The sequence below is a fragment of the Lonchura striata genome, chromosome Z (genome assembly GCF_046129695.1).
Source record: "Lonchura striata isolate bLonStr1 chromosome Z, bLonStr1.mat, whole genome shotgun sequence".
NCBI classification, from domain to species: Eukaryota; Metazoa; Chordata; class Aves; order Passeriformes; family Estrildidae; genus Lonchura; species Lonchura striata.
Genome location: NC_134642.1, coordinates 45,389,824 through 45,461,912, shown reverse-complemented (window position 1 = coordinate 45,461,912; position 72,089 = coordinate 45,389,824). Strand labels below are relative to the sequence as shown.

The following is a 72,089-nucleotide window of genomic DNA, read 5'->3' as shown; positions in this document are numbered from 1 at the left end:
TATGGGAATTGTCTGAATTTGTCTTTCATTATCAATTTTGGTAATGACTGAGAAGCAGAGAAGCACACTGGAGTTGACTGTTCAGCTCTAGCAAAACTCCCATACTCAGACATTGCCAGATCATACACAAAAACTAATTTAAAGCTACAGAAAAATGGAGGTGGTGACAAGAAGGTTAATATAAAAGGAAGGGTGAAAACATAAGCTGAATTATGGTTGAAACAGGAAGTATTTCACAAGAATTGGAGCATCATTGTATAATAATATAATTAACCTGTGGAACTTCCCACCAAAGAGGAGAAAAGGATTAATTACATCCAAATAGTAATAGCTGGCATAATTTCACAGAAGAACAAACATATAGATTATATTCACAAATTAGGCACTAGATGGGATAATGAAAGAATCTCTCTCTTACTATGACAGAACATCTAGACACCTTAATAAGAGAAAGGCTATTGTAAAGAACTTGACGAAGAAATTAATTTGAACCTCCTTACAGAAAGATAAATTTCTTGTAAATGATTGTGTGAATCACATTGAAATGGTTGAACTTTCCAGAAAAATAGGGCAAATTGAAGTTAGCAATTTCTTTGTTGCAATCAAGAAGATGTACTGTGGGTATAACATTCACTGGAGTGAGGACTGTCTTTGCTGAGGGTGAAAAAAAAAAATGGTAGGCTCTTTGTAAGACCTAGTATTAGTTAACGGTGCACTGTACAGTGAAGTCTCCACCCTAATATGATTATTGTTATATAATAATGACTGCTGAAATATGTAAAAAAAAAAATCATTTTAATCACTCAGAAGAATTGCATTCTAATACATTGATCAGAGGAACCTACAACATTTTCTGTAAAGTGGATTAAAGAGAACACACATTTTTATAGAACTTTTCTTCAATTTGGATAATGATGTTTTCTGTCCTTACAAGTCCCTGTTAAACTAAACATTTCTGTTACCACTGCAGTATAACTTTGTCTCTTATTTTTCCTTGGTGAAGCCTGGAAATTTATCTCTTCGGCATGGTAGAGTCTGCCAGGAAAAGTAAGTGTTAATTGGGCACTATCTAATCTGCTGATCTAGAGCAGGATGTTTTAGAAAAATACAAGTTGCAGCTTAATTACTCCAAAGAATTTACTGAAGTGTTTGATGTGAAAAATTATTTCAGAGTTTTTTCAAGACATGTGAAGGGCAAGAAAAAAAGTTCCTGTTCTGCAGCACAGCTTGATGTCACATCACAAAAATGAATGTTGTCCTGGCATAAGGGCAGCTCTTTGTCATAAAAGTGGCATGGTTAAAAAAAAAAAGATTAAAAGTTAAAAAAAAAATAAAAGAAGAAGAAGAAATAAATGAAAGAAATTTTCCTTAGGAGAAAAACTGGAACTTGAGGAATGTTGACTTCTCTGCCTCCCTATTTCATTCTATAACTCCTGGCAGCAGATTCCTGTGTGCACACAGCCAGTACAGCAGTACCAACTTGTGTCTTTGGATGGCAGCAGCATCCTAAGGACATGATTCAACCTGAAATGCCCTGGTTGTACCAATTTTACACTGCCTGGGTGCCACTGGCCTTGGTGCTGAGCTCGAGACTAGTTGAGAACAGACCCAGCTGAAATTATGATGGTCTTTGGGAGGCCAAAGGGAACATTGGGATCTGGTTTCATGGGATTTAGGAGGACAAGGAACCAAGTCTTGTCTAGTTATCAGTATGATTCCCAAAGCAAGAAAGCAGTTTTGTGGCGATTTATTTTCCAAAGTGAATATAATTTTTGTAGTGATTACCAGTATTAGGCCTAAAACAATCAGAATATTCTTACCACCTTCTGTTCTGCCAGAAGTATGAAATAAATGTTAATAATAAGATATTAAAAAGCAAGAAGATCAAAATACTACAAAGTATTGTTAAAGAAACAAAAGTTATTGCTGAAATGTTACTAAAAATATGTTTTTAACAGTGCCTTTTTTCCCCTTTCCAAATAATTGTTCTGTAGCTTGTCTCCTTCAAGTCAAATTATCATATTTCTCCATTTCCACTTCACTTCTTACCTGGAGTATTAGAAGAGCAGACATTTAAAAAGTCTTCACAAAATTAGTTCTGACCTGAGTCTAACAGGAAAATAATGGTAAGCTTTTAACAGGCTTAAAGCATACCTTGAAGAAATTTGTCCCCTTGTATTTGAACCCCTAGGGTTTACAAGCTAGCTGATGCAGATCTGATAAAAAGCTCATTGTAAAATAAGCCTTGATAAAATAGGCTTATTCCAACACCAGGAAAATCTCAAAGTTAAAACAAAGTTTGAAAGGTCTGTCTACTTCAAATAATAATAATGAAAAATATATATATTTGTAATTTAATGTTTAATTGGAATTTTTATGAGCAGTACATGATGGCAATGGTCTTAAAACCTACATTTTTCAGAAGCTATTTTCTGAAGAAAGCATTTCAATGTATCATTTTTATATAGCCAGAGTATGTTGTGTCTCATTATGGCAGAATGGAGCTTTGCTTTCATGCATTTTTAAAAGAGCTTATGGTAAACATAAAGAAGTTACAATAATATTTGTATTGGCTCTATAAATCAAAACCAGGATCCATAAAACTAATTCAAATCTCTGCAGCCTTTGAAGCCCCTGCAGCCTCTGAGCTAAAGCTTCATGGAAAATTCTTGCTATGTCCTACCAAGAGCTGACTCAGTCAAACAAACACAGATGCCATAATCTCTAGGAGGGATAATTTAATTCCTTTTAAGAACAAAATAGCAGACCTTGCTACCAATATCCCATCCACTACATTAATACAGATCAAAAACAAGAAGGTTAAGATCTGAGGCTTTAAATCTCCCAGCAAAACAGACTAAGAGCTCAAGAAAAAGTTCTCCCTCTGGCTCAGCCTAATGTCAGTTTGAAAATATGAAACTGGCAGCAAGAGGGAGACTATGAGGAAACAGACACAAATTCCACTTTGAATTATAGTGAACTATGATTAGGATGTTTTCTTCTACATGGAAATAAGGGTGGCTACAGAACTTGCTGGTTTTTTACTCTAAACCAGCACCCATTTCCTCAACTTAGAGACAACTGCAAGAGCAATAAATGCATTTAAACTTCAGATCACTGGTGTACAATAATTTCACAGTTGCCATGGTGAAGAATAGATGACCTAAACAGATGAACAAGTAGTGTCAGGCAACAACTCTCAAATGAAAAAAATGAAAATTGCTAAAAGCATGCTAAAGGCATTATCAGGATTATTTGTGTTCCAGTGTTAATCACTGAATCTTGAATGATTAAATTGGAAATAAGGACTCCTTTAAAGAGTTTCTAAACCAGATTTTACAGAATTTGCAGAATTTGTCTTTTGATCTTTCTTTTCAAGAGAACTGTGTGCCCACCCTTTTTAAAGCTGTTTGAATGCAATGTGTGTCCATAGCTTTACAAACTTGAGCTGATCATTAAACTGACATGTTAAAGTATATTAAGGCAGGATTCATAGCTAGATTACAGGGTAAAGATAGTCATCTTCTTCAGAGGCAGTCATAGCTCCCAGTAATTTAGTAGAGATACTGTTAATGCACACATAAATGTGTTGTAATTCCAAGGTTAATCTCATCCACCAGAGCTTGATTGAGCAGCCGCTGTGGAGAATTCCAGTAATGGGCTTTGAGAATAAAGTAACCCCGCAGATATTTGTGATTCTTTCAGAAGGAGGCAAGCAGGTTTTCTGTTATTTATGTCACTTCTATTAGGTACACTGGACAATTTAAAATCCTCTTAGAAGTCCCCACAGCTTGGTAGGCAGATGCCCCCACTGCCTGAGGGATGTGGAGCATGCAGCAGGGAGGAAGAGTTCATTGGCACTGGTCTTGCTGGACTCCCAGTGCTGGCTAGGGACAACTTACAGTGGAAGAACAAGAACCCATCATAAAGAAGATCCAGTCCAAGGCATCAGGACCTTGCTCTGCCACCAAGTCTCTGTAAATCATGGATTCTTACAATAATTTAGGTTGGAAAAGGCCTCTAAGATTGAGTCCAACTATTAACCCAGCATTGCCAAGCCCACCATCAAACCATGTCCCCAGGTGCCACATCCACACTTTTTTTAAATCCCTTCAGGGTTGGGGACTCCACCACTGCCCTGGACGTCCAGGGCTTGACAGCTCTTTGGGTGAAGTAATTTTCCCTAATATCTAATATAAACCAGTCCTGGCACAACTTAAGGATATTTTCTCTTGTCCTACCCCTCTAAATAAGTGGTTGCCAGCCTGCACATAGAAGCAAGGAAAATTATATATGCTCTTTTCACGCATGTATATACATCCTTCAAAAAAAAAAAAAATTCAAGCAAACCCCCCCATGAAAACAAAAAACAAACAAACAAAAACCACACTAAACAAGCAAAAAACAAAAAAAAATTAAACAAAACTAACAAACAAGCAAAATTAACAAAAAAAACTAAAACTAACAAAAAAAAACCTAAAACCAGGCCCACCCTATACATAATTTTCAGAGTATCCTTCTGGTTCAGTTTTATAGTCATACTTACAAATTTTGGAGTTGGTGGCCTTTTATGGTAGTTTGGGGTTTCTTAAGAGAAATTTTTAATTTCCTTTAATCTTTTATTTATCAGAATTCCATCTGAAAGGTCCAACAGCCAGTTAGTCTGACAATGAAACAACATAACTCAGTCTGTATAAAAATATGTCAAATGTGTGAGGAGAGCAAGCTGAAGAAATAGCTTTTTGAAAATATATTTTGCTCCTTGGGAGAAATCCATCACCCTTGCATGTCCTTTAGGCAGTGTGGTAGTGTGTGGTTCAATAAAACTTTTGTTATAGTAACATTACTTTTGTTATAGTAGCATGTACTGATATTTAGTACACATTTTTTCTTTCCCTACAAACAAATTACTACTAATATAACAACATTCAAATGCAAATACATATCAAACATAGACATAAAAATATATACAATCTTTCAATTCCAAAGATTTCTTAATAAAAATACTTCATTTGCACACATCCTTTTAATAGCATAACCTAAAAACCATTTAACAGGAGTTTTGGTGGGTAAGGTTCAATTAAATTCCTGTGTTATAAAAGTATAAATGTGCACTATTGATATGGGGACATCAAAATATATCCTACATAACACTCTGCAACTTAAACATACCTCAAAACATACTGGTGTTAGAAATAGATTGTATTCAGGGTTAGCTCATTTCAATTTATTAGTAAATAGCAATCTTTTTCTTTGCTGACATCTGCCACAAGAGGGAGAGATGAACATAAAATAAGCCATTAAATCAATTTGACAAATTTGAGAGGTCTAAAATAAAAGTTGTGATAGATTTAATTATAGGACATGGTGCTGTTTTGAAAGACTGACATTAAAAAAAAATAAAAGAGATACAACATTATGGTTCTGCAATGTAATATTTTAAACCAGCTCAAGATGAAGATGTCAAACATTATCTGAACTTGCTGTGTACCTCTAAAATATGAAATGCTTTTTCTAAGTGCATGATAACTGCATTCTCACAGGGTGCAGGATTTAGCTCAATGTCCTACCAGCACTATTGTGGATTACCCTGCTGGAAACAGAGTAAAATAAATTTCTTCTCTCTCTTCCTCTGGAAAATAAAGAAGGTTCAGCACAACATTTAAAGGGATGAAGCAAAATCTTAATCGACTGCATCCTGGAACACAGAAGGGATTTGCTATTACTTAAATATATATACACTTGGAATAACAGGCCCTGCCACTAGATACAACTTGAATTAAGTTCTAGAGTTTCAGACTTTCTGAGTTAAAGGCCTAGATAATGTAAAAAATGTGTTGCTTTTGTCTAAGAAGAATGAAAGAAAAACTATTTGTGAGAAGCTACTGTCCTGTACTCTGCCCCCATCCTCACGGATTCATTTCATACTCAGTTTACTGCCGGGTAAGACGTTCTCTTGAGTTCTATGAATGAAAGTGGACAAAGCAGACTGCTCCAGAGGAGAAGAGTAGCAATTTAGAAATAAAAATAACTCAGGATTGTGAGAAATTGCCTGACAGAGACAACAGAAGAATCTGATAGGGAGGTTTGCCAGGTATGGCCATAGTTTATGACAAGGATCATGATATCTGTCCATTATAAATCAATTTTATTCACATTTACTAAGTTTCCTCCCAGCATCGAGATTCTCACTCTACCTGTCTAAATCAAATTTAATCTTTTCCTCAGCTTCAGAGGACACTGGACTCAGGATGAAAAGATGGAGGTTAATTGTTATTCTTTGTTATTAATTCTGCATGGTAACAACACTCAAAAGACATCCCATTCCACACTAAGAACACTACAAATATAAAAAGGGAACGGCTTCCAGGTTTTCTCCTGAGGACTATCATCATTCATATGATTTGTCCAGAAATGAAGCCATGCCATCCTCTACCCACTTTTTGACTGCAGTTATTGGTAAGCACTTTCCTAATATGATAAACACTGTATTTGAGTGAAAAAAAAAAAAAAAAAAAAAAAAAAAAAAAAAAAAAGACCAGCTCCAAGTTCTCTCTTTCTAGCAAATTAATTATTCCTGCTTTTCAGCACAAAAAGAGAGTTCTGGACTAATTTTTGTTGTTCCCTCCAAACCCACAGTTGGTGAAGGCATGGCAGCAGCAAGGATATTTTTCTGCTGTACTAGTGCATCTATAACAGAGCAAATTGGGAGATAGACACAAAAATGTTGTCATTTAGCCTCTCCTTCATCAGTCATCACCAAATCACCAAAAGTTCCATTTTGAGGACAAAACGACATTTCTTTTTCTAGTTTCCTAATATCCTATTCCAGTAATGTACACTTCCCCTTGTATTTCCTAGTCACAATACAACAGCTCTAATTTCCATGGGCACTGATACTTCTTTAAAGGAACAGTCCTCCCAGTTATGGTAATTCTAAAATGCATTTCTGCTTACTGGAGCTACTTTTAACTGATGTTCTGCTAAACAATTTTGTTATTTGGAATGCAAAACTCATGCATATATTGTCAAATTCTTGCCAATTGCCCTCTGTCTCTATTTTTATCATCTTCAAATACACATTCTGCCATTTGCAGATTTTCTCACATCATTTTATACTGTCATGAGACAGAGACTTTGTTTGCCTTGGTATAATGTTTTTTTTCTCCAATAAGAATTTTTCATAACTGGCAGCAGTAGTTCAATAGTTATCAACTAAGTGAGTTTTTCACCATTTTAAATAATCTTGTTTGCTGCAATATGTTTTTTAAATGGACTTAGCAAACAGTTGTTAATGAGAATTGATATTCATGTTAAATCCAGAATCACTTGAAACACCACATTTTACAACTTTTTGTTTTGTCTATTTGTCTATTTGCAGCAGTTTCAAAGTCAGTCTAAGACCTTCGGTCTTTTGATAATTTCCATTCAGTACCTATCTTTAGAAATCTATGAGTTGTCCACATAAATATGGAAGAGTTTAGGTGAATTCTCATGGAAAAAGATTCAAAAGTTGATTAAATGCAGAAAATTATTTCTTTCCAAAAACCTATTGGGTTAATCAAATGCATTGTCTGCTAGGAGGGTGTATAGGTTTTATCAAAATACAGGCTCATAACATCATAGAATATTTTCAGTTGGAAGAGATCCCCAAGGATTCTTTCTCTCTTTTTTTTGGTTTCACTAAGTTCACTTCTTACACTGAGTTTAAGTCCCTCATCCTACAAAATGCCATTTGGGATAGCTCTCTGTTCTACTTTGCTTTAAATTTATGTTTATAACCAATTATTTTGCTCTGATGCAGAAAATAAAAAGACATACATGAAACAAGTGAAAAATTACCTAATGCAGCTATTGGGATTAGAAGATAAATACATTTTGTATTACTATTTATCCATGGGTTTCATCTAAGCAGATGGAAAATAAAACAGATTTTTTTTTTTTTAAATGAGCAATGGACTCTGTTTTACATGTATATATTTAAGTTTAATTTAAGCTAAATTGAGGAATTTTATAGGTATAGAAAGATTTTTAATAAATAGCTACTTATTTAATTGAATAAAAAATAAATATTTTGCTAAAAATAAAGCCAAGAAGGGAAAATCTAAGATTGTTTTTTGTGTGTTGGCTTTTGTTTGGTTTTTTTGCTTTTTTTAGTTGTTGGATATTTTTGCGAAGGAAATATAAGTTTAGAAAATTCATCATTTTAATTCATTGCATCCAAATCAGCAGAAATTTCTCCTATAGTGAGGTAAAGACATGGAAGTGGGTAAGGGCATGGTGGACAATATCAACTGAAGATAAAGTCCTGCAAAATTTCCAATAATACAACGATTTGTTTTATTTTTCATCGATGGTACCAGAGGAGATTAGAAGCTTGCCCATGCATGTGGCTGAGCAGATTTTATTTTCTATTGAAAGAAGTGGAAGGGCTATGTCCGACTATGAACTTACCACAAAGTTTGCTTATTTGTCCAATATCTCACCAAAAAAAAAAACAAAAACCTCTGTTAACTCAGACACACTGGTTTAGACTACATAGACATTCCCCTGAGCCACAAAAATAATATTAAATATGCACAAAAAGAGCATCAAGCTGTAAAACATTCACTTTGAAACAACATATCTTATCTCTGCCAAATCTAAAGGTCTCACTTCAAAAAGTCAAAGCAGAGGTAAAGGGCAGCAGGGAGGGAGAAAATGTTTCAGAAGAATAACACTGCACTGAAGGAAATTAAATGGATGATGGAATGTCGTGAGGCAGTGTGGCTCTGGAGGAGAACACAGATCAATGTTTCCAGATTTAAGCCAGAAAGTGAGTTCCTAATATGCATGTGTATTCAACTACAGTTTTGAGAGTTGTTCTTTATTCCTTTCTTTTTTTTTTTAAGTGTTTCAGCAACTGTGTGAGAAATGTGCCGTGCTTTAAAATAACATCCCTATGTGAAGTAAATTTCAGCTTTGGTATTTGCATAATGGCTACTTTAAACATATTAATATGCCATAGAAATCAAACAGTCAATTGAGAGAAAAAATAGCATACAGGTGACATAAAACAGTGAGAGAGTGAAGAGGAAAGATACTGAGATTTTCCTAACAAATTAATATTTAATAAACTACTTACATTTATTATGAATGAGCTGCAAAGTTTGCAATTTGCAAACTTACTTTTGTTTTCCAAATAAGCCAAGAAAAATTAAAGTTTTCATTGCATGGTGACACAATGACATGGAAGAAAAAGAAGTAGCTTAATAAGGATAAAAATAATATCTGTATCTTCAGCACACTAGTCTTTGACAAAATACTCATATTCCTGTATTTTCTTTGTTATAGATTATATTTAAATCTGCAGGAAATTCTTTCTGAAAGAGAAGTATTATTGCAATTGCTGTATATGCGCCTACTACATTTGTTACAAGAGCTTTGAAAGGCTCACATAATTAGTGTTTGTAAATCATGTTAGTATAATCAGAATGCAATTACAGAATTGCAAAGTGCTATTATTACTATTAATATTATTATTGCCATCACATCAACACATCCATTAAAGACATACAAGATCACATTGTAATTCAATATGAATCTTTTTGACACATGAACTAACCAATTCAGTTTTTTCTGTTTCAATTGATTATGAGAGTTGGAATGGCAATGAAAGGCCTGGTGGAGTATTATGCTGCATACTTTTATGGAAACTTTTCACATATTGAGTGGAATAGTGGTTACAGTTTGTTCATGCACTCTACTGATAGAAAAAATGGTGTTATCTTCACTGTTATGAAATAGAACTCTTATTCATACCTATTTTAAAAGGCAAAAGCACAAGTATAATCCTATCATCCTCATATTATTTGTCTGTGTCAAATTATGTAAGTTTGTAGAAGACTATTTAACTGTGGCATTCTTAAGGACATAGAAATTTGATGTGAGTGCCATATTACAAAACAGAGGAAAAAACAGCTTTCTTTACAACATGGCTCTTCATTGTCCAGTCCTTGATCTTAGGAAAAAGAGTTCTCTTTAAGAGCTTGTCACCTGTATGCAATGTCTTTGGCCAGATTGAACTAACAGCACATCTCAGCAGTAAAACGTCAATACAATGGGATATACATGCATCAGTGCTTGAGGCACAAAATTGATTGATATGATAGCTGTCCCCAGGGTATTCCCCTTACCTAAGGCAAGGTTGGCTATTTCTGCATAATTTCTGATGGACATCTAATTTGTATTCAAAGACACTTGATATTGCAAAATCCAAGCCCACTTTTTTATCCTGCAATCTATTTGGAATTTGGGATCTACTTGTGATGAAGAATTGTGCTTAATGCTGAAGCAAAGTAATCTTTGCTGTAATTTAAGATAGCAACTACTTCTCTCCACTAAGGCTATTCTAAAATCTTGAGTTTTATCTATGGAGTTGCTGTTATAGTCAATCATGATCCATCTAGTGCATATGGTGTCTTCTTCCCACCAGTCTGTATTGAACAGCATGGTGGGGTTTTGCATCACTTTGGTAGCTGAGTGCCATTATTTTCTTCTGACAGACAAAATTTTTAACCTAGTTTGATCATAACTTTTATTATACAAACTTTGTCAAATGCATCAAACATTTAGGCTTCCTGCACCCAAGGGAACCTTGAAGAATTTATCAGAAGTAACACACATTGCTTTGACTTGCTTATTTTCAATAAATCCTTGATGGATGCTGATCATTTCCTTATTCCTTTGTGGTTTTATATGCCACTGTTTATGTGTTCCATCATTTTTTTTAGATCTTAAATTACAGTGTCTGACAATGCCCAGTATACATATGTAAGAAAATATACATTCTTAAATAAATAGGGGTATTTGTATTTATATTTCCAGATCCTCTGAGATTTAATGACAGATTAGATTTCTTTTAAAGACAGAAAGATTTCTTACATACTGTCTTAAATATATTTGCTTTGATTGAGTAGTTTGACTTTTTCTGACCCTTGGATATAATTCCATTGATGCTCAAGAAATATTAGTGTTTCCTACCTTTTAATCAAAAAACTGAGGTTTTTTTTCATAGCATCACAGAAAAAGTCAATCATTAATGTTACAAAAGAACTCCAAGGTCACTGAATCCAACCTGTGACTGAGTACCACCTGGTCAACCTGACCAAAGGACAGAGTGCCATGTCCATTTGTTTCTTGAGCACCTCTAGGGATAGCGACTCCATCAGCTGCCTGGGCAGCCCCTTTCTAACACTTAGCAACTATTTATGTGAAGAAATTCTCATGCTGTACAACCTGAACTTCCCCTGGAGCAGCTTAAGGCCATTTCCTCGTCTTATTTCTAGTTGCCTGTAAGCAGACCCCAGTCTCCACCGGGCTGTCCCCTCCTGTCAGGGAGTTGAGCAGAGCAAGAAGGTCCTCCCTGAGCCTTCTTTTCTCCAGGCTGAGTCCTCCCATCTACCAAGCCAGCTCTTATATTGCTTGGTCTCTAGATACTTCCTTAGCTACAGCCCATCAATGTCTTTCAAGTAGTGAGGACCCCAGAACTGAGCACAGAATTTGAGGTGTAGCCTCACCTGTGCCAACAATAGAGGTTCAATCCCTGCCCTGGTCCTGCTGGGCATGCTACTTTGATAATGAGTCAGGAAGTCATTGACCTCTTGCCCACCTGGGCACCCTGGGCTCGTGTCCAGCTGCTGGCACCGGCACCCCCAGGGCCTTTCCCAAAGGGTCCTTTCCCTTTCCAGCCCCTCTGCTCCAGCTGGGAGCTGCAGGGGTTGGTGAGACCCAAAGGCAGGACCCAGCATTTGGCCTTGCTGTCCCTCACACCATTGGTCCATGGATCCAGCCTGTGCAGCTCCCTCTGCAGGGCCTTCCTGCCCTCCAGCAGATCCACACTCCCACCCAGCTTGGTGTCCTCCATGAATTTACCATGTGTTGACTTGATCCCCTCATCCAGATCTCCAGAAAAGATTTTAAATAGGGCTGGTCCCAGTACTGGGGACACCACAGTGGCCAGCTCCCAGCTGGATGTGGCACCATCCCCACCACCCTCTGGGCCAGGCCATCAGCCTCCTAGCCCAGAGAGGATGAACCTGTCCAGGCCTGGAGCTGCAGCTTTTCCAGGAGATGCCATGGGAGACGGTGTCAAAGGCATTGCTGGAGTCAGGCAGACACAGCCACAGCCTGTCCCTCACCCAGCAGGATGGTCACCTGCTCATCAGAGACCAGGCGGATCAGGAAAAGCCTTCTTTTTCTAAATGCATGTAAAACTTTTTGGTGAACATATTTTCAAGAATGACATAATGCAACCTGGCTGTCTTCATCAATCTGTAATTTATTTCTTTCTCTGTTAGAAGACTTCTCCTTGGTATACTGTTTGTAGGTCAATAATCAATTAATTTTTTGCTTTCATGTTTTCATTTAACTCCACACAGTCATGAAAGATTTCCATATTTGTCTCAACTTTGTTTCCATTTTCTACATAGTTTGTTTATTCTTATGGTTTAGGTTACTGATGACATGAATGCAGTTTCAAATTTTTAATTATTCCTCAAATTTCATAATAATATCTGAGCAAACATTTATTATTATTTACAAAAATTGCCTTGCTTGAACATATTTTTCCCATTTTCTCAACCTCTCCATAACTCTATTTACAATGTTTAACAAAATCCCTCTTGAGGAAAAAAAAATATTCAGTTTCTTCTTAATTGTTTTTCCTATTCTACCTCTGGTACAAATGTTTTGAATTTTCTTTTACCATTAAGTATTTGGATGTTCTTGACATTTACTTACAAAAGAAACTATGATTTATTCACTCTTTCTAATCAAATGCTGCCCAGCAGGAGGACACCTGTGTTCCCTCTCTCCTTCAGTCACTAGCAATAAACCTTCAGTAGTCTGTCACTCTCTGTAGATGAAGCTCAGGAAAAGACATCTGCTATCCACAGATAAAGCAATACCTTTAATGATGTGGTAGAAATAAGTGAATCTGGAGGGTCTGCTCTCTTAAAGATGAGCATGACAAAAAAATTATGAACATTGCAATCTAAGTCCTGGGGTGATGGATCAGAAAAATAAAATAAGAAAACTCCTGTTGCATAATACTAAATAATAAGGAAATCCTCAACCTCCCTTTTGCTGGACAGGTCAGGTCCTGTCACTTGTATCCTCAGTTCACTTACTTGCAGTGCTACACAGATTTGCTATGAATTTTTCTATACAATGTATTGTCCTGCAGACACTGATCCTTCCCCGTCATGGATCATCTTTAGCCCACGTATTCTAGAAGATGATCCCAATGTGAAGAGTTTCTGTCTGCCCAGTCTCAGCTGGTCTTAGGAAATAACTTTTTTTCTCCTTTTAAGTAGATCTATTTAACCACAGATGCACCAGTGAAGGATAAGACAAACATTCACAGCCCTTCTAGCAAAAAAAAGAGGACAAAGCCAAATGTGATTTTAGTGGCTGGGTTTTTAGGAACAACAGAAGTTTAACTCCTGACTCTATTAGTCACTCTTCTAGAGATCCATGTCACTTTTGAGCTGTGTAATGCCATTTTTAATATTGCCAGCCAGTCACAGAAACTATTTGATGGGATCCCTCCTGATGTCATCCCAACCTCCCACTGAGCTTACTAGGCCACACTTTAATGCTGTTTGATGTTATTTTACCATCTTTCCTGTAAGAGGAGAGTTTGGCTCCACTGTCTCTGTAACTGCTTCTCAGCTGTCTGCAGGTTCCTGAACATGTTGGCTGTGACTCTGGAATGGACATCTTTTCACTCTCTTATTGATACTGAATCCTTAAAGGTAATCACAACAATACTGTGATTTTGATCTCAAATTCCTGCTTCCTTAAGGCTGGAGCATTATCATTGGAGTGTTCCTAGACCAGCTTCCTCTGTGTAGTGTGCTTAATCCCTTTACTGATGTCACTCAAGAGAGTCTGGACCAGGCCCCTCTGTGTTGCAGGAAGCAGTAAGAGGGTCTAGCCATGGATGTAAAACAGGTATTTGCCTCGTTTTCATGGCAGACTAAAAATTATGATTCATTCTATTTACTAGCATTAAGTCAAAAATGCCTGCTGAATCATCTTTGTTGAATATGCAGGGGATTGGGAATTTGACATGCATTAAACAACCTTGAATGAAAAAAAATGCTGCTGCCAGGTCACATTAGCACAATGCACATTTTTTGTAATCTGAGCATGTTCTGAACAAGATGCTCCTGTCAATCTACTGGTATTTAAAGCAAATCAGCCTTAAAGCTTCATCAGTATTAATTACAAAACTCTGGAAGCATTAACTGCTACTGTTCTTTGGATGTACTTGCAGCAAATATTTAAGACATTTGCCATGTTTTTCTGGGCAGACACACTAAAATTAGCTAGGTATCTTCCAGTGAAATTCCTAAATATACACTAAGTGATAAAATTTATAATTGAACTATATGTATTGCTGATTAGTGGTCACCCTTTTTCTTTATGAATGCAGGACAACACAAAAGTTGAGAGCAGAGAAGGTGAATAAAGCTGAAGTTTCTAGAGGGTAAATCCTGTGAGGAGCAGCAGAGGGAGCTGGGGTTGTTCAATCTGGAGAAAAAAAGGCTCCAGGAGGCCTTCTGCCTCTCCACAATTCCCTGAAAAAGGGTGTAGTCAGGGGAGATTGGGCTCTGCTCCCAGGGGAAAAGGGACAGGATAAGAGGACATAAACTCATTACACCATGATAGATTCTGGTTGAGCACCATGAGGAATTTCTTCAGAGAAAGGGTTAATAAATATTGGAAGCTGCCCAGGGAGGTGGTGGAGTCCCCCCATCCCTGAAAGTTTCTAGGGAATGGCTGGATGAGCCACTCAGTGCTCTAGTGTGGGTGACAAGATGGGGATTAGTCATAGGTTGGATTCAATGATCCTGAAGATCTTTTCCAACCTTAATGATTCTGTGATTCTGCAAAAAGTACAACTTAGCCACCATTAATTATCAAGTCACAAAATAACAGTATGATGTTCATTTTATATGTGTACATCAAAAACTCTTACAACATTATTATCAGAAAGTCTAATTAGTTAAACAGACATACCTTTATGGTGAAATAATGATCCCTTTTACAGGCAAAATTATAATCTCTGTTACCATTCATAACACTGAAATATGATAATGACTAAACATTTCAGACAAAATAGACTTTTATTTTCTCTTCTCCACAAAACCATGTTTGTATTAATTTAACAAGGACAAAATTCAAAGAAAATTATAATATCGCTGATGTAGTCATAAAGTAATTGATGCAGACAGACAAAATTGGACAAGATAATACAGAATGAACAGAACAATTTGCTTATTATTTTCTGCATCAACTAGGAGCACTGAGAAAAATAAATGAAAAGATACCATCCACTAAACCTCCTCTTCACAGTGCATGGTTCATAACATCACTTGTTTCAATGTAAAGGTATTTTTCTTACTTTTTGAGATTATAAGACAAAACAAACTAAAAAGGTAAGCTGTATAAGGAAAGAGATTAAAAAGAAATGCCAAACCCAACCTGAAATTTAAATACAGTAATTGTGTAAACTGATGGTGTATCAGTGGGGGAAATTACATGTTAGATTCCAAAATCTATATGGAATACAAACATCTGCAAAGTCTGTATATGCCATTAGGACATGATGTATAATGCTAGAAAAGTTAGTATTACACATTACACTAGAGTGTTGAATTCTTCCTTTAAAAAACCAAGAGTTTACCAAAAAAGCTGATCTTTAAACCTAATTCAAAACTGGTCTGTCAATGTTTATAAAGCTGTGTTTATCATCTTCAAACCACTTTGTTCCACTGGAGATGAACCAAATGGATTTTACTGGTATAGTAGAGATGAACATTTGCAATTGTAACCAGCTTACAAAGGCCACTTTCAGAGAATTTAATGGTTTTAGAGGAGGACCAGGTTTGTTGCAGCAGGAGCATTTTTCTCTCTTTAGGAAGCTTGAGAGTGTGTGGCTAAAACCTAAATAAATACCTAGGAATATGAGTTTGGTTCTTACCTCAGTAATTTCTTTATACAACTAGAAAAATTGAATTGCCAGGCACCTTTTAGGCAAAAGTATGTATAAAATACAGTAATAATTTTCTCAGTAGGAAATATAAGGACATTTTTTTTTATTTGCAAGCTAATTAAAAGTGTTTCAATGAGGTAATTATTGAAATAAAACTATCATGTTAAATGGAATGCATTTATTCTTAATTAGTTTTCCAGTGTTGCAAATAGAAATACTAAATTAATGAAATTTTGTTTGCTTTCTTAACAAATTCGTTAAATAAATAAAGGAGGAGATGAGTATTATTTAACCTCAATAGACCTGGAGATTATGAAAAGATATGCAGAAACCAAATAGTACACATTAATTTTTCCATATTAATACTGTTAAATTGGCAGGAACTTGTGTTCAGTTCTGTCATTTAATTTAAAAGTAATTTATTTTGCTAACCTCATTCTAATTTGAAAGAGAAACAAATAAACACCTAGTTCTTCCAAATTAATTGAAGAGTTTGAATCAATACAATTTCATTTGTTTCTAGAGTCATTGAAGCATAAACTTGTCTGGGTTGGAAACGACCTTGAAGACCATCTCATTTCAACCCCATCTCCCATGGTCAGGGACATCTTCCACTATCCCTGGTTGTTTAGAGTCCCATCCAAGCTGTCTTTGAACACTTCCAGGGATGGGGCAGCCACAGCTTCTTTGGGAAACCTGTGCCTTTGCCAACCATCCTCACCCCAGATTACACCTGGATTATATTGGAGCAGAATCCTTGTATAAAAGAGCCCTTTTTGTGGGCTTTTGGTAGCGTGGGTCACAGGCTGCAATAGTTTCTAGGGAATACTACCAATCTACACCACCACCATAGAATGTGAAGGAACTTCTTTCCAGACAAGAGCACCAAGCCTAGTAGTAAGAAAATAGCTTATAAAAAAATGCCCCAGTTCCATCAAGCAATGTAATACAAACTGACCACATTTATTATTTAGCTGATAAATACAGCATCTGAAGTAGAGATATAGTGCTTGAAGTACTCCAGTTGATTTTGAGGTACAGCATAGCTTCAGAATATTTCTATTTTTCTATATTTTCTAACAACTGTGATTTTTATTATAGGTAAGTGGACCTAACACTCATGAAATGTATCAGATTTACAGTACTGTAAATGAGAAGCTTTCAGTTTAATGCAGAGAAGAGCTGCAGTGAGGGAAGAGGCAGAAAGAACAATTTGGTCCCTGAGGGATATGTCTCTGCTTCTTACTTTTGTTTCTGGAGAGAGCAGCTCAGCACTGGGGCAACCTCCCCTCTACTGCTTCGGTGACCACAGCAGACTGGATTCCATTAGATTCTAAAACTATGAGAAGAACAGCTGCGTGCACTCAGTTTCTGGTCTCTCCTTAAATATTTCAAAGCTAAAAAATGCATGAAATTACACATCATATTTGCTGAAATCTGTGCAGACTTTTTAATCAAGACTGCTGGTTTACAGCACTACTTGGTGTCCCACCAAAGCTACTGACCAAATCAATATAATAATAGAGTGCTTCCTATGGAAACTTGTCTCCAGTTATATTCACCTTTCATAAAATTTTCAAAGACAGAAAAGTATGAAGTATCCATGGTAGAGAAGAGGAAACATAAAGTACATTATCGGAAGTCTCATAACATATTTTAATTAATTCTTAATTCACCATCTTAAATTATCATCTTTGCCTGAGGGTACAATCATTCTAGGTGAAACTTACAGGTGACATTTAAAGGTTTTAAGCTTATACAAACTTTTATGCAGAGCATGGCCAATACTGGAAAAGGTAGCAGCTGTGTGAGTCATAATAAAATTTACTTTCAATATCTCATGCTATTGGTAAGTGCCTGAGTCAGAATGTACAGACTTTAGTCAGTTAATATTAGGCTGATAACCCAAAAGGTGATACAAGTAATGCCATCTTTCCAATTTATTCAGATTGTTGGTTCTGTTTGTCCCAGTAATAACAAGTTAGATTATCTCTGGAAGGTTAACTATGATTATGAGAAACAGAACTGTGTTAAGAAATCAGCATAGATATAAAAGTTGGAAACTTCCTCTTTTAATAAGAGTCTTAAAAATCTCTCCATTAACAATTTCAATTTTCTTGTTTCATAGAAATTGTATTTCTGAAACATCCATAGAAGCTAGCATTAGCTAGGTTAATGACTGTGTTGGGAGCTAAAGATTCATAAAATCTTGGAGGCCTTGGGTGGAACTGACATCAAAGATCATACAGTTCCAAGTCCCCTGCTGTAGTCAGGGAGACCTCCAGCCTGGCCATGGACATTTCCAGGGCTCCAGGGGCAGCCGCAGCTTCTCTTGGCAACCTGTGCCAGGGCATCACCACCCTCAGGGAAATTTTTTTTTTTCCCTAATATCCAATCTAAACCCTTCTTTTTCAGTTTGAAGCCGTTCCCCCTTCTCCTGTCTCTGACTGTCTTTGTAAACAGTCTCTCTCCATCTTTCTTGCAGGCTCCCTTCAGGTACAGGACAGACTATGTTCATATAGTGTGGTGAAATTGTGATCCATTATTTAAACTCTTTCCTCTCATTTCTGCGTTTTTCTGATGGAAACATTTTGGATTTGAGGAGCTGGTCACTTTCCACTATATATAATACATACATATATATATATGTATATATATTATATATATATATATTTTAAAAACTTTTATCCTGTTTTCAGTCTAGTGGGAAGGATGAAACAATGTATCTTTCATAATTCTATTTCTCCAAAGTATGCAGTCTTATTTGCAAGGCCATCCTTTGAAACTTGTTTCTAGCTCCATTTCTCTTTCAACAATGTCTGTCCTATTACATGGCATTTCTAAGTCAGCACTTCATATCTCAAAGTTTGCACACAGATGCACACTGAGAACTATCTACAAATCCATTTCCTACATATATATATTTGAAAATTAAAGAGAACTCAATTACTTTTGAAGGGGAAAACAGAACAGTTTATGTGGTCTCCTGGCTCAGTGATCTCTAACATCTTTCTCAACATACACATGTTTGAGAAAGATGTTCATACATTATGATTGTATGACATATAGCCAAATATGAAGCCCTGGAGCCAGCAGAGTCCATGGGCTTCTCAGGGATGGAGTGCCAGGAAACATCAATGTTTCTGGTGTTGGACAACCAAGCCTCCCACCTCTCATTCTCAAAATATCCACTGGAAAGGCCCTCACCAAAATAAAAATGTTTTAATCTGTGTACTGCAGTATTCCTTTTGTTTCTTGGTTGGTAATTTTCCCCCTCAGGTACTTAAATTGTACCTGAATCTTTCTGTACTAGAGCCTCAAAGCATAAATATAAGATCACACCACCTCTGTTGTTCAGGGAAGTATAAGTCATATCAATTTTGTCAAAAGGTAAGAAAAAGCAAAGCCTTAATAGGAATTGTCCAAGGACTTCAAGCAAATTAACTAAACCCTTATTAAATTAATAATTGTTTCTTGTCACAACAACAACTTCTTATTCTGAAGCATAAATACTCTGAAGCAGAAGTTACCTAATCATGGTGCCAGCAGAATTCTGCCACTTCCAAGATGTAAAAATTTTTCAATAAATTACCAGGAGTAATTGTTCTAGACTGCAGCATCCTATAAATGTATGAAGGTGTACTTATATACAATAAATAATTTATTTTTAAATCCTTATATTTACCTATATAATTAAGAATATAAAAATGAAAAGTTTAAAAAATAATTAAAATTTTGGACAAGCTCTGTGTAGTGAAGGCCCTAAGCTGTTTGTTTTGGAACTAAACAACAATAATCTCATTGTAGAAATTAACCTTCTAATTCTCACCACAATGGCTGTTTCTAACAATTCAAGTCAAGTTGTTTTTGATACTTGATTTTCTGTTTAAATTCTATGTCATGCTTAAAATGAGATCTGAAAGGAAGGTGACAGGAAGAACCTTTAAGTAGCCACATGTACTAAGCTGCAAAAACACGTACAAGATGGTCCAGGCTGGAGCCCAGGAACATGTGGGAGTCTAGGGATCAGAGCAGACCAGGTTTCTGATAGCATTAAGCAGACCTCTTTCTGTACATGCTGTTTGTATTTCTTACAGTGTAGCTATGGTTGAAACAAGATTGATCAAAACAGATATCAGATGTGTTAGGAGCAGACAAACAGCAGCACAGCTCTGTGGTAACAGATGGATATCTTTCCTACATGTATGAGGGAATGGCTGGAGCTGGGTTAGGGAAGGGTTAGTCTGGATATCAGGGAAAGGTTCTTCCCCCAGAGGGTGCTGGGCACTGCCCAGACTCCCCAGGGCATGGGCACAGGCTGCCAGAGCTCCAGGAGCATTTGAACAATGCTCTCAGGCATGCACAGAGTGGGATTGTTGAAGTGTCTGTGCAGGGCTAGGAGTTGGACTTGGTGATGTCTGTGGGTCACTTCCATCTCAGGGTATGCTGTGATTCTATGAAATACAAAATGGTGATGAACATCCACAGAATGTGTCTTTTAATGGTGACTCCTACCTGGTTGACCAGGTAGGTAAAAGACAACAAAACTTATCCTTAATCTTTCTTTTCAGGTCAGACTTTTTTATTTTGGTTATTTACTATTCCATACGCATTGCAGTGGTTTTCTGTACAGTGATTCTGGAATGATGCAACTGTACAAAGATGTGTCATGGAGTGCTAAAACCCATATTTAAATCACTGTCCCTGTAAGACCAACTTCCAAATGCAGCTATGAAGCAACCACTCCAATGTTAACTGGAGCAGCAGGAGACACAATCTCAAAAGTGTTCTTAGTATTTCCTCTCAGGGAGCTAAGGGATCATGCTGTTCCAAGGGCCTGAGCATCATCTTTGTGTGCAACGTGTATCACAGGTCAATAAAGGTTACCTATTTGCCAAACCCCACACAGAGACAAATAGACCAGATATGCAGTTGACTCTGTAGCTCTTTCAATAAAAGACATTTCAGGAAAGTCACACCTCTTTTAAGCTGAAGTTTGATCTGATTATAGGCTCTACAGAATGTACCCTTATTGTTATCTAAATACATCCCTCACCAGAGATCAGGACAAAGTTTATTCACAGTCTCTTTTGAGCTTCAGAGGCTATAATTTTAACTAAAGCTAAACACAAGGGTGATTTTTATCTCCCGCATTCACTTAATTAAACACGGTTCATAAACTGCCATCATTAATACTAAATCACCATGAAAAATCTCTGTAACATTAAATTAACCTTTGATTCTACATTTTTCTTTTTATGTCATATTTGATAAAACTTGCAATGGTATTTGTGGATATTATTTAACTAGAGACAAGCAACTGTGTAAAGTACAACAGGAAGTACAATTTCTTGCTGTATGAGTCAGAAAATAAAACTACAAATAAAATGCAGCTGCAGGCAGGAAGATGATTGTAAGATGTGTATTGAGCTTCTTATAGTATGCTATTTTGTGATGCTTAAATAATGGAATGCTATGACAAATTCTAGTTCAAATGAAGTAAAACCCTCAATGTTTAACTATGGATCATTTCATCTGACTTTCTGTTTATCTCTGACCTAATCATTCTATGTCAACTGTGTTGTCCTTCATCATTGATTGCTAATGATCACTGGTCATTGTTACCCTTCAAGATGGAAATTTGTCTCTGTTTTGTAATGAAATTCAACCATTTTTTTCCCTAGTCAGTATTTCTTGTTATGGCTCTGACAAAGAGAAAAAATGCCTTTCATGCACCATTGTCTCTGGACAGACTTAAAAATTGTAGATATAACAATCAATGCTACCTTATTTTAATAAAGCACTTTGCCTAGACTCTTACAATTTCCAGTCTTAAGGTATATTTGGCAGATGCCAAAGCAGTTTGTTCCTTATTTGTCTCATCACCAGTTTGTAAGTTCCTCTGTAAGGCACAAGCACGAGCTCCATGCAATATTCTATTTCCTGTTCCAATACTGCCACACCCAGTCCTAAAAATTCCACTTATCTACATACAGCTCACTTTCATTATTGTCAGAAATTTTTGCCACAAGCTGGTAAATAAAATGAGACAGAATTTTCCTTTTGTCTGTTCTTCTTATTAGCTGATGCAAGTGCAGTATCTGGTAGATAACCTGGTCCTTATCATAGAATCACAGAATCATGGAATTATAGAATCTTCAGGTTAGAGAAGAAAGTTAAGCTCATATAGTCTATTAAACCAGCACTGATGGCTCCACCCCTAAACCACACCCCTAGGTATCAGATTTATATGTCTTTTAAATATTTTCATGTATGGTGACTCAAGCACGGGTCTGAGCAGCCAGTTTTGATTCCTGGACACCCCGCAGGTGAAGAAATTTTCTCTATTATCCAGTCTAACCCCTCCTTCACAGTATTTGAGGACATTTCCCCTCATTCTATCATTTGATATCTGGAAGAACAAATCCATATTCACCTCACTGCAACCTCCTAGGGAGTTGTGGAGAGCAAGAAGAACTCCCTCGTCATGTGCCATTCCATCTTTTCTAGGAGTTGGGTTTTTTTTTATTCCTGTAGAAATTCCTTTTTCAAACAGTGAACACAAAATAGGTATATTGATTGTGAGTGTATCCAGAGATTATTTTTCACTATCAAACACTTAAAAGTTTTTCATTAGCAAATTCAGAATGCATTTAATATGAAATTTGTAGATACTTGTATTTTTTTTAATCACCTCCTCATCTGATGCAAGTCAAATGCCACACTAAAATGTGCATGTATTACATACAAGGAGCTACCTCTATCAACCAAATTTGTAGTCTTATTTAATAATGAAATCTACACTATTTGACAAAACCTATTTTCCATAAAACCACATTGACTGGCATTAATTACAGTCCTTCTCTCTGATTCCTATTAATGCAAAATCATATTGATTTTTTAATAATATTGTCTGAGTTTGATGTCTGGTAACTGGCCTATAATTACTGAGACTTTTTAGCTCATCCTTTTTGAATATCAGTATCACAGCAACACATTCTTAGAAATTCCGGCTAACCTAAAACTATTTTTTTCTGAAGAGTGACTATTTATTTATTTGTTTTTTATTTTAGTGGTCCACTCAAATGTTCCTGGATGCAACTCATCTTACTATGCAAAGTTTCTATGTTTTTATTTTGGAAATATTATGAACCAGATAATCAGCTTTTCATGACACAGACATGTCATTCTCTTCAGTGATGATGCTGAGAAAAAAAAAATTGGTAATTTTTTTTTTTTAATTTCATGGTTTTGAGTTCTGTATCCATCATAACTAAAACAGTGTGGCTCTGTACATAAGCATTAACATTTTTCTGTATAGGGAAGTTCACATTTCCTAAATATCATTTTAAGTAATATTTTTCTTGATTTCTTGTTGTCAGTTTCATATGCAAACCTTCTATTTATGTTTGTGTGCATGTTCATTAATGGCAAATACGATAATAATGACAAAATTTTGATTTTTAGGTGGAACATTCTGAATTCTGGATATTCTTGCCAAGTGTTGAAAATTATAAACTGGGAACTGATATTTTTGTGATCATCTTGGGGTCACTATTTTTCATTTCATCATTGGTCTTCAAGGGGAGAAAAACTTTTCATAGAATAAAACAGTAAATAGAAGCAAATATCCTGATGAAATTAGCCAGAGGAAGGGCTGCCATATAACTTGCAACTGTGCTGCCCATTCTGTATAATTTTATTCAGGGAACTTGTTTAAATTGTAATGAGAAAATACAGATGTAAAACTTCTACACATTAGATCTCATTTAAACTCAGTGCAAATGCACAGTTCATCTCTGAAAGCTCATGTAATTGTCTCCTTTTCTTGAAAGAATAATTTATCTCATGTTTGTTAAAGGGAAACACTGCATAAATATGCAGTTACTATAACAATAACTGCATCATAATTTCATAGCCTGATTTACCCTAGCAAGTTGCTTAATAGTTATCTTTTGTTGCAGTAGACTGTAGATTATGACTGAATTTTCAGGTGCCCAGAACATGTGTATTCCCAGACCATGCATGGGGCTATGGAGGGACACTGTACCTGCATCTGAAAGGAAGCAAGTTTGACACTTTTTCTCCACTGTCCCTCATTGCTTCCTGCAAAGAGAGCTTCCTGCCTCACCATCTGCCCCTTTCTATACCCTGAATCCCTCACTATGTCAGAATCCATTGACAAAGTCGCATTCACCACTGTGTTTGATGGCTGGTTTGTCACACTCAAATACCATTTTCTTTATTTTCTTGCATGGACCACTCACAACATTCCTGTGTTTCCTCCTCACCTACACAGCTGGGTTGTAGGGTTTTGTTATTCCCAGACCATTCTGACCACACCCTTTCACTTCACAGTCTGTTGTTTCCATGTTGCTGCTATCTCCATTTTCCTCTCTCAGACTTGCTTTCTCCTGGACCGTTTTTCCAGGTTTCTCTTGCAGCCTATGCAAGAGAAAGGAACGTTGTTTGCTTCAGTGTTCTTCTGGCAAGGAGACATCTTGAATCAGAGGAGGTTGTCAATATTCACCACAAAAATCTTACCTCAGGCACTTGCATTTTAAGGAGTAGCAATTCTGGTTTTTCTTTTCTTGTGTCACCGTCCTAGATGAATCCCACCTTTGTGGTATGGCAGACCAGGCTCAGTTTCTGCATCTGGTACACGAAGTGGGTCCACAGGCAGGAGAGACAAAGCCTTGAGACAAGTCTTCTTGTGAGGCAACATAAGGTGGGAATGAGAGGTAAGCCTGGGAACCCTTATTTCATACATTTCTTATTATCATGGTTTTATCTTCTCTACTCAGACATATTTTTTGGAAGCTCTTATTTTTGAAGATTCAAGTTAAGCTGCTGACATATGAATATAGGAGGGACAAGTTTAGTCTTATTATTTCAAAAGGATCTTGGGTCAGCAGGGTAATAGGTGCAGTAACTGAGATACTGTGGGGAGCAGTGCTGTTCACTCTTGGTCCAAACATGCTGACCAGAGAATAAAATGTAGTCCAGAAAGCCCTGCCAAATTCTGTTTTCACTCAATCTGCCATGAACACCCAAATGCCATTCCCAGGGCCCAACCTTGTTTCTCACTTCCCTGTATATATCCTTCCCCCCCCACACTATGATGCTCCTTCCCCTCTGACAGAGTTTGTCACTTCACAGTCCACCCTCTTATTTTCTGCTGTTTAGTCCCCTAACCCTCTCCCAGAAATTATAAACATTTATTTCTCTGTTCTAACACTCCAATTTTTTGTGCTGATTTCCTGGTATGCTCAGAGTACAGTTCCCCAAAACAGGAATCCTCTTCCTCTGGCAGAGGTGAATTGTAGCATGTCACAAACAAGTGACACAGCCTTGTGGTGTCAGAAGAGCCAGAGGTGACCTGGCTTCAGCCATGCACTGGGAGAGCTCAGGGGTAACACACAAACATTTTCCTCTCTGGCTTGAAAAGAAACTCACATTCTCAGAAAGTCTTTGCCTACGTACTCTTTGTTTGCAAACCAAACCCCCATTTTTAGTTTCACTTCCCCCAAAGGGTATGAAATATACACATAACAGTAATAGTCAACAGTAATAATGAGGATAACTTCTTGAAGTATGAATCATGAGCAGTATAAGGATTTGAAGTGTGAATCATATCTGGACAAGAAGTAGCTTGTCAACTTTTTTAAACACACTTTCAAGGGGAGGATAAAAATCTTGGTATTTGGAGTATTGTCCATACTAATTTCCCCTTTCTACCAAAACTCAAACAAGCATTTTGATTTTGATGTTTCTGATGGAAAATTTTTCTGACTTTCCACTGCAGTTATAGGTGGAAGCTATATTTACCTAAGAGCACTAGTCATGTTGCAGCCACAAATATTGAGGGCAGGAATTATTTCAGTACAAGGCAAAAAGAGAAAAATTACTTGTTATTTTTAAAAATTCTGAAGTTACTTTAATATGGATTAGATCACAAACCAAATCTCACATGGTATTATAATGCTGTAGAGTGTTTGCAATCAGCATAATAAACTTCCCCCTAATCACTGATTTCAGGCTCCTATAAATGATTAATTGTTCAACTCTTACTGGAATTGTGGTATCTTACATATAATAAATATGTTAGGTTTCTCAGCTGTGCCAGTTGTCAGTTCTGTTTAAGGATAAGGCTGAGTTGAGAAGTGGGTAAGATTCTTCCCCACAATCCTTTCTACTGTCATTGGCCCTTGTTTTGGTGCCCTTGCTCATTAACTTTCTCAATACTAGGGAAAAAAAAAAAGAGCAAAGAATTTTATGGAGGGACACTGTTAGCCATTTATGTGGTTAAAATCCTTACCCAGTCATCCTATCCCCAAAAAGAAACTAATCATCCAAGATAACTTCTGGAAAAAATCCATGTCCCCTTCTGTTTTTTGAACTGTTTGAGCACTGGCAATAAAAGTACAAATAGGCGCAATTTTAAACTGTGCTGGTGTGGTGGCAATTTTTAGCTTACACAGCATAAACATAGGGATTTTCACATGGAGATCCATGGGTAAAGAATCATTAATTCATAAAAAATAGCATTAATGTGTTTTTGCTGGAAACATTAGCAGTTTTTTCATCTGTCAGTCAAGTCCAAGTCAGGGTCATTGACCTTACTTGGTATCAGAGAGCTTCATGATTTCTAAAGTTGCTTAGCATTTTCAAGTGATGTTAATTAGACATAGGTGAGCCCCTCATCCTCCTTTTCCTCACTCTTAACAGTATTAATCCTGAGATTTATACATTTAAATGCCTTTTATCTTATGTAGAGGGTACTTTTCTCTCTCCCTGTTTAATTTGACCCTCCTTGAAAGATAATTTGAAAAAAATTTTAAATACCTTCAGGGTTGGGAGGGTTCAGGTTTTCCTGTTTTCCTATGCACATGAGCTCCATCAAATCCCATAGTTTTGGTTAGCCATTTTTCTTAGTCTGTTTTATATTTCTATATCCTTTCATTTTGCTAGATTTTACAATAGGCACTTATTTTATTTGCTTTGTATGCATATTAACCCTCAGGCAGCAGCTTTGCATGTAATAAATGATTCTGTCAAAGAGAGACTTGGGAAAAAAAAGGAATATTCTGGTAATATCCATTTCATCTAAAAAGGAATTACACAGCAAAGAAACATTTATTCAATATCTAACTGCCTATTCATACAGTTCAGCAGAATGTCAGATTAACTGTAATGGCACCTTCTGGTGACTGAATAATACAACAGTCTGTCCCTTCTCGGTGTTTCTTGTCTATTTTGTTTATTTTTGGCTGTAAGAAGTGTGTCTATATTCAGGTTTTGGAAGTGAGGGGTAGCTGGATTGACCTCTGTTAGAAGAAGTTAAGATTTTTCCCTACCTAAATCTCTTTTAATTGGCAATAAAATATGAAGCAATAGGACCTAAAAAATATCAATATCTTTTCCCCAATCAGAATATGTTCTGTCAGTGATGGTAAGTGGTAAGCAGTCACCCTGTCTTTATAAGACATTTTGCTATTGAGTCTGGGCGTAGTTGTGCAAAGTCTGGTTTGGCTTTGAGGGACATTGTCAGAAATCATCTCTTGTAACTTAGTGATTTTGACATAGCTGGACTGGCCAACTTTATTTAATCTGGAAAGGGACACGATCTCCTCATCTTTTCCCCCCATAACTCAGTGAGCAGTTGGGTAAGCAGTGGTGTTAAGATACAGCTCTTGAAAAAAAGCAGTGATCCCTTTTCCTTGATACAGAGAAGTGAATTTAGTTAGTTCAATTTAAAGTTAAGTACTTCCAGGCCAGACCTACATTTCCTAATTATTTAAGTGAAAAAGCAAACAAAGAAGTACCTTGTTTAAAAATACATTTAGCTGTGTAAACTGTGCACATACTTGAATAATACAAATCAATTTTATTCATGACACTTTTTAAATGCAAGAGAATTTACCTTACAATTTTTAGATCGAACAGAAACTTTGCTCTGTGATTAAATGATTTAAAAGCAAAAGGTAACAATTTAGACATACAAAAAAGAATTGCCATACAACCCTTCACTGAATCACAGAATTATGGCATAAAAAAATTATTACAGTTGGAAAAGACAATTCAGATAAAGAAGTCCAATTCTCAACCCATCACCAGCACCACATCCATCATTAAATCTTGTCCCCACATGTCATATTCAAGTCTGGTTTGAACACTTCCAGTGTTGGTGGCTGCACCATTTCCCTGGGCAGCCTTTTCCAATGCTTTACAATTTCAGTGAAGAAATTTTCCCTACTATCCAATTTAAACTTCCCCTGGCCTTTTCTCCAGGCTGAGCCCCTTTCCAGCTCCTTCAGCCCCTCCTGGGGCTCCAGCCCCTTCCCCAGCTCTTTTCCCTGCCCTGGACACGCTCCAGTCTGTCAATGTGTTTCCTGTATTGAAGAAGAGGAAAGAAAAAGCAAAGTGAAAATAAAATCCAACTGGCTCAGGTGCACCCTGGTCTGTTCCATTGTGAACAACTCCAACTCCTAATAATTCTTGTAATTATTTTCTGTAGAATTTATCATTTGTGATTTCTTCTTCAACTGAAAGGCAGAGAAAGCCATGCTGAAGCCTGTGCACCACACAGTTCCTGAGTATAAATGCTTAACAGTGTTGGAGAAATCTTATCTGCAGTCCATAATAAAAATAAAAACACATTATTAGCTTGACCGGAAACAAGTTGCAGAAGAACACAGACAACTGAAGAGTTGCAGCTCCTATAGGCTTTAAATGGGATTTAATTTCTAAGTAAAGTTGTATCTCTTTGTCTGTTGAAACATATTCTAATCTGTACATTCAGAATAACTTAAGCAATTTGTGAATTCAAAACAATTTCAACTAATTGCAGAAATTATAAAAGAAATAATATTTCTCTACTGCTATTTCTAAATGAAAACAGTAATGTTTTTTCAGCTCAAAATACTTAATCATCACTAAAGTAACTCAAAATAAAAAATTCTCACATATTTTCAGGTTAGTTTTCCAATAACTTTCTTATGGTGTATACTTGGCTTTGTACATCTACATTCTCTTTCTGACTGTGGGCTGGGGAGAATTTGGCTTTTGATTGCAAAAGTTTTTTTTCCCGTGTCTTTTATTTCCTTTTCACACTACTTACATGGACATAAACATTAACATAAATGCCATTTTAATTTTACATAATGCAAAAGGTGATACAGTTTTCCAATTTGAATCTTACTGTGCTTTTTATTTTCTCCTAGTGCTCAATTATAAAAAATATATTTAGTTTAATTAAAAATCAGTCATAATTTATTTTGGAATTAAACTGTGGTGAACATTTATTTTAGATATGTAAATCAACATTGTCCTATTGAAATCAGAAGAGTTTTCACTGGTTTTAGTAGAACAATTCTGATTAAACTTTTAAAAAGTCTTCAGACTCTGGCTTCCAAATCCAAGAGTGATAGGAAAAGATGATTTATAGGAAAAGACAGTTTCCCAGCCTGCTGCAGATACTGAGTCTTATACATACATAAAACATAAAAACACACACCAGCGTGCCAACAGGTTTTTAATTATTTATCACACTCAGAACACAGAGTGTGATAACATTTCTGAAGTCACTTTTTTGTTTGTTATAACAGGTTTTCTTAATGAATTTTCAGCATTTGTTTGCAAAGCAGGAATGTAAAATGGAACAAAGATCCTTGTCAAAGACCATTTAAATGGTAATGCCAGTACTGCAAAAGGTAATAGTCTGTGTCCCTTTTATAGGATTTATTTTTACTACCCCTGCATAGCCTGCTTGCAAAGCTGACTTATTTACCACCTAGTGATTTGGACTGACTGACATTTTTTTAAATGTCTGTCTAGTTTAAGAGGTACATATATTAAAGGTGTGATTGTACCAGGGTGTGCAAGCAGGCCTTTATAATTTAGGAGATACCTGGTGCTTTGTTTCCTTCCTTTCAGAGAAGATGACTTCAGTAATTTCACTTTTATTTATATCTGTGATATAGGACTCAAGAGTTTTCAAACCTAAGGTATGTAATTTTTGACACCGAGTGTCTGTGAAATCACCCAAAGTTACAAGAAGTTTCTGGAAATAAGATACGTAAAATTATCTTTTTCAATACATACAATATTATATCCAAAACTCATGTGTGTTTATTGCCTGATTAGACTACAGAAGTACATCTCCAAAGGACTTAATATCTAAGTTACATTTTAAGTGCCTGAATATAAAAATCAGCTTATTAAACTCACATTTGGTTGAAATCCCAGAATACCTAACAGGAACTGCTTTTCCAATGCCCTTCAGCCTCAGTCCCTTAAGCTGATGAAGACAGATGTACCAGCTGCAATGCTTATTGGGGAGTTTATATCAACTGTGTCTTTGAAATTATCAGGGATAAAAAAATAATCTTTTTTGTTGGAGGTTTGAGATACAAAAAATTAATTTATAATCAGTGATTGTCACTTAAATAAGTAAGTTTATGCTGAAGTTCTTGACTAACTTTTTTTTTTTTTTAGTTTTTGGGGCTAAAACTCAGGGACCATTGAGACATCAAATGCTGATTTCTGGTAGTACAGAGAATTTTTTTTTCCTGATAATGATAATATTGATTTTGTGTGGTTCCTTTAATTTTAGTTGTTAGGGGAGGAGTGTAGTGTAAATAGTCACTAAAGGAGTTCTGCAGCGGTTACCTGCCACGGCCCCGGGCGTGGCCGGGCCCGGCTGGCACAGCCGCGTGGGGCCGCGCGCCCGCCACGAGAGCGGCACCTCGGGGAGAATCGCCTGCCCCGACGGTGCTGAGCGCTGCTCGGGGGTGCAGCTTGGGCAACTCTGCCTGCTGAGAGGCGGTGAAGGGATGAGAGAAGGACACTTGTATGCCAGCCCGAAGAGTCCTTTATTTCCCCAGGTGGGGCAAGAAAGGTGCCCTCTGAGTGGGTGCAGCGACAAATGCCGATGAAACCAATGATTACAGCAACTTAAATAGGGGGTGGGCGGACAGGGGTGTAAACCTGTCTTGCCCAGTGGGGATAAACCAGAGAGGGACACAACAACCTATGATAACAAACTTGGATTAATGGAACCAAATAAGGAGAAAACAGGGAGAGGTGAGAAGATTGACACATAATTGGGGAGTCAAGTGGTGGGAACTTTTGGGGTAAGGGGACACATGGGGGAGCATAAGGCTAACCAAATACAATGATAAAAACAACTGACTAAATCAACCCACACCGCAACACAATTCCTGGTACAATAGACAGATAAAATTATTCTCTTAGGGCAAATAGCCCCATTCAAGAGTCTCTGACCAACTGTGTATCATACGGTTCTAGAAGAATTTCTTGGCAGACTAGACAGAAAGCTTACACTGTTTTAGATTCCAAAGTTAAGTGAAATTATCCATTATTTCAAGTGCCTTTTTTATACTCCAGGGCCGTTCTGGATCAAAAAGTACCAGCATCTGCCGCTCTGCTAATCTCTAGGCCCCTGGCTTCACCTTTCTGGCAGAGGCACAGTCAGCAGAGGAGGACACTCCCCTGTATCTCAAGGAGAGTTGGGGAGCAGCTAAGACAGAGCGCTGTCTGCCTTGTATGGAGGAGAGGCAGCATCCGAGGAGGTAATAAGAGAGTTGACTGAAGGCTGGGGGGAAACGGTTTCAGGTTTAATCCGTGGAGCTCCCAATTACAAAGTGTCCAGCAGACAAAAGTGCCCTCCAGGCTTTCACAACATCTTAAATACCGAGGCGGTAACAGGGGGAAAGGAATGTCCATTGACCAATGGGGGTATCTGGGGAGTGGGAGGCAAAAGTATAGACAGATACAAAAACCAATGGGGGAAACCTAAGGGAGGGACCCCGGGCCATCATCCAATCCCTCAATGCCCAGGGTAGAAGATTCTGGAAGAATGGGATGGGGAGTTGAGTGATGGACAAGGTATCAGCTAGGAGAGGGGGGAGTGACTGAGCATTTTCAGGGAGATTGACATTGAGGGGATGGTGGGAAAACTCGGGGTGGAACCATTGGGAGAAAATGGGGGTGAAGGTGCAAACCATCACAAAGCTGCTACAGAAATATAAAAACAGAATATAACAAGCATCCAAATCCAAAATCACCTGTAACTAACAAAAAGACTGTTTTTCAAATCAGTTGCCTCAATCTCATTCTTCTTGGCAAAAACTTTTTCATTTTATCTAGTTACTAGTTTGTCCTCTGATCTTTTACTGCTTCATGCCACACTTCCATACTAATCAGTTGTATAGCTCAATATTAATTTAATGAAGTTTTGAGCCTATTCACTATATGTATAAGGTGCACTATGGAGCTTGCAGTCGGAACTCACAACCAAATGTTTTCAAGCAAAAGGTTTTCACAAGGGGCACAAGAAAGAATGCTATCATCAGAAGAAGGATGGTTCTCAAATCCACAGTAAAATTTCTACTGTACTGACAGACAGATCTACCTATCCTAGAATGCATTTTTCATTATGGATAGATTATATATACATTCTGAGTTCTATTTTGGTATAGTAATGGTTCTTAGTTTAGTTACTACTTTATTCCTTTGCAACTGCCCTTCTCCTCCTGACATTCAGTAAATTCATCACTAAGTACACTGAGACTCTTTTAGCTCTGTATTTCCAAACCAATGCCAAAGTTTTGGCTGGCTCAAGTAGAGACAATGTGACTGAATCCACTGTCTAATCACAAGGTGACTGGAACCACCACAGTTTATTGTAGCTTCATTCTCATTAGCTTTGTTTTCAAGGTAAGTCCACTCCTCCATTCAGCTTCCTCTCTAGAGGTCAATCTCCAATGAAGCATGTTTTACTCTGTCTAAAAAAGGGTCTAAAAAGGGTCACAAATACTTCTTTCTTCTCTCTGTTGCTGAGGATATTCTGGTTCTGTCTGTATCAAATGGAAAAACTCAGCAGTAGTAGGGTACACTGAGGTGCAGGAATGTCCATCTAAATGCAAGAAGCAAAAGAAAAGGAGTTTTGGGATAGCTCAATGTGTCTTGCATTTTGCCATTCTAATATTGCTGCTTGACAGGAAAATGAGGCCAGCAACACAATTCACATGGAGGGGAAAGGGATATTGGTCCCATGGAGCACATGGAATTTTCTGAGTAACTGATGCCTTTCTTCTGTACAGGGAGAACATGGAGAATGTCTGAAACTACTGAGATCATGGTGCAGCTATCATTCCTTCACATTTCTGGTAGCTGCCTGTAGAACACTCTTTTTTCTCTTTTTTCCAGGACATCAGCATCAGTGCGTGCAGCAGCAATTCCCAAATTTCCTCACTCACCACATTTTTGAGTAATTACTCTATTCTTTCTCCTACCTTGTAGCTTTAAATTATGAAATGTATAAACCAGACACATTTAGAGAATCCATTTCCCTTCTGCTTTTATGAAGCCTTTCACTTTATTGTAATGTTTGCATTTCTATCCTCGCTGTATGAACTTAAAAGAAGCGAAGGAACAAATCTTAATTTATTATCAAGTTCATCAATTTTACAAAAGTAAGATTATATGTCCTGTTTCTTTCTATGTAATCTATTTCCAGAGGTGTCTAGTCAGGAAGGTATCTCTCACTCCAAATTAAACTTTGCCTAGATTTCAAAATTATTGCTTTAAATGAACTCTGACACTGTGAATAAATAATTTCTTTCATTTTTGCAAGAGTCTATGTAGTTGAAAAATTGCTACCAGCTCACTCTGCTGTTACTCCCCCAGCAAAGCATTTGCAAGGTGTTCAATGTCCTTGCAAATATTTTCTGAAATTTTGCTTGCTTTCCTCTTTACTCCTTTCAGCTGTTCAACATTTTGTTAGAAATCCAGAGACTCAAAAGGGCTGTACTTGCCTTCCCTTCTTAAGTTCCTTGATTTGTTCCCATCTCTACAAAAGAGATGATGCTGAAGTGAACTAACCCTGGTTGGGGTGAAGCTGAAGAGCTGTTTTTACAGGTTGTGTCTTCTCTTATATTTAGAAAAAAAAAGACTGCCTATATACTTCTAAAAGTTTGTTTTCCATTACATTGGTAAAGGATGACTTCTGCTTCAGATTTTCTGTTACTTGTGTAAGAGGTTCCTGATGTAGCTTTCCCCTTCATGAATATAAAATTTCTTCTTATTTCAGAAAATGGAAAGATTTTTCTCTAATTTCTTGGAGTTTAAAATAATGATCTTATTGTTTTCCAGACTCACTATTTAACCAAGCCAAAGTGAAGAAACAATTATTTATTTTGGAGGGAACCTTGAAAATACTGTTCAGAAAAAAACTGGTGGCTTTTTGATATGTTTGTCTCAGATATTCAACATATTGTACAGAATGAAGTTCCCCAAGTAGAATTTCTGGCTAATAGTCAGTTCAAATTTCAGACTTCTGGAATGAAGAGACAAGTATTGTTCCTGTCATGGGTGATGATTTCAAAGTCTACCTGCAGCATAAAAGTTAGAAGAATAACTTATTTATGATTGATTCCAGATAGCATGTGTTTCTGATGAGAATATTTTAGGAGTATTGCAGGTCGTTCTTCAGAAATTCGTCATATAGCTATGGAAGTGTGTTGGACAAGCAGGAGCACAAAGGAATAAAATATTTGGGAGTAAATAAAGAATTTAGAGTCAGATTGGAGGAAGGAGAAGAGATAGGAAAGGAAAAGGAGAAAAACTTTGATGGTGTGGTCTAAATTATGTTTATTAGGCATCAATATGAGTCAGTCACTGTATACAAAATTCTTGATAGTTTTAACTCCTGCATAAAATATGAATTTGGGAATTCTTCTGTTTCTTGAGATGTATAATTTTCCTATTTTCTGCACTGCCCCACAGTACCAAATTCCAAATTGCATTGGGGAAGCTTTCCCCTCTGAAAGGGGTCTGATTTTCCCTGTTCTCACCCAGAGACAGAGGAGAAAACTCAATTCTCTGGACTGAAACTTACTCTGTGAAGGACCTCAAATTCTGCCTGGGGCAGAGTTAGGAAGGCAAATGCTAAGTGCACATCCTTGGAGCAGGAGCATTGATTCTTCTGAGGCAGCAATAATAGAACCAGCTCTGGTGACTGAAACAGTTCAACCATATAAAAGCTTCAGTCTAGATTCATCTCCATGCTGTTTTCTCATTCAGCTGGGAACATTTCATGGAGACGAATTGGTCACTTCACACTTCTGTGAACCTCCTAAACTACAGATGGATGTGGAGAACCCTTTGCTTTCATCCTTCTTTTTAAAAGTCCCTTTTTCAATACTGGCAATGTCACTATGAAAAAAGCAGTATTTTGTGATTAATTTTATATCGTAGTGCAGTGGATAATAGACTTCCTAAAGTTAAGCTGAAGAATTTCTGTCTTCTGGGAACTCTGGAAGTATTTTACAGACTGGATGACTGGCAGGATTGTTTAAAACTTGTTTCCTTTGTTTGTGATGCAACAAAAGATTTTAGGGTAAAGGTTTCTGAAGCAAAGCCCTCCAAAAGTCAAACATATATGCTCTATTATTACTTTGAGTGGGATGAAAGTCTAATTAGTGAGTTTTGAGGTGTTCCAGGTAGTGTAGTAACACATGTGGTTTGTTGTTTATTTCCAGCAGGCAGCATATATGCCAACTCTGCACATTTCACACATCTTCAAGGAAAGAGGAAAAAAAATATCAGAGAACCACTGTTGGTGTGTTGCTAAAATCCATTCTGAAATTTATTCCTGGAAAATGCAAGAAGGTAAAAATGTAGGAAAGAAAGCAAAATGTGAAACACCGTGTTGAAAAATTGTGGAAAAGATTGATTTGACAAGGTGCAAGAGAAGGAAGCAAGGTTACACAAGTGTATTTTTTATTTACAGGAATTACCCTAAGTAGAAATGGATGTGAAGGAAGAGAAGATGTAAAGGTGCCAAGTGGGAAAAAGTGGAATAGGTTGGGCAAGTTAGTCTTGGAAGAGAGATAATAGATTACCTGCTATGAGTCATAGAATGTGAGGGAACCTTCCCAGCAGGACTTCCCTTTAATTTTTTTAAATCGCCAGCAATGTAAGGAGGAAGTATGGCTAGGTGGGGAGAGTATCTAGAATGTCACAGGGAAGTTACAGAAGTCCAAAAGGGCTTCACAGGTCTTTATTTCTCCTGCCAGTGGAGACCCAGAGCTTGGACCAAGGGTGACTTTCCAGTGGGATTGAAGCAACTGAAAAATAGAGCTGTGGATCAGGTAGGTAGAGGAAATACCTTCTTCTTTAACTCAAAAAGCAAAGCAAAAATGTTTTGGTGAAAAAGCTGACTATCCTCTGTGTCACAGCTCAAGGTAGAAAGCCAGGCCTGAAGACATGGGTGTTGCTTGGTTTGGGATTTTTTTTTTTTTTTTTTTACTAAAGATATGTTATTTGCTTATAATATAATAGAAGGAATTGGTTATGATTACTTAGAGCAATGTAAATTTGCCACAGTGAAAATTTAACCAAAAACAGAAAGAGTAACAAATAAAGTAACAATTCAAAAAGTCTCCTGTAGTAAGTATGTAAATCATCTTATTGTGGGCTATTTCTGACAGGTGAATTTTCCAAATTGAGGCATCTAGCAGAATTGAGAAAATAACTATTTTAGAAAAAAAGAATTCAAGGAAAATCTTTATATGTGGAAGCAGCATGAGTATGGATTCCATTTTTATTTGAATGCTTAAAATAAGGAAGTGTTTTTCATGGAATGTACATAAAAGACATAAAATACCCAACAGCATATTAATGCCACTCCAGGAAATAACACAATATGAGAATTATATACAGCAAGAAAAAACTTGAAATTCTACTAATATGTTCATGAAGATTGTTCTGTTAGATTTTTCTTGGTTGTTTTTTGTTGTTGTTTTTTTTAATTAATGTATCATTATTTGATACATTTCTTTAAAAATGTCTAAAATATGCAGAATACTGGAAATCGCTTGTCCTACATGTTGATTTCCCAGTGTGTACTTCTCAAGCTTTCATATGTGGTCACTGTAACTTTTTTTCTTCTTCTCCTCTCAATGCAGAAAAACCAGCATTATTTTCACTATATATATCTTGTCTAAGTTATTATAATGTGAAATTACCATTGCCCTCTTCAGCTATCACAGAGAGAGAAAGCAGTATAAAGTACAGGATTTCTCAGTGGGGGAATTGTCTTACAATCTAGGCAGCATTGTTTGGTAGTCCAAATATTGGAAAAAAAAGTGTTTTCTCAAATCACCTGTCTACCATTTCTTTAATTTCTTTCTAAATGTACTCATTTATCCATCTAGCTGAACTACATCTTTATCTGACACAGCACTGCTTACTATCCAAATTAACAAAGTTGTATCTCCTTTATCTTGATGGAAGAATGTTGTCTTCCTTTCTCTCCTTCTCCTGTGAGTCATTAAAATATTTAACATTTTTTTTCCATTTAAACCTTATACAGAAGCTCAGGACACCTCAGTTTTGTGGTGATGACTCAATGCACAGTAACACTGAGAATTGTCTCCCTTCTACAGAGAGAAGAACCCCACTGCTAATGTGTTTGTCACCACATAAATGGGTCCTTTAGACTGTGTGATTTTTTTTCTAATGATGTTGTAAGGATAACTTAATTTTCTCTCTGCATTCCCTCCCCATAAGAGTGAAAAACCAGTGCTTTCAGAACAAGAGTAGTTGCATTTATATTTCTACTGGTAAAGTAGAACAACCATGGTTTCAACAGGAACAATACATATTTTATAGAATCATAAAATTGTTTGGGTTAAAAGGGGCCATATGATCATCTACCCCCTGCCATGGGAAGGGACTCCTTCCACTCTCCCAGGTTGCTCCAAGCCTGGCTTGGGACACTTCCAGAGATAGGGCAGCCATAACTGGTCTGGGCAACCTCTGCCAGGGCTTTACCACCCTCAAAGGGAAGAATTTCTTCTTAGTATTTAATCTCAACACAGTCTCTGTCAGTATAAAGTCATCACCCCTTATTCTATCACTACATACCCTTGTGAAAAGTCCCTCTTTTCTGTAGCCCCTTTAGGTACTGGAAGACCACCAGAATATTTTCCTGGTGCATGCTTTTCTCATGGCTCAACAACCCCAACGTTCTCAGCCTTTCTTAATAAGAGAGCTGATCCAGCCTTTTGATCACCCTTTTGATGTCACATTAATATTTATATTTTTTGAATCAGACTAGTAATTTTTCTTAGCTCTGACTGGAAGGCAGTTCCAGTCCATGAGTCATGATTCTTTACCTCTCTCCATCTTGTTTAATGGAAAAAATAATTCTGTGCTTTTCTTGCTTTCTGTGCAGTTTTACTTAAAATAATAAATTACTGTTTTTGCTTTTACCTGCTTGCCTATTAAGGAGACATGACAGCTTCTCAAAGTCTGACCTCTGAACCAATGTTCAGGCAGATTAAGCAAGATGATTAGTAAAACCAGCAGAGGTGACAGTATGTCTCAGCATGTATGAGGGAGAAGAAACACTCCAGTATAAGCCCTAACAGTTTTGATGAATTTTAACAACCACTTCAAAACCTTGCCTAGACTCTCAAGACAGCTTCTGTGTGATGAAAATTCTTGCATGGTGACTGTTTCTGTACAATGCAGACCCATTATGATGGGGAGCTAGACTCTCCTTGCAAGACACAGCAGATTTTTATCTGGTTATTTTTCTGGTGGCTTGGCCCTGGATGGACACAAGGTGCCCAACCAGCCACTCCATCAGTCCTTTCCTCATCTGTCCAGAGAGGAGAAAATACGCTGGGGAAAAAAAAAAAAAAATAAATGAGCCAAGATAAAGGCAGTTTAATAAAATAGAAGCTACATGTGAAAGCAAAGGAAGACAAAATATATATTATCTCCTTGCTATCAGCAGGGAATGTCCAGCCACTTCCCAGGATTCAGCATGCGTGGCAGCTGCTCCAGATGACAAATGCTGTAGTAAGAGATGGATGCATCCTTATTCTCTTTTAAGAGAACAAACTATTGCTGAGTTGAAACAAAGGTGTCTGTTGGGTCAGCATTCCTGGCTGTGTCTTCTCCCAAGAAGACCTTGCCCACCTCTAGACTAGTGGTAGAGGGGGGATTTTGGAGAGATGTCACTGGGGCTGTACCAGCACAGCTCAAAGTAGCCAAAGCAATGGTGTGTCATCAATACCTTTCCAGGTTCCAATGCACAATACAGCACTGGGAGGGCTGCTATGGGGGAAATTTCAGATTGACCAAAAGCAGATTCTTAGCACTATTGGAAAAACAAGTGATTTATTTTTTTGGTTCTAGTGGGGTTTCCAGGACTGTTCTCCATTATTACTCAAGGCACTTTTCTAAGAGCTGCACAAAAGATGGAAGGAACACACAGCTTTTTGTTCACTCCAAATGTGTCTGTGCCTCCCTGAGAATATATGAGGATTGACAAAGCTTCATAAAAATTTGGTGGCTACTTCTTTAATTTATTAGATTCTAGCCAATGTAGATGAATTATAACTGCATTTAATTATTTGAAATTTTCAGTTTCATGACATGTTTTAAAAAGTGTGGCATTTTTTGAGGTTATTCAAGGTTGACAGGCAATGTGACCCTGTGAATCATAGATAATTTAGCTATGATGTAATTCTTTATTTAAAAGGTTTCCTTAGGTTTCAGTACATACAGAATCAAAGCCTTTTCTCTTAAAATAGTTTGTAACTTAATTTGCAGTATTTGGCAAATTTCTCTTAAAAATTCACATTTAACATTTACCAGAATGGCTTTGTGCTTTAATTCCCTAAATCTGAGACTCAAATTCCTATACATAATTAAAGTTTTAGCATTCACAAGACAGCATGAATGAAAATAGAGAATTAGTTAGGTATAATTTTCTGATTCTGATTACATTAAGAAACCTGACCAACCGTAGCCTTGTGCCACATCTGTTGCACACATAGATGTATAAACCTATCAGGACTTCTAAAATGAGAGACAGGTTCCAAAGGGTTGTTTAGAAACCACAGTATGAATTCATAGACTGCAAGGAATCAATCTGTGATGCATTTATTTTGGTTCCAAACGAGACTGGATACAGACTAGGCTGTGAAATTATTCCTGTCACCAGATGCTGTTTGTCTGCTTCTGTGCTCTAATTGCTATCAATAATTAAACACAGGTCTCTGATTCATATGCACAGAGGCAGAGATTCTTAAATTAAACATTTTAAAGTCATTATAGTACATTTTATATGTTCAGCTAAACAGTGCACTCAGGCTGATTATGATTAAATACACTCATACCAAATTATATATTGATTCCATAAATATCAACAGATACCCAGAACATATAAGATTCTTAGTAAATAGAAGGAACATTTTCATTTCAGATAACTAACAGACTAACAGAAAGCAGAAAGTAGCTTATATTCATTGATATATGATATACTATGTTGTACATTGAGCAAAAGGATGGCATCTCCCAGCTGACCTGCAGAAAGTACAAAATAATTTTCATCCATTTGGAAAACATCAAATTGAAAACACTAAAGTTTGTGTGAGAGCCACTTGAAAATCCAAGTTTGAATGCAAGTGAATTTTACACTTGTTAATCAGTCTGTGGTAGGCATGATCTTTTCCGAAAACTGTGTCCCCAAGGTCCTTCTCACTCTCTTTAAATAGAATACAGTCTTCAGGAAGTGTGGAGGAAAAAAAAATGTCATCTTTGAAGCTGTGTTTACACTTTGGCTGGGTGTTCAAGGTGATGACATATATTCTTATGATGATTGCTATTAGTCATGCTGCTGTCCTGCACTAAGGTTTGGCAGACTCTCAAACAGAGGGATGATGATGATGATGATGATGATGATGATGATGATGATGATGATGATGAACCATCTCTGGTGATTCACTCTTTCCACTCCAGACACTGAGGTCACTGTAGTATGACCACAAATATCACATTTTCAAAGTGCAGATACTCTGATGCCCCTTTGCAGACATTATTCATCTGCTTGTTCCAGACCTTTGGGAGAGTTGTCCTCTGCTTCCAGAATCCCATGAGCTTTATTCTGTGACTACTGGTCAGCATGAGAAGATTTCAAACCACTCAGATGTCCCTTGGCTACAATTTATTTCATTTGCAAGTACAAGCTAGGTTGTCTTTTTGAAATCTGCATCTAGAAGTGAGTCACTTTAAAATTCGTATTAACTTTCTTTGTTTGCTTTGATAAGCTACCATTGAATAGTCTGAGAAGACACAAACTGGGAAGAGAGTTGTGTTGGACAGAGGTTACTGAAAGAGAATGAGTTTCATTAGGTTTTGAATGGCCCCATTCTGTTCCCAGAACAGCTCTTAAAACTAGTTTATCTGTTGCTAATAGAGTCCAAGAAGCATTAGCTCTAGGGAAGTGTTTGGAAAAATAGTGTGACTGAAGTACAGTGTGTGTCATGACATTTTATAGACACTTCACCACTGTACACTGTGAAAATTAAAAGGTGACTTTCAGTCTGTGGCGTTGGCACAAAAAGGTTATAAAACATTGAGTACGTGGAAAAGGAAAGTGCCCAAAGTGTAGCATGTGCCATCACACAGTTAATAAACTAGAAATCTTCAATCAGATGTTGTTTGCTCTTAGCTTGAATTTTTGTATTGCTTTGCAATAGCTCTACTATACAAACAAGCAAACAAAAAATTGCCAGAACAAAATTGGCAAATTAATTGCCACATTTTCTAATCAGCTGATATTATTGTCTGGAATAACTTAGTAACCTGCTGAAAAGTTTAATTGCCATTACTTATTTTAAAACCTTGTTTACAGCTGCTCACAACTTTACAAGCCCATAAATCTGAGGACTAAAAAACTTTATGTACCTATGGTGCTTTGTGCACAGACTGTACACATAACTAGACCACTCAAAATATTGTTGAAGCTTTTCAGCTAAAACAGCTCAAATACCTCCTATTATAAGCAAGCTAGAGAAATAATATTCTGTTTTGTCCCCAGAAAACTCACAGTTAAGAATAATGAAATAATTTTCTTTCCACATCTGTGTATTGTAATACAGGCTGTGCATTTGGCAGGGATGTGGCCTTAGCAAACCAACTGAGACACTTAAATTCAGTCTCTCCCTGGGAATTACTTAATGATGGAATTATGTACATGGGTTCCCTATCTGTTCCATAATGCTGATGTATCCTAGGGATCAGGCTCATGGAATAATGCACACTGCTATTAGTAGGATTTGACCTCAGAAGCTGAAAGAGGAATAAATAGTGAACAAAGTAGCAGACTGGGAAGGAAAAAATATAATCTGATATTTAAATTAAGTCCTGTTTGCAATGGATGGATAGACTGATAGCTAGTGAGCTTGTAAACAGAATTATTGAAGGTTGTAAAGTGAACTCACACATTTGTAGATATGAAGAAAAACAGGAGGAATAGATACCCTGAAAGCTTTGATAAACGGATTTCATGCATCATACTCTTAGTGGTAAAAAGTCCACTTGGGGACAAATCCTTTTCCTAATATGCAATGAAGGACAAAATATGTTCCCTTCCTCCTCCTGTGCTTAGGACATCTCTAGTGACATCAGAGAGGTGAATTTTGTGATTTCTGAAAATGGGTAAGTTTATTATCCAGTTTTTTCCTCACTGAGATCTTCTGCCTGCCCAGCTACCTCTCTCTGCCCACTCATTCTAGAATTCCATTCTTATGAGTTAAAAGATATGACAAGCTAATAAAGATTTCTCCTTCAGAATACAAGGCAGGACTGTTATCTCCTCCATCACAAAACTTTTATCATTTCTTCCCTATGCATCTTACTTGCCAGAGCCCATCTACCTTCTTCCCAAACCCTTCCCTAGAATTTTCTAAGTTCCTGTTTATTTTTGGCCTGTCTGTTGGATAAGAGGTACTACAGAGAGTTCAGTGAATGGGGTGATTGGTAATTTGCCTCTCAACCACTGAGCTGGTCAGGCAGAATGTGAATTGTTGAGCAGGCACATGTAATCCTCAGGCTATATTTTTGTACGTCTCAGTTGTGAGTACTTTAAAATATTTAAGATTTCTTCTCATCTCTCCAGTTTGGCTGATATTAGCCAGAGGGATCCAGAGTTATTGTGAGAAAGAGGACCAACAGAAAGAATCAGTCACAGAGAGAGAAGTGATGCCATCACATCAGCTTTGCCCCCTTAGGAAATCAGACTAAAATGTTGGCCACTTTTAGTATTAAGAAATTTGATTGCTTCCCCAGAGAATTTCCTCACTGAATCTGCTACAGCTTTCTTATATGATGGTGGACACAACACTTCAATCATCTAAGTATGATTTCAAACACAAAATGCAGTGGAACTGAGCTCTGGCAACCAGGCTGAAGTAACTCGGGCTTGTGCTTTAAAAACACATAAACTACAATATAGTACTAAGAACTCTGAAAACACGAGCCCTGTGGGACTGGTGTGGGACACTGAATTAGGGCAGACTCATGGCCTGAATTTTTCTTGCAGGCATTTAAGAAAATATTTGAGTTCTTGAAGTGGCATTTGGGTGAAATTTAGAAGCAGAGGTGTAGAAGACAGTTCTGAATATATGTTTACTTTTAATTACTTGCTGTCTCGGTGAATTGGGGATCCTTAGTAAAATATTAAGAATTAGCAGATTCTGAATATGTGCTTTGCTTTTTAGTTTCCAGCAATTTCTCAAAACAATGACTTAACTAGCCCTCAAAGAAAATCCTTCCATAGTTTGGTGGTGGAATGGAAATTGTGTCAGTAGTATCAGTCAGCCACGATGGTACCACCTGGAGATTGTGACTATCTGCTGGTGTAAAAGTCACAGCTATATCCTTTCTGGTCTTTCCAGATCCTACGGCCAAATTATAAGCACAGCTTCACTCTTTTCTCTTCCTCATGCTCCTTGCCATGATTTTAACTCCTGTGAGCTCCATAAAGTTAATTCTCTCCTGTTAGTATTTATATCATCTAGGAGTAACAATCTATGGTCACATGCTTACATTTAAATTATTCTAAGAACACTTTTTGTTTCAAGTTTCTTGTGGGTGCCCAAATACTGCATGCTGCTGTCACGTCCACCTCTGTAAACAGATTTTACATTAGACAATTGTGCTGTCATTTTTCATTTATTTAACTGGATTGCCATTAGAAAGAGGAGATAGCTGAAGGAAAGGCTTCCATTATGAGCAACAGCAAGTACATTTTTTTGTGTCACATTCTTTTCCAGAAAGATAGAGGCAACCCAGTTTCTATTGAATTTCCTTAGGGAAACCATAGCAAGCTGAATTCATGTACATATGGCCAATTAGGCTGGGAACAAGCTTCCATTACTTTAATTGGAAAGTGAAGCTTTCCATGAAAGAGCCAAGCAAGTAAGATGAGGCTGGAGAGCCAAGGTTGATCTGTACTGATGTGTAATCCTTGATATGTGTCATAAACTTAATTACAGCTTTTGATCATTGTGTTGTGTATCATCATATTTTGTGCCTGTAATCCAAATGTCTGTTGTGTTTTTTTTCAGCTAGGTCATTCCAACAAAATATTGGTCTTTTCTTAAAGTGTCAGTTTGTGGGACATCTTGCAACACGTGTGGGTTGATGTAATCTCATAAAATAGAAGGGTATAAACATCCACAAGGTAAGCAAACCCACTGCACAGATAATCCAGACTCCAGTATGTCTGAATATTGAGTACTGTAATGAGCAAGATGTATGAGCATGACGAACAAGATTTGTGTACCTACTAGTTAAATTCCAAGATGAATATTAAGAATTTTCCTTACTAAATTCCATTATTAGAGGATCTCCTTTTAAGAAGTCCATTGGAAAGAATTCAGGGAACCTGGGTAAGCCCATGAATATTAGCATATTCTTATGATCTAATGAGCAAATTCAAAAATATTATTTGAACTGTTATCATTAATACTGAAAAATTTAGGAGAGTTTAAATCTCTCTAAACAGGATGTTGCTGACTGTCAGAAACATAAAGTAGATGACCCACTGAAACACTGGGCATCAGTTGATAGCATAACAGTGGAAGATATTTTTAATCTGCTACCTATGGAAATGAAAAGTGACAAAAAATGCATACTTATTTTGTGCTATTTCTTATTGAATTAAATGAAATGTAATGTTCTTTTTTCTAACATGTCTTAATGTCTGACATACCTTTTTAACCCAAAATCTTGTGGGAAAATATGGAAAATAACTTTGATTATGATTGTCAGCAATTCAGACTCTGTCTAAATTTCAATACAGAATGTGTGGAGTGTTTCTTTCCTATTTTGTCTGTCTTCCTTTTATTTATTTTTTTTTTTTTTAATATTACAGCAGTTGGCTCCTTTATACTTATCTGCATGATGTGAAAGCTCTATCAAGCACTCTTCATGTTCTCAAGAATCCCTAACAAAAGCAGCACTTGAGATGTGATGCATAGCATATTAAGCAGAAATTCAATGGAGCAGAATTGTAGTTGTAGATTCCTCTCTTGGATTGTCAGCCACTTGCATCACTACATTATTAATTTTTTCATTCTTGCTGTGCTACAGAGCTGAACAACTTCTTTTCCTCCTTTCTTTCCTTCTCCCTCCCTCCTTGTGTTCTGCTTCTGAATTAGTTTGCAGTGAAATTTGTACAAACTCAGGCTTCAGGTTTTATCATAGTCACATTTCAGAGAATTCTACAGACGTATTAAAGAGTAAATCTTCATTTCTGTCTGTTACTGGTCAATATGTGAATGATTTGGACCCATCAGCCTACAGGATGTATAGTGGGAAGAAACAGAGACATAAGGGATGAAGGTGCCCACTTTCTTCCCCTCACCATTTGGCAGATTCATATGGATGGAAAACAAAGAGCTCCAAGATGATCACTTGAGCTCATGTACTTCAATCTTCATAGCACTGATATTGAAATAATTCGGCTCAGAAATCCTGTTGCTATATTTAGCTAAATGAAAGTACTTCTCATAAATGCTTTTATCATGGTGGTGCACTTGGTTTTCATCTACAATTTCCATTTATTTCTGTAGCAGCTCCAGAAGCCCCACTCCACCTTAAAAAATTTAGATTTTACTGACACTGTTTTTCAATTTTTTACTTGATGTGTTTCTCGTCCCCAAAGAGCACACACTGTGTTAGGGAAACATCGCTTGGAATAGAGAACAATATGTAACAGCATGGTGTCAGATTTTCAATGAATTTTGGGAGTATACTTTATCTTTGAAAACTAGGTTCCACACATTGTAATATTAATTTGTTTGCTTAAAATGAGGTATGTTTTCTTTAAGAACTTCAGTCAGAGCTTTCACATCTAATGAAGAATATTTCTTCACACATTAAGTGCAGAATATTTGGGATCAAATATTTACTTGTAAATATGGATTTTACAGGGTTTTAAAGGTATAAACCCTCTTTCTTCTTTCCTTCCTCTCTTTTTTTATTGTGATTCCAGTTTTCTCTGTCTTATGAGTGTTTCGTCTGTGCAGAATAGTTAGTGCTGCAGCATTTCCACAATTAAACTCTGTAAATGTGAACAGTAAATCATACTATGTAAACCTTGAAGCCGAGACAAAAATCAATCTTAAGAGTGAAATTGCATTAGTTATCCTTGCTAAACTCCCTCTGTAGTGCAGAACCTTTAGTCTGGGTTTCAGAGAATTTCTCGTCTTTGAGCCTTTAAGAATTGAATCTCCTGCAGGAGAGAAGCATTTGCAAATGTAATATTCAGCTGCCATTTGTGCTATGACAGAGAACTGCTTGGAATGAATATGAGAAAATGCATCTCCATCCTTGGAGGATTGATCTAAGTGCTGTGTTTATGCTGCAGATTTATTTTCTGACCCAGTATATTATGACATTGGAAAAATATCATTAGGTACATTTCTAATTTTAAAGAGTCTTGTTCAGGATATTTCCACAAGAAATAGGAGCACAGGAAAGATTTGAACCTGGTTATAGTGGAATGCTCCAATCTCTGATGTCCTAGAAGGAAACGGGGCTCTCTAGATGCTTTTTTTCTGGTGCTTGTTCCATCAGTCATGTCTGAGGAATGGATACAAAACAAGTGCTAAGCAAGGAACTAATTGCCTCACTTCTTCACATACCAGGGCAAGTATTTTTGACCATAGCCAGAAAAGAAAACATCTTACAGGGAGTCCTTATTATTATTGTAAGGCTTCTCAAGAGGTTCACAGTCTTAAACATAAGTCCATCAGAGGCTGAAGGTTTGAGTTTTATATTAAAGTTCATAAAACTGGAGTTAGGTGAGATTTGGGCCTTAAACCCCTGGGTTTGCATAGTTTTCAGTCCTTATATTTATTAATTAAATTTAAAAAAAACCATAAAATCCCATGTTTGTTAATTAAGGATGAAATTTCTAAAGAAATTCAAATGAATTAGGTAAGAACTTAAAATTAATTTAGGCCTTCTAATGCCATAATACTTCTCCAAAATCTCAGCCTGTCCTCTAATAAAACCTTATTTTCTTTATTTGAGTCATACTTCAACAGCTGAATAACAGGCAAAAGAGATCCATGGCAAAAAATAAGATTCTGATTCTGCCTCCTATTTTCAGCACTGTTGTTATCAAAACCTTTACTTGAAGAGGAAATGAAATTGTCTTTTCCTCTACAGGCAGAGGTTACTAATATGAAAGGGTATTCTATCTGCTGTGGTATTTATAGACCTGGCTGAAATTGTGAGAGTTGTTCTGACTCACCTAGACTGCAAAGCCTATAAAATAGACACAGGCACAGTAGTTTTACCAGATCACACATGAACCTTAATGCATTAAAACTAGCAGAATCTAGCTGTTAACAAAGTGAAACTGTCAATTGACATATTTACTGGAAAAATTTATCTTAAAAATAAAAAAAGTAAAGTAAGAAATGTCATAGGAATCATTAGTAGCTGCTGCCTCCAAAACCAAGGTCTGCTTCTTGACACCACAAATGTGCCAGTAACCCCCAGAGACCTGATTTTGAGGTGCTTTGGAAAGACTGTGAGTTCCAGTATGTATGGATGGAAATCAATCTGAAAAAAATAATGGCAAGAGTGAGTGCTTTTCTTTTTCCCTTTCTTCATCCACCATGTAGAAGTGCAGAGATATCTTAAAATGAAAAAAAAAAGGGAAAACAAAATAAATTTAGTTGTATGCTCAGCAAAACATTGTGCAAGCTGCCCAAATTCTGAAGGCATGGAAATACTGCTTTTCCTTGGAAGAACCTTATCACAATCAAATAACCAATGTTTCTTCCTCAATATAAAAATCACTGCTAAATTATTGAAATTCTATCCTTTACTCAGTCTTACAATTCTATCAAGACACTGGTCTACACAGTGAGATTAGGGAGAAGAAAAATACTAGGTTTGTTTTCTTTCTAATGAGAAAATTCAACTGTAGACTCCTCACACACCCTTAGGAATGGAGGTCAGACCTAAAACTACCTTATCAAACTTCGTCCAACCTGGCATTGATGACTTCCAGATCTGGGGTATCCACAACTTCTCTGGGCTACCTGTTGTAGTGATCTCTGGGGCATAACTGAGTTTCATGTTGAAAGCATTAAAGTACACTTCTATACAGCTGTAGATGAGCTAGGGGATTATCTCATGACACAATATAATTAAATTTCAGGCAGGTTGTCTAGACCAACCAATGTCATAGGCACCTCTACCCCACTCTTTGCTGCTGCTCCAGGTCTATACTACTGTCCTGTTTAACATCATATTCACTAGTTCTGTGTGAATGTTTAGGGCTTTTAGTGACTCTAGACACATATTCAGAAGCAATTCCACCAAGTCACAGAGAGGGAAAAGTTAATCTCTAGATTTGTAGGCCTGAAATTCAGTGGATGTGCTAGAAGATTATTCAGTTACCAAAATCCATGCCTCTTGTGCCATTTCAGAAGTTCTGTGGTATCCAGTGTAGCCATAAGGGACTGGTAAATACAGTCCAGAAAATGTACACCATTCTGCAGCAGAAACTAGAAGCCATGCTGAAGTATTTCACTGTAGCACTGAACATAAAAATGCATGAAGATGAATTTGTTAAAAACCTAGGGAAATATATCATAGGGTTAAATAGGCAGCAAGGCGAGTCTTCAGGTGATAAGTCCAGGGTTCTATGTGTGTGGCACTCAAAATGGTGCCTTTAGGCATTTAAGTAGCGTCAAAGGCTGAGAGATGAGACAGTGAGGGATGCTGGCCCTTTTCTACTGTCTAGTTGTGGAGCTAACTGAAGTAGAAATTAAGCAGAGTATTACTATCTAAATCCTTTGTAGATCCCTTTGAAGTTGTTTGACTTTCAGAGTGTTGAATGTTCTTCACTTCCCAAAACCAGGGACCAATATTGGTATTTTTGCTGAGGTTTTGTTTTGTAAACATGGCTGGAGGGCTTGATTTTTACAGATGCTGAGTAGTATTAATTAATGTCTGTAGTTTGGCACCTGGCAACTGCAGAACTCAAAATTGTATGCTATTTTTGAAACTGTCTTTCAGCCCCAGGGAAACATTCTACAGAGATGGAAAAGGGCCATTTTCCCAGCTTCACCTCATATATATAAATCACTGAGTTTTATTTTTAAGTGTTTTCTGATTTTGTGGAGGGGATTTGGGGTGGGGAGGAACTAGGTGGACATTTGTTTAAAATAACTTGGAGTTTTTTCCTTTCTTAAAAAGAAAGGATTATGTTTCCTTCACATATAGGCATGTGAATCTGAAAAATAGCAACAATTCATTTGCAGGTGTGGGGGCCACCTTTTCCAGCTCTACATGTGTGTTCAGAGACTTTGCTTTGGGAAGTGCACAATCTTTATCACTTAGCAACCACACTCCCTCTTCTTGTAGTAGCAGGAGGATGCCATGCACATGCATGTGCACCAGTAATCTGGTTTTCAGACCACAGACAGTCCTGTTGTGATACAGTCAGCCAGATAACATACTGTGATATTTTCCAGATGATCAATCTATTTTGATTCAACGCAGGCAAAATCTCATTCAGCTCCTTTTAATGTTCTGTCTCTGAGCTGGAAGTGTTTGAAATCATTGTTTGCTGGCAAAAGGAAAGAAATATTACCTAGGCAGTGAGTTCCTAGCCTAGGTTTGTACTGAAGAGCCCGTTGCAAACTGTGTGAAGTATACACAGTGCTTCCTTAGAACAGAGATAAACGTGAAGAACTTACAGCCTCAGAAATGAAGAGTCATTACTGTTTTGCAAGACAGAAATACCATCACTTAATTGGTTAAGAAACACACAGGGTTCACACGATTTTCCCTCTGGAGATTTGTCAGAAGTGCAATGAATCAGCAGTGGGCTGGTTATGTATCCTCATGCTTGTGGTACCTACAGGGGTGCACGTTCGTCATCCAGTGCTGATGACTCTGAGATGTACACTAGATGGTGCTTGCACAACACAGGCAGAAAACGTGTGTCTGTCTCAAGATGTGTCAGCAGTTCAGTGCTCCACCCTCCCCACCAAGTATTTTCCATGACGAACACTCTGTTCCAATAAGTGGAGTCCTGTATTAAATACAGAAGGTTCATGTGTGATGTAAAAAACAATCTTTATTTGCTATTTCGCTGATCAAAGCAATAAAGACATAAAATGACTACTTTTCATATCTGTAGATATGTTTATTCATGTGTCTGTGTATACACAGTCTTAGCAGCTCCAAGTTTCTAAAGACAGACTTGCTGTTGTGAAACCTTTTTTATGTTACTTTATTAAAGTGATATACATACAAAAAACTGAGATAAAAAGAAAGGCTCTCTACTCTATGTACAGCACACAACACCACACAAGTCTTAACTGGTATCTAAAAATCCATGAGCTGTCACAAATTTCTGAAAAGGAGGAAAAAAAAGAAATAAAAGGACACATATCTTCCCCATTTCACCAGCATCATCTCAGAAAATAAAAATAAAAGAAAAAAAGAAAACACTGAATGCTAAAGGGAATTATCTCTGTGAATTATTAAAATAAAGTACATATTGTGTAAAAGATTTTTATATATCCCTGGGATGTATGATAAACTAAACAGAAGAAAACCAGATTCAATCACTTTTGTAGTTCTGTGGGGTCTCTAAACAATGTATATTTTGACAAAGAAAGTCTTGGGGTTTACTCAAAAAAAGAAAAAATATTTAATAATTGCCAACAATAATTCAAGAGTCAACATAATATTTATCCCAGCTCAAGGAGAATAAATGCACTATCCAGATATACTATATATTGATTCACAGCCCTTTGTTTTTAAAGTCCAGACATAATAATTTACAATAATCAAATAATCCAGTTATACGTGTTTAACTCCAAATTTCTTTTAGGATTTTGTTTATTTCAGTCAAGTCTTAAGGTTCATATACTTAAAATGTAGTCTAAAATCAAATGTGATTGCTTTCAGTGTCTGCACATTTTGAGCAAGTCTGGGTTTTGGACAGGGAAAGAGAAGTGGATAGCAGGGCTAGGGGAATGAGCATTGCCAGAAAAAATAAAAAAAAAAAATGAGCCAGGTTTGCTTGGATTTGTGCCAACATGTGAATCCAGAGATTCCAAATTAAATTGTGCTGCCAAAACATACCAAAAAAGAGCTCTACAACAGTTTCTAGAGTCTTCTTATACCCAAACTTATCATACTCCAGGTGTTTGTAAGGGGAACAGTGGTGGCAAGCTATTCTCTGTACTTCATTAAAAGGAGTGGGATGTAATGATGATTAGGGTAGTTGGGTGCAGCTCTTCCTGCAAGAGTTTTGGAGCTGTATACTGAGACCCAGTTGCTGAAGGTATAGCAGAAGCAGATAAACAAAAACAGTATTAACCAATGGATTCTCAAGACCCAGGATATGCCAGGCACTTCATTCAGCTGTGTTTTTACACCAGTTTGACAGGTTGACTTAAAGGGAGGCTAACAGTACTAAGTTGGGAGGAGCTGTTAACTCCTTTGAGGGCAGAGAGGCCCTGAAGAGAGACCTTAACAAATGACAGAGATGGGAAATAACCAACTGTATGAAGTTCAACGAGGAAAAATGCAAGATTTACACCTGTGATAGGGCAACCCTGAGTGTCTGGACAGAGTGGGGGATGAGATCCTGGGAAGCTGTGCCATGGAAAGGGACCTGCGGGTCCTGGTCAGTAGCAAGTTGAGCCAGAAGTGTCCTGGCAGCCAGGAGGGACATCCCTGTCCTGGGGACATCAGGCCCAACATCAGCAGCTGAGCAAGGGTGGGGATTGTCCCACTCTGCTCTGAGCTGGGCCGGCCTCACCTTGAATACTGTGAGCAGTTTGGGTGCCATGGTAAAGGAAAGAGACAAAGGTCTTACAAGGTATCTAAAGGAGGGGTATGAGGATGGTGGAAGATCCAAAGGTGAAACAGTATGAGAAGTCTGTTGGTCTGTTCAGTTGGAAAAGAGAAGGCTGAAGGGGAACATTATCACTGTACACAACCATATATAAACTCTGTATATTTCTCATGAGAAGCAGCAGAGGGTCAGGCACTGATCACTTCTCTCTGGTGACCAATGACAGGACATGAGGGAAAAGCCTGAAGCTCAGTCATGGAAGTTTATGCTGGATGTTTGAAAAAGGCTCTTCCCCCACATAGTGGCTGGGCACTGCAACAGGCTTCTCAGGACAGAAGCAGTCACAGAACCAAACCTGGCAGAGTTTAAGAAGCATTTTGACAATGCTCTCAAGCACGCAGTGGGATTTTTGGTGTGTTCTGTCAGGGCCAGGAGTTTTACTTTGATGATCTTTGCAGGTCCCTTCAAACTCAAGATATTCTATGATTCCATAACCTTCCTAGTTTAATTTTGCTAAAATCCCAGGATCTTCACTGACTTCACTGAGAAGGAAGAATGTGCTTTTACATGGAGCAAGACATATTAGCTTCCAAGTGGCTGACCATGTAGTAAGGTCATGCCAGACAATGTCTGCATCTGGATTTTGCTATTTAGAGAAGCAACAACACCTGTTTCCCATTTATGCTGAAGAATTAGCTCCATACCTGGCTGCTGTACTTCCATTTAAATCCAGGTGGAGTCAGATGCCGGGTGCTGGCTTTTGCAGCTCTGTTTCACAAGGAGATAGTTTGGTTTATTATACACTCTAGACATTCTAGTTACAGGCAGCCTTGCTTTCTCATCCTGTTCCCCCCACATTTCTCCATTCTGCCACACTTTCCCTGTCTCCCCACCACATTCTCAGTTCACACTGGGAGACAAGACTTCTAAACCAGTGAAATCTAGAAGTAAAATCATCTCCTTCCCAGACCTGCAGGAAGATCAAGATGATTTCCAAACTGGAGGCTGAATGCTTATGTGGGGGTGGATGTTGGGAGGAAGCAGGGAGTAGGCACAGGGACAAGTCACATCTGGAGCTTTTGTGACTCAAATTCAGTAAATGTATCTCATCAGTCATAGGAAAAACGTGTGCTGTGCAGCTGGAGCCAAGGTGTCTGGACTCTCTCAGGTTGGCAACTCTTTCATGTTGTTGTTGTAACATGCACAGCTGATAGTTAATTAAGCAAATGAATAGATCTTACCCTGGCAAAAGAGGCACACTCATGTCTTTCAGAGCATGCACTGAATCACAGACATTGCCATTTCACTGTCTGTGTCCAGTGGAGGGGTGTGTGGGGGAGCTCATAACCTGCAACAAGGCAGTTAAAATAATCGATGAGTGCATATTCAATCCCAAGACAGGGACGGGGAGGGGGGTAGGAGGGTGTAGGAAGGGAGAGAGAGACAGAGAGGAAGGGAGGGAGGGTGTGGTGACTGGGGACGGGGGGGAGGGAGGCGGGAAAGGTGCTGATTTCAGCCCTGTAGCGTCAGGATTGCGTCAATTTGGGTTTCAACCACGTACTCAGTCTCAGAGCGGAGCTACTCAGAAGAGTCAAAACAGGAAGGGGGTTGCAAATCAGTGTGCAAAGGGGAGGACCGAAGATTCCCCTCCCCCCTCTCCTCCAGTCCAGTCATAGCCTCCTCCTCCACTGTCCCCACTGCTCGTGTCTCCGGGTTTTGGGTGGTTTTTGTTGTTGTTTCCTTTTTTCCTCTCTTTGTATTTTTTTTTTTTTAACTGCGCTGGCAAAGACGGTTACCTGGCGCCGTGAGAGCGGAGAGCCAGGGGACAGCAGCGCAGTGAGCTCGGTGCCCCGGGCGGGTCGCTTGGCATCCGGGGAGGCGGCTCCCGCATCCCGGACAGCGGCTCCCGCATCCCGGACAGCGGCTCCAGCACCGCGGACAGCGGCTCCAGCACCGCGGACAGCGGCTCCAGCACCGCGGACAGCGGCTCCAGCACCGCGGACAGCGGCTCCAGCACCGCGGACAGCGGCTCCAGCACCGCGGACGTCGCTCGCCGCCGACATGGCTCCGATCGCGGACAGCCGCCAGCAGTTCGGTAAGCGCGTCCCGGCCCCCGGCGCCCGATGAGCCGGGAGATGCTCGCCTCCCCGGGAGAAGAGCAGCATCTGCCGAGCCTCCCGGTGCCTCCCAGCAAGCAGCTTGTTGGGAGGGACCTGGTTTCCCCCCCGGCTCTCGTCAGGTCTCAGAAGTTGTACGAATTTTCTTTCTTTCCCTGATTTCTCTTCCTTAGTCCCTCCCTGTTCCTCTTTCCTGGTAAAGTACAGGAAGAGATAAAGAGATTTTTGTTAGGTGGGGTTTTGGATGAGAGGGGTTTGGTGTTGTTTTCTGTGTCTCTGTTAAAGTAATGTGCATCAAGAGTTACATGATGTAAATGCATCTTGTGCCACAGAGAAAATCTTTGTTCAAGGAATTATTAAAATAATTGTAATTCATTTTATTCTTATTGTAGGTCAATCCTTAGTTAAAGTGAAAGGACATTGCTAGGAAGATGAAAATATAGGATTTCAGTGTCCTTAACTGAACAGCTGCATCTTAAGCAACTCGGTTTCAATGAGAATAACCAAGATGACAATGAACTTTTCAGTTTTGTCATTTCTATGCCCTGGATGTAGTGAGGTACCAGAAGTTTCAGAAGCAGTCATGTATGTGCAATTATAAAATGCATACATATGTTATTTTAGTGAGAAAAGCAGTAAAAGGGAACATTTCTGAAGTCTGCTTTACAAATATTGACTCTAGCCTACATTACACTTGCTTTTGCAGTGGTTTGATTCAAGGATCATTCCACTGACTTAGTGAAGAGACTCCAGATTTATATCACATAACTAGAAAAATAACTTCTCCCAGAATCAGTAGGTGATGTTTGCTATAAATGCACTGCCTTGAATGTTAAGCAATTGATCCTGACAAAAGCAAAAAATTACTTTTTTGACACAATTAGCTGTAAATATAAAACCATTTTAATTACCATTTCATCTTCTTTCCTATTCTACCCACTTGAGGTTTCTAACCACACTTGTGACATCATGCTTGTCTAATTACTTATTTAAGAAAGATAATTAATATTTTAAACATAAAATTGATTCTACCATTGCTTTCAGTAGTTTTTGAATTAAAGTAGAACATAATATCCATTACTATAAAAAGTCTGTTATCTCATGAGAAAGTATTGTAAATGTACAAACCATTCTTAAAAGATATGTAAGTATTCTGATCAGTTTTGGCTTTCTATTTTATACCATATATATTCAAATTTCTGCAGCCCAGTGAATTCTTGAAACTCAAAACCTCATGCTTAAGTTAGGTTACTTTTTGATTATATATATGGTTGTCAGTCATTAAGTTCTTGCAATTAAGTGTATATACCGGTACAGCTTGTAGTCATCAGGAAAGTTGTCATAAAAAATTAATAGCCAGGCCTGATCCTATCTGAGCTGGAACATTATGTCCTACTTTGCTCTAACAGTATTGTTGTGGATTTCTTTTTCTGAATCATCGCACTAAAAAGCAAAGGTGTATTGGCAGCACATTTATCTGCTCAGCTTTTGACTGGATGAAGCTGATTTAGTAATGCAGGGGCATAGTTCTCCTTTACTCCTCTAGAAGGACCAAAGAGAAATAGAAATGTTACATAATTGCCTTTATGCATAAACAATGTCACAACATTAATATTCTAATGTGCCTCTACTGTTGTGGGGAAGAAAGGTTAAGCTCTGCTTGTTACATTGTGGGAGGTTTAAACTCACTTAGTAATGTTACTTATGGGCAAAATTGGATTTCTAATTAGTTGTGCTCATTTACCCTTTGATGCATGCTTTGAAGGGCTAATGATACTCCATATGTAAATAATATATCCACTTGGCAATGGAGGTTGTAACACTTGCTCAGGTTTCTCTTTATTCGGGTTAAGTATAATACTCATATTAAAACTGTAGAGAATTATGTTTCAATTTTTTTTTCTTTAATACTCCTAAGAAGTACTGACCCTTTCTGTAAACTGCCCATAAGCTTTGCTTCAGTGTCTTAAATGTAAAGCTTAGTAGCTGTCAATGATAAACATAACAAGATTTTTGAACTTACATGTCCTACCTAATGGCACATCCATCCGGAAAAGGCACTTTTTATATATTTAGTCTAAATTTTCTTGATAGGCTTCTTCCTGCAAAGTATTGAAAATCCCAGTGAAACTGTTGAGTGCTATAACCTCCAATTAAACTCACTTCTTTCAAGAGATACCTACAGGCCCTACCTATGGGATCAGACTGAAAAATAGCTGAGTACACAAAGTACTCTAAGAAACACGATGGAAAGCAGATGATGTATCTATAAGTAATATATATTTAGAGTGTGTTTTAGCTAACCAACAAACCTCCATAAAACCAAAGCTGAAAACAGCTGAGAGCTGGTATTATTCACAGATATATAAGCTCAAAAACTACACACAGAGGGTTGAGACAGTAGAGAAATTACGAACAGTGATTATTATTAGGATGGGAATAGTATTTTCCTCCCTAACTCTCCGTGTATGGAAAAATACTAGCATAACAAGCATGCCTTAGACTGGGACTGCACACTGGTGCCTGCAGGTGGCGAGCAATGTGTACAATTCCAGTCAATCCTGCTGATACCACTGTCTCATACCAGTTTGTTTTGCTAAATTATTGCTTTATTAAATATCATGCAGAATTCAGGGTACTGCTGCTTATGTGCTTGTTGCTATTTATTTAATTTGCAGATGAAATTCCTACAGTGGTTGGGATCTTTAGTGCATTTGGCCTTGTCTTCTCTGTCTCCCTCTTTGCTTGGATCTGCTGCCAACGAAAATCTTCCAAGTCCAATAAGACCCCTCCATACAAGTTTGTCCATGTTCTGAAGGGGGTTGATATTTACCCTGAGAATCTCAACAGCAAGAAGAAGTTTGGAGCAGATGATAAAAGTGAAGCAAAGGACAAATCGGCAATGCCAAAGAATTCTCTCCATCTTGACCTGGAGAAGAGAGATCTAAATGGCAATTTCCCCAAAACAACCACAAAAATGCAGGGCTCTCCAGATCTTGAAAATTCATCTCCTAAGCACTTTGCAGAAAGGAAGAAAGATTCGGTATCCCCTGATAGCTTAAAATCCATCACTTCTCTGTCATCTGAAGATAAACAAGACAAGCTAGGAACTCTCTTTTTCTCCTTAGAGTACAACTTTGAGAAAAAAGCATTTGTAGTGAACATCAAAGAAGCTCGTGGGCTGCCAGCAATGGATGAACAGTCAATGACTTCTGATCCCTACATCAAAATGACAATCCTGCCTGAGAAAAAGCACAAGGTGAAAACTAGAGTGCTGAGAAAAACCTTAGATCCAGCTTTTGATGAGACTTTCACATTTTATGGGATCCCCTACAGCCAAATTCAAGACTTAACACTTCACTTCATAGTCTTGAGCTTCGACAGATTTTCCAGAGATGATGTCATTGGAGAAGTCCTCATCCCCCTCGCTGGAATTGAACTCTCGGAAGGAAGACTGCTAATGGACAGAGAGATCATCAAAAGAAATGTTAGGGTAACATATTTTTTATTCAAAATTTGAAAATGTGAGAGGGTTAGCTATGATTCTTATGTAATGCTGCTGCTATCTTGGAAAGAAAAGCCAAAAAGCTCACCATGCGATTCCTAAGATGCTTTCCTAATGGTGGTATGAGGAGGCCATTACACAAATGCAACTAAAAAAAATTTACAACAAGCATGTTTAAAGAAATTGATAATGCTCTAAACTCTAATTTCTTATTCATCTGGTACAGCAGGCTTGAGTAGACCAATTCCAGTTAGCTCAAAACAGATTCAATCCCCACTGATTTGTTTTTAATGGCTTTTAAATGAAAGAATAAAAGTATTTATTTATTATTCCCTTTCTCCTCCATCCCCTTTTATATTTGACATAATTCTTTCTTAAATCTTACTGAAGTCAATGAAAATATCAACTGCATGGGTTGTGTAGCACATTTTTAAGGAATGTAGGTTGTCTTTAGTTAGGGAAGTGCGACCTGCTAGAGACCATATTGTTGATGTTGTAGCATGTTCTTGCATGTTGGTTCTGTCACCACCTTGTCTCTCATGAATTGTGATACAGGCTGCAGCTTTACTGAAGGTAGCCACAGTTGCCAACTGTGGAGCTGGAGTTAACAACAAAACTTCCTGACTGACTTTACTGGGACAAAAATATTTAATGCTGTGCTGTCTCAGCTCAGAATGTAAGGGTCAATTACAACCACCCCAGCTGAACCACAGAAATGCACAGGCATCACACACACATCTCTTAAATCTCTGCTAAGGAAGTGGAATGTGTATTGACTTTCAGCATGATTGGTTTCAAATGACAAGTATACTGCCAAATAAAATAAATGTCTACTAGGCAACATATATATAGCTAATACTGTTATTTTGCAATTCTATCGCTATATGGCAACAAATATAAGTATGTCACCAATCTTTTGTTGATAACTTATTGGTTTTTCTGGTGTATAAGGTAATATCTTGTCTTCCTTGCCTTCCCTCTCCCTTTGAAATAAACTACTCCTGCAAATTCAAATCAAATAATAATAGAGAAAATCTTTGATCTCACCTTTATCTCATGTATATTATACTGTGTTAGAGAGTGTCAAGGAATAAGATTTCACTGAAAGCTTGAATCCTTCCTGTTTAAAATTCTTTACCAAATATTTTTTCTTTATTTGTACTAGACTTTTTCTCTCCATTATATCTTCATGGAATTTTGCTTTGCTTAAGATAAATTTCTTTTTAGCTGAGATTTTTTTCCCTCAGGATTTCATTTCTATTCCCCAAAGATAGTGACGTCATATCAACTTATATTGCCCATTTATTTTTTAATTGTATTCAATTTGATTACCAATCACAGGAAAAGTTATATAATTAATACAGAAGTAAATTATAATCACTATGTTAATCAGAATAGCTATATATGGTATGTCCTTTTACACTGCTTCAGAGCATATATTTCTGTGACATTTCATAAACATCTTTAACTCTGGTTTAAAACTTGGTCAATATAAATAGTTATGTTCCTTTTTTGTGTTTGTCCTTTAATTTCCTCAGAAATCATCTGGTCGTGGAGAATTGCTGGTCTCTCTCTGTTATCAGTCTACAACAAACACACTCACTGTCGTTGTTCTAAAAGCCAGGCATCTACCTAAATCTGATGTGTCAGGATTATCAGGTAATGGTTTTAATAATGAATATGTCCTAAGAATTTAAAACAGAATGGCAAAAGACAGCTGAAATATGTCATCTCAGAGACTAAAAATATTCCATACATGCAGAAATGGTGTTTCTATTATTGACAGCCTATTCATTTGATTCATATCTAGGTCAATGCTTTATTTCCAGGGTATGTACTTTACAAATTTGTTCTTCAATCACATCAAAAAAGGTGACATCTGTTAGCAGTGGAAACCAATGAATTTTATGATTGTCTTGAACAGAACCCATCTGCCATAAGCGTGGGATGTTGTTTGCAGATACCAAAAGCTTTTATTTATGACAAAAAATGAGTTTATTTGTAGAAGCTCAGTATTGAGTGAGATCATCATATAATTTATCTCAGAAGAAAAGCAGCCTCTTACCTCTGTGTTGAATTTGGCCCACTGAGTATGAATGGTTTTTTGGCAAGGTGAAAAGATGAGCTGTGCCAGTGCTGGGAGGAGGCTGCAGCATGACACATGATTTATTGTGGGCCAAACTTGGGGTGCACTAAGAGGGATCAGGTTTTATGCTCTCTTCTCCTTGTCTGCTGCCATTTTGCATTCAGTGGAACCTCCTCTGAAGCCAATCCTAGAATTGCACATAGAAAACACATTAAGGCTATATAACATAATAACATTATAAAGTTTAATGTCCTGTATATATGACTGCCACACAAAAAACAACAGTACACAAAAAGGAGCTGTACCACCACATCTGCTGCTGCTTCTTTATAGAAGTTATAGTCATTCTTTCACTCAATCTTATGAAAGAAGCAGAAGAGGAAGTAGTTTTGGGAAACATTGAATAATTATCACTGCAGCCAATTTTTTATACTGCATATTACCTGAAAAGTTAGCCTATCCTGAACCCAATTCAACAAACCTACATGTAACTCTAATCAAATTCCATTTAAATCTTCCTTTTGATCTAAATTTTGTTCACATATCAAAAGAAGTTATGTATATGGAGCCCAACAATTTACTTGACTTAAATAGAGGATATGTACTTTTAAAAATCAGCCCTAAAAAAAATCAGATAGTGGTGTCTTCACAAAGACAGCATGACAACCAGGTGATCTCAATAGACCCACCTGATGTTTACCTAGATGGGAAAACAACTTGCTAAAAAGCCCTTCTTGTCACAGCATCCACCTGGACCCTATGGAACATCTATTGTTTACTGCAGCTCTTACAAGTAAAGCTGTAAAATTTGTTGGCATTTCCTGCATCTCCTAGGAGAGCCTTGCTGACTATAATGGGAGTTTCTGCAAGCAGTGATGTTGCACCTGGACTCCTACTCCATTTAAACAGTTTTCCATTATTTTCTATTTATCAATGAGGCCAAGTGCTATAGATATTATGGTGTCAGTAGCATACTGCACTCAGGACAGTCAAAATTTCCTCTGTGTCTTTTCCCTCATCCCAACATTAATCCTGGAAAAGGAGGAAGGTGAAGTGCTGTTTCTATGGGATAAAATACGCAATTCCACAATTCAACCTTCCTGTGAAGAGGGAAATTTTTTATACTCAGAAACTCTTCCATTTTCACAATCTCCTTGATTTCCATGGTCACTGAGGCTGAGTAACCTTTATTAGCCCAATAAAATAAAGTGGAACTCTTTAGACTTCTCCAGTAGCTGGTCAAAGGTGAAAGAAAACTTCCTCTAAAAGAAAATGGAAACCAGTATGAATCCACTGATTGATACTGATTTTTCTATTTCTAATGCTTGTATGACATAATAATTTCAAAGCTAGTGAGTGTTTTTATTAAGCCCTGGTTTAGAAATGTTCATTATAGTAATAGAATATGAAAGTGAAGCGGTATTCCATTACAACCAGCTTCCGGTAGACTATTGTCAGTTCAAGGAAAAACATAACTTTTACTTATCCAACTCTTTCAGCCTGATAACTGTGATATAAAATGTGTAAATACTGTTCAGCTTTAGTATTATTTTAGAAAAGTGTTCAGAAGTTCTTGATTATTAACTTGGTTAATTATTTACATTAACTATCATGTTTGACTGGGTTCAGTAGAGAAGATTTTGTACTTCATCACTACACCATGAGAACCTGGAAACAGGCCCACAATTTCACTGAATAAATGTCAAAGTATTTGAAAGGGCTCACTGAAAGAATAAATATGGCCATTATTGAAGACAATAGCAAAGGAACCTCACAACAATTAAATAATTATGATGAATGCAAACACTCAAAATTGGTTGACAGCTAAAAATATGGACATATATGGACATTTTCCTTTTCCATATTCAACAGTAGTACAGCACAAGTGTAAAGACAGATATACATTCCAACAGCAAACATACACTTACATTTAAAGTTTAGTGTCAAATCTGTTCAATAACAATTGGTGGCCTCAAATTAGTCAGGTAAATTGTTTTCTATAGGACCCCTGCAGAAATGTTATATCCATTCTCTCAGCCCAACTATATTCACTCCTTTCTGAAGATTTTCTTTTCATGTGTTGGAGTAGTGCTGTTGATTATACCCAAGTAGAATGTGTGGAAAACAAATTTCTATCACACATAAAAGTGTAACGATACATATTTTTCAGAGACCTGTATCATTTTGTGCGCTTTCAGACCATCTTTGAACATTGTAAAAGTGTTGTTGGTTTCATGGACTGCAAGACAGGATTTATCTCATAAAGGAAATATCTGCATTTGGCTGCAGTCTAAACTTCACTACCTGCCTTGAACACAATTTTGGTCACAATTTTGTGACCATAAAGGGAAATTAAAGGGGCTAATTCAGCTGTAAAGAAAAAAAAAATAAATTGGATGAGAAGAATCATCTTTAATAACTTGATACAAATACCCATTGTGATGCAATTATCTTGGATAATTGTGGAATTTACCATAGATTACATCAAGGAATTTCTAAACACTTTTCAATAGCTGATCTGTGCTCTTTTTTTTCATTGCAGACCCTTATGTCAAAGTGAACCTGTACCATGCCAAGAAGAGAATTTCTAAAAAGAAAACTCATGTGAAGAAGTGCACCCCCAATGCAGTGTTCAATGAATTGTTTGTCTTTGACATTCCTTGTGAGGGCCTTGATGATATCAGCATTGAATTTCTGGTTTTAGATTCAGATAGGGGGTCAAGGAACGAGGTCATTGGCCGGTTAACCTTGGGATCTTCAGCAGAAGGAACAGGTGGAGAGCACTGGAAAGAAATTTGTGAATATCCTAGGAGACAAATTGCCAAATGGCATATGTTATGTGATGGTTAGCAGGTTAGAGAGGGGATGGATCTTAAAAAACTATATATATTTCCATAGGCAAGGAGCATTTTTTTTCTTTGTTATGTATAATTACAAGCTTTTAACAACAATTTTTTTTTTCAGAGGGGGCAGGATGTTGAAATAAACTTTAATTGAATTATTAGAACAGAAGGTAACTTAATTTTCACAGTAAATAATCGAATTTCTATTTCATTAAACTTTAACATGATCAGTTTAGATTAATATTCTTCTAGAGTTTAAGGCGGCCTCTAAATTTTGAAACACTGTAAACTTCAAGAAGAACAAACTATGTTTTGAAAAAGTAACTTATTAGTGACTCATATTTAGAAGAAGATAACCTTACTACAATATATCCAGAAAAAAAACCACCTGTGGCTTACTAAGGAAGGGGATGGATCTATAAAAGCCATGGGGATTGAGAGTGAGTGGTGGGGGAAAATTTCTTCTGCCCCTCCACCAAAAACCTTCTTTTATGAAAATTTAATTATTATTTGTATTTTTGGTTACTTATACTTTGATCATCCCAAAGAACTAGCGTATTTTCTGTATTTTGCTTTACATATCACATTATGTAAACTATTTTTTTTACATGTTGAAATATTGTATAATTAATTACACTTGGACTTTTTTAGTGAGTTTATATATATAATTTATTTTATTACAGTGACCAAAATAGATACATACTTCAAACTAATGATAAGTTAGCATACATATTTTTTGTTAAAAGGGCTCCTTTACGGGTGACTGTACACATTACAGTATAGCTAGAATTTGGGGTTAGATATGGCTTGCATTTTTTTCCTCTAGGTAGGATTACACTTTAAGCATTTCAAGCCATACAAAAGAATTTTTGTTGAGATGAGGTAACATTCAGGATATTACAATCAATTACTTTTCACCAATTATATTTTAATGTTTCACTAGTACTAAAAAAAAAAAAAAAAAAAAAAAAGTTGTTTTTTTTTCATTTCAATAAAGAATAAACAAATAGTGAGACAAAGAAGAAAACCTTATTCTGCTGTTTAACTTTCTGTGTTTAACCTCCTGGAATGTAACAAAAGCCATTACAGTCAGTTCCAACATACAAACTCCAGTGCATTTTTCAAATTTTGCAGGAGAGGAAATCAAATTCACTTTATAATTTCTCCAATATTCTATAGCCAAAGTACTTGGAAAGTGCTTTGATTATATGAATTAATGTACGTTACTGACTGTATTGGAAATGGTGGTGGTAAGGAAAAATAGCATCCTGATTTCATGTCAGTGTGACACGTCTATTAAAAATTAAATTGTGTCAGGCTGAGGAAATATCAAGTGTAACAATAACAAGTGTACAAATAAAGCATTTAGACCTGTGAAGTTTAGTCTTGGTCACAACAGATAGGTTTTTAGGCTGTCAGAACTATAGCACAACTATAAGCAGATTATTTCCTAAAGTTTGTGCACTAACTTCTGATACAGAATTGTTTGCAAGTATTAGTCCTACTTCATTTTCAAATACAATATATATAAAGAAGATAGTGATATTCGTTGTTGACATAAGAACGGTTAAAAAAGTGGAAAACCATTTTTAGTATTTTTACATATGTCATTTGTCACGTGTAATCCCATTTGAGTGAACAAGACTACTTAGGAATTAAGGCACAGCTCATTGTGAGTAAAGGTAGCAAAATGGGCATGCCAGGTTAGAACAAACCAAACATACATTGAATGTCAATCTATTTTCATTAAACAGACCGAGGTCCTACTTAAAACTGTTGGGGATTTGTTGTCTACTTTACCTGTTCTCATATGGCCAAATTATGTTTGCAGGAAAGGACACTGAAATATGAAATATGCAAGTAGACAAATAGTACTGGAAGAATTCCATTGAGGCTCTTCCAGGTTTTGTGTCAGTATTTTCTCCAGTTTTTGAGAATGTGTTTGATACAACAGTGTTTATAGATTTCTGTAAAAATACATTTTCAAAATAACATAAACATGCTTTTTATGATAATGCTAAATGTAAAAATATTGCGTATTGTATGTATAAAGGAGAGGAATCTTTTTTTATTATTTCTTTAGAAAGCTGATTAACTGCTTAAGGGCTAGAGTTTACCAGCCACATTCAAGCAGAGCTAATCCAAAGCCACCAAATGAAAGATGCCCACAGGCTTCAGTGGGGTTTGAAGTGCAATCAGGGAGCAAAACTCCCTAGTCAAACCAGAAATGTCACTGGGACCATGGATATGGAAACATTGTTTCATCCAATGGAGACTGGGAGAGTTTAGATCAGTATGACACAACCAGATCTGTTACAATTTCTAAAAATTAAAGAACTGAGCTGGAAATCTGGAAATGATTGTATCAAAGATGCAATCATGGGGCATCTTGCAAATAAAATAGATGGAGATTTCTGTACGCTGGCCCATAAGTAGTTCCTTATCTTTAAAAATCAGATGACAGGCATCATTTGTCTCCAATGAACACAAAACACAACATTAGGGGATAACAATTTATCTTTTTTAATTAATGCTGGGCTGTGATGATCATCTTTCATTTTACATCCAACAAGCCATCACCAATTTTTTTAATTTTTTTTTTTTAGTTTTTATAGCAGCTTAAGGGTCAGTATTTCTGCCAGGTAAATGGCAATTTTTGCTGGGGGTAAATAAGAAATTTTGTTGGGAGTTGGAATAGGAAAGGGAAGCCAAGGCATTTTTATTAAGTCTAAAAAAAACACTGTAAATAGAGTTTTTTTTTCATTTAAAGCAATTCTCAGTTTGAAAAGTTGAGTAAAGACAACTTGTAACACATTTTAAACCAGAAAGGGGCAGGAGAGCGAATGTAGGCCTGTACTAAGGTGAGAAATTCTGCTGTTTTATAAAGTATTCAATTCTCATTGTGAATATCTTGAACTCTGTTAAGGATACTGTACTGTATTAAACATGTAAAAAAAATGATGTTTGTCTAAGTAGCTTACAAAAATAATAACTCCTTGAATGAGAGACTATCCATGTCTGGAGATCTGTCGTAATTAAATACCTGATTTGTTATGGTGTTGTAACTTAATAGAAGCTATTCAAGAGGAAGCATGGTGTATGAGACTTTGTAAGTTATTTGTGCTGGTTCTGTATGTTGTGCCATGTGTGTAAGACAAGAATAAACTGCTGCTTTTGTTCATTCCATCCCACCTATTATCCCACCTATGTATCTTTTTTTCCCCCAAAGATTCCTGCTGTTGTTTGTGTTCATGGTCTACTCTCATTCTTCTATAAGAAAACATTTGACTTGCAGTCTTCCTCTTCTCACAGAGATGGATTAGGCTTGTTCTGACAAATACTACCCAGGCACATCACATGTTCTTTATTCCCAGCTGCTTGCAGAATATGAGTCCTGAACTGTACTCTGCACTCAGGCTAGAGCCAGGAACATGGCCCATGACAGAAGATATGAGTCTTATAGGGACAGATATACAGATGCAAACAAGAAAAAATTCTAATATATTAGGCAGAAGGAGCAAGATTAAAGTAAAATTATCCCACTGTCATTCTAGTTGTTATTTACCCTGGCCAATCATGCTGTGCCACTTTTTCAGACAAGGAAGTTGTGTCAGGCTTCAGCTTGTCAGGTGAGTTTGGAAGTTGAGGTAGAGAAAACAGTCATTCAAGTGCTAGACCCGAATACAAACTGTTGTGCTCACTAAGATTATTGGAGTATTTACTGGCACAGAGACAGAAGTCATGCTGGGAAAGGAGAAGAGAGCTGCATCTTGGATACATACTGCCATTTAATGACTCCCATTGTGAACTCCAGCACCTGGAAGGGTTCCCTGATCCTTGTAGCAGAAATCAATTGAAGGATTCACTAGCCAGATGTATAAAATACAACATCTTCCACAGTTATAAGCTGGTATATTCTCTCTAAAAAATTTCCTGTCCCCAGAAGACAGGTCTTAAGTATAATACTGCTCTACTCCATCCTATGCACACACTTAATTTCTCTGCCTTGCCTTGTACAGTTCTCCTAAAACAATGGTGATTCACATGGTTTGCATTCCAGGCCCACTTCTTCAGGATGGAGATCAAGAATGTCTTTATGATTTGATCAAGAATATCTTTGTGTTTTCCAAATACAATGCAAGTGAGCCTTGGGGTGGAGTCTCAAAGCTAATGTTATGATTGCTATTTGTACCTCAAGTTGCTGCAACAGACCACTGAGAGAGCTCTCACACATATCCTCTTTACAGGATAAATCCCCAAGATCTAGCACTATTCTGTAAGTTCGTTGTATTTTATGGCATCATGGATAAAAACATACTTAACACATGGTAAATTTACATAAACACAGATGGCCATACACAACACTTTTTATTCCTAAAACAAGATTCAAATATGGTCTATGTAAGCTGCTATACTTCATGATGTCTCATGGAGGTGCTGAACAACTCACTGCATTCTTGCAGCTGCTGTAAGTGGCACTGACACTTATTTGCTTTGCTGATGGTGACTCCTGAGCAATTATCTCAATTCAAAAAGTTCTACCCAGTTGTCACAGGCTTTTTCCATATTTTTAACCCTCCATCTTTGGGCTGAGAGCAGCACTGTAGTACTGCCTACAGTTGCAGCATAGAAGAACTATATAGTTAGGTAGAATCAAAGGACCAAAATCAGAAAAGAAGAGAAATGAAAGAAGTTAAATGCTTTACTATGTTTTTACTATGCCTCCATTGTTATGCCATTATTGTCACTGAGTTCTTCCTTACACCACCAAAGAACATTCTGCATTCACAAGTGTGAATGCTCTGGTTTCACCACCGCCAGCAACAAAATCAGGTGTTGTCCTGAAAAATCTGTCAACTTCTGCTTCAGCCTCAGCTGCACCACATAAGCCCTCACACCTCTCACCCTACCCCCAGTACTCTGCAGTTACCCTTGACATGCTCTGAATAAACCCTGGCAGCACTGTTCATACCCAGATGGAAGAGCTGTAATACTCCAAGGGCTGGAAAAGATTTGGCAACAACATGGGTCCTGGTCTCATTGCAAGGACCAGACTTCCTAGGATATCATCAGGGTAGGTTGGCAGGTTGGGCATCCCTCCCCATGAGGATGGTGTCTCCAGTATCTCCCACTCTCCTTTTCTTCTCTGTGAACACATACCCTGTGTTCCTCCAGGCTGAGGATGACTCCTTTGTCCCATCCCTGGACACTGAAAATCTCACCAGTTTCTGTCATGTGGCAGTGCCCACCCTCACTATTCACTCCTCCTGAAGCTGCAGCAGCCCCAGCCATGTAACTCCCACATATTTTAGAGTTTCTGTAATTGTGTAACTGCTTCTTCTTAAAAAAGCAGCATGTAATTCACCCTGCAGATCCTGTGGGATTTCTTGCTGTGAATCTTTCTGACAGCAACATGCTCTTAGGTCAGTAAAGAACAGGTTGGGTCTCACTGGAAAATGCTCAGCCTCCTCTCATCCTGACAAAAGAAATTTCACTCATTACTGAATCTTTTTCTTCTCTTTGGACAGTCTCTCAAGAAGGTTTTTTATAGGTGACTGAGCTGTAAGAAGATGTGGTTTTGCATTTTTGTAAGTGGATGATGCAGCATGGAATTTGGTTTAAATTAAACATGCAGGACTGTCAGGTCTCACTATAAGTAAGTGCTGTGCTACTGAAAGCAGCTTCACTGGGGCTGAGCACACACACATTGCTGAGGTAGCAGTCATGTGCAGGAGTTCTGAGTCATAGCATTTTGGATTGTGACTTAAACTAGAACAGATTGTTTGCAATATAGGTTAATGTTGCAGAAAGGTCCCCATCTTTCTTTCTCATAAGAAATACTGTGTTATGAAAGGCTCTAGTTCTTAAAAAAAAAAAAAAAAGAAAAAAAAAAAAACAACACAAAACCAACCAAACAACCAAAAAATACCAAGAAAAAGAAACACAAAATCTGAGATGCAAAATTAAATATGCATAATGAAACACAATAAGACTGTTTTCTTTAAAAATTGCAGGTGAAAGAGTATCATTGTTAAACAGTATAATAGCTGTTACAGTTCTTTTTTTTTTACCAGCTAAGGGTGCTGTATGGTGACTGTGATATTTAATTTAGTCTTGAAGACAGCCCCAGAGATAACCATGAATTTTCCCTGACAGATGCTGTAAATATTTTACATGGCTCAGAAAACACAACTGTTTTAATGGAAAGAAGTATTTCACATTATCATTTGCCATATTGATTGCATCTTCATAATATCTTGTCAATTAAATAGCCTTTAGGATTGTGTGAATGAAAGTTTCTAGTTGAAGAGGGAAATCTCTGTATGCCTGCATCTGAAGTGCCTCTGTACACTGATTTGTAGGGCAAATAAACAGTATTCTAGCCTCAATTTTCCTTTCAGTATCATGGGATAAAGCTTAACAACATCAAAAGCAGATACTAACTTTATGACTTTGGTTATGAATTATTATTTTTGCTGTTCTCCAAGGTTGTAATGTGTATCTTGGGGACTACATTTTCTTGAGATAAATCCTTCAGAGCTGTATGCTGCAGTGGATATATCTGGACAAGAAAGTAGATGTGAATCAAAAAAAGGTATATAACAATAAAGAATTATCTCAAGCTAAAATCAGAAGTTATATTAAACAGCAATAAAAGGTACAGATAAGTAAATCAGTTTGAAAGGCAGATGAGTAAAATGCTGCCAGCAAAGAAAAGGAGGTAGAAATCTGATACTTTTACAGAACAAGCAAAACCAAGGTGCAATTAGCCCCTGATGCACATTTGTAAGTCCTGTGAGGAGTGGCTGAGGGAGCTGGAAAGGGGCTCAGCCTGGAGAAAAGGAGGCTCATGGAGAATCTTGTGGCTCTGCACAACTCCCTGACAGGAGGGGACAGCGTGGGGTTGGCCTCTACTCCCAGGGAACAGGGACAGGATGAGCAGAAATGATCTCAAACTGTGCCAGGGGAAGTTCAGTTTGGATATCAGAAGGAATTTTCTTATAGAAAAGGTGTTAAGCATTGGAAGGGGATGGATGCCCAGGTATGTGGTGGAATCACCACCCCTTGGAGGTCTTCAAGAACTAACTGGAAGTGACACTCAGTGCTCTGGTCTGGGTGACAAAGTGGGGATCAGTCACAGGTTGGACACGATAGTTTTCCAACCTAAGTGATTCTGTGATTATGTGATTTGTGTTGGTTGTTTTTCATCTTATTCACTCAGTGAAAGCAGCATATCCTTATTAAAATAAGATATTAGCCTGCTTTGATACACACTATGCCCACTGTGTGTGATTGGTGTTGCCCTTCCTTTGAACAAAGTCTGCAAGGGTTGAGTATTGACGGTCTTTATTAGTAGAAAATTTGCCTAAGGAACTGTTGTTTCACTGTTAGGAAGTGTTGGGCTAAGGCTGATGCTGTTAGTTCTGGACTGATATAGTGACCAGGAAGCTCTGTTTGTCTCAGGTGCTCCTCTAGTACACAGGAAAAGCCTTTTGCTTTCATTGTCTGTTAGGAGACTCAAAGAGAGAATTTTTGACCAGGGATATGTTTAGAACAAAAGGTTTGGTTTACTGCTCTGCTCCAGGCTTTTTGGACCACTGCATTGTTTTCAACTTTTTTAGTAGCTACTAAAACTGCCTTAGTTTGGCTGCCCTTAGATGTCATTTTCATAGGTGTGAACTGATCAAGAGCAGCCCTGCCAAGATAGACTTGGGGTGCTGGAGGATGAGAGGCTGGACCTGCCCTGGCCATGGCACTCCCATCCCAGAAAGTCATATCCAAGCCTGCATCCAGAGCATGGTAAGCAGCAGGTCCAGTGAGGTAAATTTGAGTTTCTGCTTTCATGAGACCCCGCCTTGAATGCTGCATCAGCACAAAAAAAAGACATCGACCTATTGGACTGAATCCAGAGAAAAGCCACCAGGATGATCTGTGAGAGCAAGCACCTTTACTATGAGGAAAAGCTGAGAAAAATGGGATTGTTGCCTAGAGGAAAAAAGGCTTTGGGGCGACCTAGTCCTGTCAGTACTTGAAGGGAGCCTAAAGGAAAGTTGGAGAGAGGCTATTTACAGAGTAAATAGACTATTTATATTATGGAGTAATGTGATGAAAAAACAAGAGGGAATGGTATTAAACTGAAACAGAGAAGGTTTAGATATTAGGAAAAAATTATTTTCTTTGAGGGTGGTGAGACCCTGGCACAGGTTGCCCAGAGAAGCTGTGACTTCCCCATCTCTGGAAGTGTTAAAGGCCAGGTTGGAAGAAGGTTTGAGCAATCTAATGTAGTGAAAGTTGTTCCTGACCATGACAGTGGTTTTGGAATGGGATGATCTTTAAAATCCCCTCCGATACACACATTCTGTTATTCACCCAAACAGACAACCTACATTTGTTACTCCTCCTGCACCCATTTCTCACAGTCATGGTTCTACTACATCCACAGCCAAATTTTGAATTTCTGATACAGTTACCAAGGTAAACAGATCTTCACAGGCTTTCATTGAGACCTTCCCTTGGATATGGCTAACACTGCCAAACTTCACACCCACAAAAGTCTCCAGTGCTTCTTTCTGAATATACCTTTCCTGCCTATGTTTGTCCCTTAAACATTTGTGATATGCAGCCCTCCCCATAAAACTTTCTGGGAAATTTTTGCATCTTCTCACATGTAAATTAAGAGATTACACATCTCCAGGGTTAATAATTGTACTTACCCAAACTATCAAATATTTTGTGCTTGGTTACTTTTGGAAGTATGCTTAATCCTTGGGGAAAAGAGCACAAGTAAAGGGTGGAGACTTATCTACAGCACTCACATGTGGGCAGAGTACATGCATCTGATGATGTCTATTTTATTCTGACCATAACTGGCTGCATTCCTGAGGGATGATGGGTCAGTCTGGTCTCAACAGGAAGGAGGTGTTAATTCTTTATACTTCTCAGGGTGATTTTAAACCCCAGTGAAAGCACATTTGCAAACCCTATGTAGATGAGTATTGCTAAGAATTGTTGTGAAAGTGATCAAGTCAGAGCTTGTGCTTGCCTGGCCTTTTTTGCCTTTTCAGTGATAATTTGCAACTCAGAAACGTAAGAGAGTTATGATACCCTGAGCTAAGAAATATCTGCAAAAAGATTATACTGTCAGCCAGCACCAATTATTATGATTAAAACCTGATGTAATAATAATGCCTGTCCTACAATCCCCTTGACAATAACTTTGTTATATATACATAGCACTGCAAAATAGCATTCACACAGACACTT

At 37.4% G+C, this 72,089-nt stretch overlaps 1 protein-coding gene across 2 annotated transcripts; it reads left to right on the top strand.

The window, feature by feature from the left end:
• The first annotated feature begins 53,820 nt into the window (after positions 1 to 53,820).
• On the top strand, positions 53,821 to 66,016 carry SYT4 (synaptotagmin 4). Of its 2 annotated transcripts, none has more exons than XM_021538917.2 (4): positions 53,821 to 54,369; positions 57,070 to 57,878; positions 59,435 to 59,555; positions 62,525 to 66,016. In XM_021538917.2, the coding sequence occupies exons 1-4, from the start codon at positions 54,336 to 54,338 to the stop codon at positions 62,830 to 62,832; spliced, it is 1,272 nt and encodes a 423-aa protein (XP_021394592.1). In that variant the 5' UTR covers positions 53,821 to 54,335; the 3' UTR covers positions 62,833 to 66,016. The 2 variants fall into 2 exon arrangements, with proteins under 2 accessions (XP_021394592.1, XP_021394593.1); XM_021538918.2 differs by having other exon boundaries at positions 53,824 to 54,369; positions 57,070 to 57,884.
• Positions 66,017 to 72,089: the final 6,073 nt, after the last annotated feature.

Bases quoted from the DNA above. Each gene is read 5' to 3' on its own strand.
- SYT4 (XM_021538918.2), top strand. From the start codon at position 54,336: ATGGCTCCGATCGCGGACAGCCGCCAGCAGTTCG. The intron at 54,370-57,069 runs GTAAGCGCGTCC...TTTAATTTGCAG, and splicing joins GGACAGCCGCCAGCAGTTCG to ATGAAATTCCTACAGTGGTT. The intron at 59,556-62,524 runs GTAATGGTTTTA...TTTTCATTGCAG, and splicing joins TGATGTGTCAGGATTATCAG to ACCCTTATGTCAAAGTGAAC.